This window comes from Pleuronectes platessa, chromosome 15 (assembly GCF_947347685.1).
Source record: "Pleuronectes platessa chromosome 15, fPlePla1.1, whole genome shotgun sequence".
In the NCBI taxonomy this organism is placed as follows: domain Eukaryota; kingdom Metazoa; phylum Chordata; class Actinopteri; order Pleuronectiformes; family Pleuronectidae; genus Pleuronectes; species Pleuronectes platessa.
Genome location: NC_070640.1, coordinates 16,001,529 through 16,073,617, shown reverse-complemented (window position 1 = coordinate 16,073,617; position 72,089 = coordinate 16,001,529). Strand labels below are relative to the sequence as shown.

At 41.6% G+C, this 72,089-nt stretch overlaps 2 protein-coding genes across 8 annotated transcripts; both read left to right on the top strand.

Annotated features, from left to right (window-relative positions):
• Positions 1-17,112: 17,112 nt before the first annotated feature.
• On the top strand, positions 17,113-22,092 carry LOC128457150 (T-box transcription factor TBX2b). The gene is made up of 7 exons (XM_053441704.1): positions 17,113-17,770; positions 18,261-18,528; positions 18,694-18,840; positions 19,100-19,176; positions 19,249-19,412; positions 19,662-20,203; positions 20,741-22,092. The coding sequence occupies exons 1-7, from the start codon at positions 17,442-17,444 to the stop codon at positions 21,131-21,133; spliced, it is 1,920 nt and encodes a 639-aa protein (XP_053297679.1). The 5' UTR covers positions 17,113-17,441; the 3' UTR covers positions 21,134-22,092.
• A 3,337-nt stretch (positions 22,093-25,429) lies between these two features.
• On the top strand, positions 25,430-60,042 carry acaca (acetyl-CoA carboxylase alpha). Of its 7 annotated transcripts, XM_053440933.1 has the most exons (54): positions 25,431-25,619; positions 27,012-27,276; positions 29,074-29,206; positions 29,597-29,735; positions 30,029-30,220; positions 30,321-30,419; positions 30,705-30,811; positions 30,916-31,026; positions 31,177-31,386; positions 31,485-31,655; positions 32,638-32,799; positions 33,017-33,180; positions 33,301-33,451; positions 33,682-33,785; positions 33,873-34,100; positions 34,196-34,346; positions 34,447-34,581; positions 35,631-35,777; positions 35,875-36,063; positions 37,306-37,406; positions 37,647-37,735; positions 38,291-38,415; positions 38,786-38,899; positions 39,475-39,588; positions 39,685-39,774; positions 39,893-40,011; positions 41,217-41,240; positions 41,658-41,807; positions 42,105-42,248; positions 42,345-42,447; positions 43,029-43,136; positions 43,236-43,292; positions 43,563-43,607; positions 44,741-44,782; positions 45,430-45,645; positions 46,082-46,237; positions 46,320-46,544; positions 47,219-47,374; positions 47,475-47,621; positions 48,104-48,373; positions 48,898-48,995; positions 49,190-49,310; positions 49,429-49,539; positions 51,809-51,952; positions 52,067-52,187; positions 53,052-53,148; positions 53,742-53,838; positions 53,924-54,059; positions 54,343-54,520; positions 54,606-54,718; positions 55,283-55,437; positions 56,059-56,229; positions 58,057-58,193; positions 58,308-60,042. In XM_053440933.1, the coding sequence occupies exons 2-54, from the start codon at positions 27,041-27,043 to the stop codon at positions 58,435-58,437; spliced, it is 7,233 nt and encodes a 2,410-aa protein (XP_053296908.1). In that variant the 5' UTR covers positions 25,431-25,619; positions 27,012-27,040; the 3' UTR covers positions 58,438-60,042. The 7 variants fall into 7 exon arrangements, 6 of the variants coding, with proteins under 6 accessions (XP_053296911.1, XP_053296912.1, XP_053296913.1 ...); XM_053440936.1 differs by lacking the exon at positions 41,658-41,807 and having other exon boundaries at positions 25,430-25,619; XR_008341877.1 differs by lacking the exons at positions 58,057-58,193; positions 58,308-60,042 and adding an exon at positions 55,532-55,675 and having other exon boundaries at positions 56,059-56,175.
• The last annotated feature ends 12,047 nt before the right edge of the window (positions 60,043-72,089 follow it).

The window sequence follows — 72,089 nt, the reverse complement described above, 5'->3', positions numbered from 1 at the left end:
GCAGTTCAGAGGAGTTTAAAAGTCTTATGGCCTGGGGGAAGAAACTGTCTCTGAGCCTGGTGGTGCGGGCCCGGATGCTGCGGTACCGTCGGCCAGACGGCAGCAGGCAAAAATGTATATGGCTGGGGTGAAAGGGGTCTTGAATAATCTGGCTGCTCTTCTTCCTGCACCGCACCAATCATGCTTGAGCAAGTTTTTGACTGAAATGCATCAGATATCTATGTTTAATTCCTCTGCATTCATAAGCAGATAGCTGTTATTAGAGATAGGACCAAAAGATTAAGAAACATTTGACTTGTGAGAGGAGCTAGTAGGACATGGTAGTGGTCTTGCTGTAGCTGCCAATGGGACTTGCAGACTTCCATGAAACACACTAATGATTTCACTGCTAATGAGAGTAACAGGATGTAAACAGAGGTTTACAGGAGCAGTCTGTTTGCTCAGATTCAGTCAAAGGCATCGAAAGTCATTGGATGACTATTCATCACTCAGCAGGACAATGATTTTAAACATACGGCAACTAGAGCTTTTCAGACTGAAGAGGGGGAATAATCTCAACTGGTCGAGTGAATCATCGGATCCTAAACTAAGCTGCATACAGACAAGAGATACAGCAAGGAAAGCCCATAACAGGAAAGAGTTGACGGTGGTTGGAATAAAGGACCTGGGGCCTCATTTATAACCGAAGTTTGCGCATATTTCAGGACCCATTTTGTGCGTAGGGCATTTCACGCAAACGTTGGGATCTACAGTATAAAAACGAACTTGACGGGAGAATGTCCGCAATTTCACACAAACTCAAACCCATGTGTACGAATATTTTAGAGACAGGAAGGTACGTGGCGATGCAGATGTGAGGAGATAAATTGAAGCCAGATTATTAATCCACTTCATCATTAAAATAAAAACCAGGGTGTTATTTGTGCTCGGGCAACGTAACTGTTCCATAAGAACCCTCAACCCTCAAAGAGTGGGTCTGATTTATTAAGGGATTATGGCCTCAGGTGGGTGTGGCTCGGTTTTATAAATCTGAATCTTTTTTTACGTAGGCCAATTTCGGCCTTTGTGCGCAAGTACACTTGTAATATGACTCCAACGCAATGTTTTGTGAATGAGGCCCCTGGCAGTAGAGCATCTTAATGCACTTTGCGCATTGGCTTCTTGCTTTTTTCTTTGGAGTTTAATTTAATCACTGACAAATTTTCGATATTGTGTGGACCCATGTGTAAGCCAATTTCTGATTATTTGAGATGAATCAGGATGAGGGGAGGGAAACAGAAAGAACAGCATGTTCAGATTTTAAATAGGGATCAGGTTCAGACAGTTACATTGTTTACAGTCTGCATTACATTGTAGAAATGTGGGGAAATTGTTTTATTCTCATTTTGATCTTAAATTGAGCTCAATTACCTTGTTAGGGAGAAAAGAACGAGACAAAGAAAGGATCTTATTTAGAAATTTCCTTTCCTCTGTGCGTTATTTTATTTCAAATTAAAGATGCTGAGGCGGCGCAGGGGTGTGGTGGTTTGCATTGTCAACTCACAGCAAGAAGGTGCAAGGCTGGCCGGGGCCTTTCTGTGTATAGTTTGCATGCAGTGTGAATGGTTATGGGTAGAACATGTGTTTATTAATATATATTAGAAACAAGACTACAGTAGGCGTTTAAAAATGTTCATCCCACAGATGCTTCCATACGAGGCATCGTGTGCTTTATAGATACGAGATCCAACATCCACAAACATGTACTCCTTCTTCTTCCAACCCTGCATGTTCCCCACAGAGATTGGCCCATGAATTTTCTATGATTAAATTAGACTGATGTTCATCCAGCACCTTTACACTCGTTGCTGCAGACAGTGGTGGTGTGAGAGTGTCACAGCCTTCGGAGACGTCCCCTGTCTCCTTCTGACAGTATCAGTAGTGTTTCAACAGCCTTTTAATGGCTTGCCCTCTGCCACTCTTGGGAGGCTCTTGAGTAAGTGCTATGAAGAGGGAGACTGCTCCACATGATGGGAGGTGACGTGCCCTCCTTTTCTCCCCGGCCCTGACTCAAATAAGCCAGACAAGATTGTGATCAAATACCATTCTCATCATAAAAATGTATATTTAATTTTTCCGCTGTAAAGCAAATTCCCAGACACACGACTCTCCTTTAATTATGATTTGAATGATTGTGCTGCTGTAATGAAACTCTTGGTGTCACCAATGTGGTTGATGTGCATCTCGTGGTGAATCAGAATGACTATGTTGATTAGCTGATGTTGACGATAGTCGATGAATAGACTTGTTGTCACACAATGGCTTCCCTTGGTGGGAGGTCATGAGGTCTAGCCCAACAGAGGGCTAGACCTCATGACCTCTGGTATATGTTGCTGGCCAGGATCACATGGACCGTTCCCATTTCCACGACATTGTATATCATTTCCTCAGACAAGAGTCACTCATTAAGATGGATGGCACCTTCTCTCCGTGTACAGAAACTTCGTCAGCCTTATGTTAAGTTTCATGATATCATCCATCTCCTTCTCTTTGTATAACGGCCAAATGAGGTAAACCAGTTTTTAAATAGGTTCGATTCTGACTTTTTGTTGAGTAAATAAACATGCTTAAAAGCAAAATGTCTGTCGCTGGCTGTGTGTGGGAGAGCCCCATGGCAAGGTCTACTGCCACAGACATATATACATATATAAATTTGTGTGTGTGTGTTTGTGCGTGTTGAGTCAGTACTAAAGTGCAAGGGTCAGTACACTATAAAACTTTGCTAAAATCCAGCCCTTGCCTGGGCCTGTGGTCTCATTCCTGCATTGTCGGCAGGACTTGTGATGGTAAAGGTGGGCATACGAGACAAGGACTTCTTCTTCATTTTTTTGGGGGTCTAAACAAAACACCGGTTTGCGTATCAAGTGACATCGGTGCTGCCTTGCTTGGGGTTCTTCCAACTGTCCCAACCTCATTTTTAGCATCGGCCCGCGAGCTCAACGAATTGAAGGACTTGTTCCAGTGGCTGCAGGCTGAACAGGAGCAGTCGCTGCAGGAGCGAGCAGCGGCCCTTTCATCTCAGTCGGAGTCAAACCCTGATAGCCCGGTTGTTTCTCAACATCCTTTTCACAATGATGAGGGAACGAATGTGTCCAACCTTTAGGGGAACGTCTGGGATCCCAAGGAAAGATTGGGTCACTGAGAACCAGGCAGCTGAGACCAATATCCAGCTTATTTTATATATGATCATTTGGAGGGGGAGGCAAAAGATGAGATTAGGCATTGGCCTCCAGCTGACAGGGAGGAACCCAATAATTCGAACTATTCTCCAAGATTTGTATGGTTGTTCTAAATCTTATGTATCGTTGTAGCAAAGTCGTTTTGCTCGGAAACAACGGGAAGGGGAATCACTTCAAGAGTTTTCGCATGATTTCTACTATCTTATGGAAAAAGGTTGAACATTGACTCAGCCATTAGTACTGTCCTCTATTTCTGTAAGCAACGCCGGATGCCAGGCCATGTAGAGAGACACAAACTCAATACTATGGCAAAAGGGTTGTTGCGCCTGTGGGGTTGTGTCACTGTGAGAAAAGGACTTCTGCACACAACGTACCAATGGCATCATGGTGGACAGTCTGGTGTTCCATAGAGCCTGAGGGAAGAAGTGTTCCAGCAGCTGCAGGCCCATCACGTCCATCAAGGTATAGAGCCAACCACCGAGTTGATTCAACAAAGATGCTATTGGCCAGGTATGGGAAAAATTATCAAAGACTGGTGCCAAACATCTAGGAGATGCAGTGTTGGTAAAATTCCTAGCCACAAGTTCAAGCTCCTATAGGCCAAATGCTGGTATCCAGTCCTAATGCATTTTTGGCCATATCTTCTCCACGTTGACTCAGGTTGTCCCTACCAGAGATCAGCAGGCCTCTACAGTAGCAGATGTGCTAACTAAGGAGTGGTTCTACATACTCAGGGTCCCAGCACTCGGACAAGGGTCGTAGTTTTGAGACACAAATGTGTGTGTTGTACGACATTAAGGTCTAGAACCATTTCTGGACCCCCGTAGTTTTCCAGATTGTGAAACCGCCCGAGCAAGGCGGTGTATGCCATTGCCCCACAACATAGGCTGACAGAGGTACATCATGTCCATCATTCCTTGCTCAAACCTGTATCTGTTCCTAGTGGTTTTCCTGTTACTGGTGGTTATCCTATTCCTGTAGCTAGGCATGATCCAGCTACGACAAGCCCTGACACAGAGTTGCGTGATCTGTGGGTGGAAGTAGATAATTCACCTAATGGTAGTATGTTCTCTCGCTGAAGTCTTACCCCTATTCTTTAATATACAATTTTAGAAGGCTGCTTTATTTCTGTTAAGGCAATCAACGTTTCCATCAAGGTTTCCATTATTTAAGGGTCCTGCACACGGTCCCTGTTCTATCTTAGCATGCTGCTTGGCTAATCCAGGGAGCATCCAAAGAACGGTACCATTCGTGCCAAGCATAACTGTATTCCCATTGTGCAATAAATGGGTAAATCAGGACAAAGTGTTCCTGAGAGAAACATAATTCTTGCTGTTTTGGTTTTGTACCCTCATGGTTGAATGCACTTATTGTAAGTTGCTTTGGATAAAAGCGTCAGCTAAATGATATGTTATGTGTTATGTAACAAACATTGGCATGTAAAGTGTATTCTAACTAACAAAATTTAAAAATATTCCGGTGCAACTCTGGTTTCAGATGGCTTACTCAAAGTCCGTAGGCTCTTTTAGCATACTCTACTTTCCAGGAATAAGTGAACAGTAAAGGTTATCTGCTGATCACTAAATCCAATCCCTAAATCCATTTAATTCTGAAACAGGAGACCATTTTCCATCCAGGCAGTTCCAAGGCCGGTTTCAGAGCCAGTGCCTGTTCTGGAACCAGTTCTGTGTTTCATTGGCCAAATGAGAAAATTTATCTGGTTCTTAGAAGGATGGCAGGCTGACGCAGCCCTGAACCAGCACTAGCACCAGTTCAGCACTAGCACTTAGTTAATTTAGATGGAAAGGGTATCAAAGCCCCTACCCAGGGGTTTAATTACATCTTGTAATGAGGCGCTTTTTGCTAAACAGTGTTTGTGTTTGTTTAAAATCAAACAGCCTTTTATTGACAGGGTAAAGACTAATAGCCAGTTCCTTTTCATTAATTAAGCTTTAAATTAACCTTTTGTCTCTTTGAACCATTCCATCCACCTCATTCAACCTTCTTTCTGACTGACTGACACGTACCTGACTGACATTGGCTAATGTCTGCTTTTAGGGAAACCCCTTCAAAGATTACATTGAAAAACCATGTCACAGGTCCAACTTTTACATGGTCTTACACCTAATTTATTTTCTTACAGTAACAAAATAAATGTGTTTGATTCATTTTTTTTAAATTATTTTTTATGAAAAAAATGCAAGAAGATATACAGTTTTGTGTTTAGCCCTCAAAAAAGTGATTTCTCTAGTGAATATTGGTTTTTAAATCAATAAAAGTACCAAAATGTACAACTGTACGTGTAGCATCTCTGTTTATGACTTCATATGTATGCCAAAACAATGTGTAAGAAATATGTCCAACAAATGCTGTGTTTGATATTTTTCTCCTTTAAAACTTCCACCGAAGAAAAAAGTCTTACACCAGTTTGGAGCTTGTTGTGTTGTACGGCTCCAGACGGATGCTACGAGAATGAGCGTGTGTTATTGAGTGCTGGAGATCCCCCAAGATTGTGTGTTCTCATTTTGGAGCTGGATTTAGAGGTTTGATGGGGTTAAGATTCTTAACTGTCTTTTAATCCTGTGGTTGTATCCTTGCAAAATCTATTTCACCTTACAGACACACACACAGACACAGGGCGTGGTCAAGGCAGATTTATGTGTCCCGTGTAAGGACGAATCAATTAATCTGCCAACGTCTGCGAGAAACACTTGTTCGCACAAATCTCACACGTTTTTATGATCTTTCTCAGACAATGCCCAGAATGATCCATTAAAGTTCTTTATATCTGGTATATTGGTATCCAGTAATTATTGAACAAATAATATGAAAGAATATTAAAAAAAACATGGTTTATAATAATTATAAAATAGATTTTATGGCGCTTTTAAAAACATCTTTAAAAATTGCTTACAGAGATAAAAACAGAAAATACACGGACAATTTTATTTGATCATGTTTAGCGATTTTTCGTGAGAGATGCACTTGTTCGAATTGTAATCTTAGTTACTATAGATGTTGTTTTCTTTTTGTTATTTTAGGACTATAAACTAGATTTAATTTCGGATTTTAATTTAGGTACAGGAAAAGTCAATAGGCTTTGTCCAGTTTTTGGGGGAACTGCATTAAAACGTGTGTTAAGCAAAGATTAAGGCATAGTTTGTAGGTGTCGTAGTTAATGGGATCAAGAAAAGACTTTAGTGATGCGCTGATTAGTTGCCCAGAGTTGACCTACTGAGCAGATTATGGTGTGTGAACCCAGTACACCTCACATTGTCATTGACGTTTTGTGAGCATTGGTTACCGTGGCCGAAAATTGTGTTTAATCCTCTGCTAATGTGTCCTACCGGGCCATGCTCTCTGCACCTGTCTGACCTCCCATAGCTTATAAAGCTCTTACTCTGATCAATGCTCTAAAGCCTGGATTATAATCAGAGGGTCATCATAGCGAACATTAGGTTAGAAGAACAATTTTGCCCGACACCCTTGTTGTGTGAAAGAGTATTTTAGTCATCTCAGTGCCCTGATTAAACAGTGTGCAGACCTTAATCTCATAAATCAGTGGCCGTGCATTTCCTGTGTCAAGTAGAGACAACAAGCTCCTTGAAATTTGGAACACTGTTGTGGTGCGGTGGCCGGCGACCTTTGACTGTAAAAATATCTCAAACAAACATGCTGGAAGAAAAGAGACATGCGAGTGGCGCTCAAATGCAAAGGCTCAGAATCATCTGAAGTCCAGGGCATCCAGGCAAGTCGTGTCTGTATGGGACCCTAAAAATAATGAATTTTCCATAACCCCAGTTGCGGCTCAGACGAAATACTGGCCTGGCATTGACTCTGAAACTATTGAAACATGTGGGTCACTTCCACAGCTGTTTCACTTGTTGTTCAAGACACTGAGCGGCAACTTCTGTCGCCCCTCAGGCGAAAAGAAGCTGAGGACAACAAGGAGGGGGGTCTCTAAGACCAGAGAAACAATGCAGTCATTTCAATCCCAAAAAATCAACACAGTGCCCTTGCATGTAAGGCTGGGTATAACAAATGCATCTTGGAAATGTACACACACACCAAAACACATAAATATACAAAAATCAACAAACAAGAAATATTACATGAAGATATATAAATATGAATAGCAGTTGAATAAACAAATTAGAATACAAGACAAAGAAACCGTAACATATAGTAGACTGACGTATCGGGCATAGACATTTCTAAGGGTTAGTAAGTGATTCATTTTAATGCTTATTATTCTGTTATTGATATATGCCCGACAAAATGTAGATCGTGAATGAGAACTGCTGGTGTTGTGTACAGTTGGTTGTGTTAGTGAGGCAGAAATACATTGTCTGTAGTTTATCTGTTAATGTGTTTATTGTGACGTCCAACTTTCGGGGACAGAAAGACACAATAAAGATAAATTGTGTATGGAATCAGCATTATTGACATGGTCAGTGTTAAGCTGGTTGGTTGTGGTGTGGATATGTGGTCACAGGGAGACAAAAAAAGGGGCTGACTAGTTTATTCAATACCAGGTTCAAATGAACCTTCTTCTTTTTACATGGCCATGGATCAGGTGGACTTAACCGACCATCAACCTTTTTAAAAAGTGTGGTTCAACTATCCTGCTCGGTCATATTGGGTCAGAGTGATATTTAAGAACTGCTGCAGCTGCATCAGATGTGCCATTTTCAGATCATGTTAGCTGCGGATTATCTGCAGTGGTGCCATGGTTTTTGCTGACAAGGTGATGTAAACATAAAAAAAATAAAATAACTTAAATATGAAGCTTTTATTTACATCATAGATAGCTAAATTAAATTTGCAGCACTTGGTGCTGAGGAAAAAAATTAATATACTCATAATTTGAAAATTTTAGCCAGATTCTTCACAGTAATAATGTAAGATGAAACATCTCTAAATAAGTGAGTGAAGATGAAATCATAATTATAAATCTGACAGGAAAGAGACATATGCTCATTTTATTTCAAGTCCTACAGCATAAAGAACCCATTGGATAATACTGAAGTGTCTGATCTTCCTTGTTGCTGCTGTTTGTCCTTTACGGTTTGTGTCACTGTTCCAAGTCTGGGTACGTGCACAAACACATAGGACAGAGTGTTGAAAAGAAACAGTTGACTCATCTCATTCCTGATTCCCTGCTGGCGATGGGGGCAGCTCTCATGTCCCTGAAATTGTATCAATAGCATGTGTTGTCTCTTCAGTTTGGATTAAGGTGTGGATGAAGGCAGGGGGGATGTGCTGGAAGCCTGGGAGCTCCTGTGTCACCACCAGAGCGTCTGCCGCTTTTGACGGCAACACATTCACGTACTCTACACAACACCGAGGATGCTTTCACAACACACACACACACACCCACACACACTCGGCTAACCTCAAAGACCACTAGGCAGCCTTTTTGCAGTGTAGCCCCAGATTTAGTGGCAGGGTGCAACTGAATGTGGACTGCAGTCTGGTGCCATCACACAAGCTCTTGGTACAGTGGTGGACTATACAAGATGACAGGGACAATGGATTGTTTATGTGGATGAAGTGATTCTATGATGTGCACAGAAAAACCATTAATATCGAACAGTGACTGAAATAACAGCCTTGAGACTTGTAATAATACAAATAAATGTGTGCTATTTGTGTGAAATATATGGTGGCCCCTAGGGTCAAATCACACAAAAGAGGGAAAAGCAAAAGAATTAAGAGAGCGCACCAAAAACGAACCAACACAATCTAAAATTTTGGATGGAAATCCAATGAATGAAGAAGAATTGAGACATATCTCAGTTGGTCAGGTATACAATTCGCTGGCTGGACAAAAATAATTTCTCATGGCTGACAAATTACTGTAAATTGTGTGAACCAAGAACCAACAAATAGTTGCAGGCTTTCATCAGCATGTGCGAAAATACTTGGTACTGCTGTTCTGCTGTTGTGCCAGCGTGTTTGGGAGATCCTCAATCGTGTTAAATAGTTATATATTTTGAGAATCTTTAGGTAATCCTGTTGGGGGTACAGAGTCATTGGAGGTCAATCTCCTGAGCACAAGTGTCACCTGAAACGTTGAGCAAAGTTAAGAAGGGTCAAAGTAGGACTCTGATTAGGTGACACGAATAATCTGATGCTGCGGTACCTGCAGTAGAGGTCTCGCTGGGAACATGTGTGGTCGAGTCCTCGTGGACAGAGGAAGATAAGGCATTGAAACAACAAATGAGGACGAATCCTAGGAATCTCTGAGGTCTTTTGAATTTATTGAGCTACTAGTTTAAAGTGTAAAATAATAAATCTGGATGAGGTCTTTTATTTAACATTTTGTCAGTAATCCCCAAATGTAATATATGTACATACAGTGAACTTCCATGTATGTGATATATTTATATATACACAATATGTATCGTCAACTCTGGTGTTTATATTGAAAAAAAGTTATTTGCACTTATATATTGCACTCACATGATTCTTGCTGTTCTAAGTTTGTACCCTCATGGTAGATTGCACTAACTGTAAGTCTCTTTGGATAAAAGAGTTATCTAAATGTTATGTAATGTAATGTAATGCTAACATACTCCACTTTGTGATATCTTTACAGCTCTGTATGGTCAAATGAAGGAAGGAAAGCCAATGGAGGCACATTGTCAATTTTCCAAACAACCTCAGCAATTATTCTGTTTTTTATTCAGCCAAACACTTAAAACACACATGCACAGGCACACACCAGTCAGTTTTTCCTTCTCGTTCCGATACTGATACCAAAGAGACACCATCACCTAAGCATCCTCAATGATGCCAAGAGCGTAACAGTCTTAACAGAGCGTGAGCCAGAAAGAGGTATCAGCAAATTAACCAGATCTGTTTTAATTGAAATTTAAGGAATTTCAGGTAAACGTTGACATCGGGATAGGGTGAAACCTTTGTTTTATGACTGTGGGTTGTAACTTAACGGTTGATTGTCTCGCGGTGGTTCACGGTTCCGAGAAGCTCTCAGATAGATAAGATAAGACGGACAGGAGGCAAGAGCGGGGGGGGGGGGGGGGGGGGGGGGGTTGTAGAAGAACTGGCTGTGGTCCAAAACATAAAGCAGAGAAGCCCCCTTCCGTGACATCCAATCCTCTAACTAGTTGAGTGCCATGACTCCAATGTCAAAGTCCAATGTCGATATTCAATCTACTGGGATTTAATCTCTTTGCCTGATTTGACTCCTTTAGTCGGATTAGTAGGTGATGGCTAAAAAATCTCCGTAGATTTATAATTGTTACAAGATTCTACATAGGAAATATTTATTGTAATACAAACACACAAACACACACACAGACACTTTTATATCATCCGAGCAAGTCATCACTGGTCTATCTTTAAATGGTCCAGAATGCTGCAGGAGTGATGCTGACCAGATCCGGCAAAATTCCTGACAATGCTTCCCAGTGCGTGTAGGATCCAGTTCTTCTGACGTAAAGAGCTCCAAATGGTCAGCCACCTCTGTACATCTCTGATCAGCTTCAACTGTAAATTAACAGCAGGGCACCTAGGTCTCTTGACACGGGCTTAAGGGGATTAAAACACTAAAGGTGAAGTGTTTGGCTTCCACACCGTGGAATGCCCTAAGCCTGCACATCTTGTCTCTGCTGACACATTTAAAAAGCAGCTGAAAACCTGTGCATTCAAAGTGACTTCAACTGGGTTTTCTCAAGTTTGTGTTCATGTTTTATTATTTGGTTCTTTTATTGCTCATTTATTTAAATTGTGGTACCCTTATAATCAGCAACTGTCCCAATAATCACATAATAATCATCACAATAAGCTTTTTTTGTATATAGCCCCTTTTGCTTTACAAGTTAAAAAAGAAACCTTGACAAAAAACAATAGCTGTTTGAAGATCACACAACACCACAGATACATAATTTAAATTAAAATGCTACAGATGAGAAAAGAGTAAAAAGTAGACCAAATAAAACATCATGAAATGAGAAAAATCCCAAAATCGATTTGGTTTGACTTCGTACATTATGTATTAATGCTGTTCATCAAATAATTACTATTGTAGTAAGGAATTTGACAATTTCTACATCATTGTTTTACAATACCAATAAAAACAATCCATTTCATGTATTTTCTTATCTGCAATCGAACTAATAGTTGATTTGAATTAAGAAAGGATTGAGAAAATCCTCGTGGATGTGATAGCACTAGAAGTCTTTTTTCTCAAAGCGCTACACGCGGCCATCAGTTACTGCTCAGACGGTCCGTCTATCTGAAAGCCTGTGAATTGAATTTGGAGCAAAACACTTCTTCCTGTAAATCCAATAAATCTAAACAAACAAATCCATATATGCGGTGCGACAGTGGCTTAACGGGCAGTCAACTCTATTAAGCAATTGACTCATTTCCAACATAAGAAGTCCGTCTGCCATGCCAATGAGTCAACGGTTTAACTGGTTTAGGAAGTAAAAATATTTCTTAATTCCATTAAGCTGAAAAAATATGATTTTTTTCATGAGCCATTGGACATTTTGAGGGCAATGCCACTTTGCACTGGGAGTTCGCGAGGCTTTAAAATGGTTAAAATTGACTGGCGTCTGTTACTGCGTGTCTATTAGGCCCTGATTTAATTTTATATTTATAGTCCCTGCAGCAAGAACAGTGACTTGGCCCCTCTCTTTGTAATTAGTTGTGTCTCTGCCTCTGTGTCATTAGATTAGGTTGGAATCCCAGACGCTCAGACCATGTACTTTAAACACCACCGCAAATTGGTTAATGCAACCCAAAATTCATTACTAGAGCATTAGTTTTATCTGGTAGACGAAGCGTCTCTCTCTCTCGTTCCCTCTCTCACACGGATCAGTGGACACAAACACACACACACACAGACAAACACACAAGACATTTACACTAAAGTCAAATGCTGTAAGAGTCATGTTGCTCTCTCCTTATTTGTGTCTGACACAACTTCAAGGGACAAAGATATATTTTATAAGAAAATGGCTTTACATCCTCAGCCACAGAAGTGTAAGTTTGCCTCTAAAATATTTGGGTGTGTGTGAAACCGGGCCTTATGAATCAGCTCGACTTGAAGGCAGAACACAGAGAGAGAGGCGGGCAAAGTTTTATGGGATTTATTGTAAAACTTGCAGAAAGTTTGTAGAGCCAATGCCTGAGGCAGGAATCCATTCCCGTCGCAAACAATAGCCAGATGTTGATGTTTTTGACCAATGGGAAGGGAGCTTTAAAGATGTCCATGAAGACATTTATCTCATGGTGATAAATCTGAGATGGACATTTAGGACAGGTACAGGGAAAGGAAATGCCCCTATCGTGTTACACTATGTCTGTCATGGACAAGTTCTGTTTTTACTCCTTATAGTTTATGTCCCCCTGTAAGTTAAAAAAACAGTTACGTTTAATTAACCATGCATTTGTCATGATGTCATTCTACGATAAATCTTCAGAGAGAAAGAGTTCCTCCGTCTTGCTTTTTATGTAAATAATACATAATTTGTACATAGCCTCGTTGTATACATGCTGGATGCATGAAAGTGCAATGTTTGGGAATAAAAAAATAGTAGAAAGGTTGAATGGAAATCGCAGAAGAAGCTTCAGGCTGAATTAAAGTGTCGACCTTCCCACGTGTCCACTCACATGTAGAATAATCTGTCACATGTATTATTGAAAAGGTTACAGTTTGATATGCCGGCAGGAAATGTATCCTCGTGAATTGAGTTCACCCTTTTTGTGTTGAATCCGCCCCTTTGTTTCCGAGCAAGGACAATCCCAGCATCTACATCTCACAGTCAAGATAAACAGATCCATATGTTGTGTCTATTAAATTACCAACAGGATGTCAGGGTTAAAAAACAGGATACCACAGAGCCAAGAGCACGCTTGAGGAGCCAGGTCCTAACAGACTAAATCCAGAGAATCGTCTTGCTGTCCTCTTCCTCCTTGTCATTGACAACCTTCAGATGTACTTCACTTGCTTGTCCTTTGCGTGACATGGCAGGAACCCTCAGTGGCCCAACATTCTTCTGCATTTGTCCCAGGTGTGACCTGAGAGGTGAAATTCATGCACCATCACTCACATTGATCGTCTCCTTCCTGTTCTGCATCTTCTCTTGTGCTGTCGGTAGGAGAGGGAAACAAATGGTGGAGTGCGTCACATTATATCTCATATTGTAGCGCTGATTGAGGAAAAGCAGACGCAGCCATCACTGTCACTCTCTTCTCTGACCCCGCAACTTAAAGAGCAGCCACATGGCAGCCTCATGCATGCAAAGAAAAGGAGGGAAAGAGAAATACACTGATGCTCGCCCTTGTTCTTCTCTCCATCATGCTGCTCTGTTCAGGCCCTATACGGCTCTGATTACAACTTATTACCCTTCACTATCTTGGGAAGCGTTCATCTTTATGTGAGAACTTAGATCACTTCCTGTCCTGAGGGTTCCAGATCACAAACCTTTCGGCTGTTTGTGCCTGTAAGGGAGAGCGGGGTAATGTGGGAAATTTTTTTCATTTGCTCCCCTCTAGGCGGGCTAAAATGATGTATCAGTAAAATGTACACATTTCCCATTAATTCAGGATGTTTTCTAGCAATGGAAATGATCAGAATGTCTTCAGGACAAAGGGCAGTGAAAATATGATTGTTTTTAAAAAAGTGGTCTTGTGTCCCACTTTACCCCAGATACGGGGTAAAGTGGTCCACTTACTTTTTCCACTTTAAAACTTCCATATCAACCCATAATGTAATAGTTAAAATCCCGACGGCTAGATTGACAACCACTAATATCGGACTAGTAACAGAATCATGGGGATTGGTCAATTAAGCACATTTATGATTATTATGATTCATGTGATCTCTTGCACACCCTAGCTTACCTGCACAGGGACAGGGAAAATGGTTATCTCTGCGTATTCAAATGCCAGTTCACGGCACTTAACTGGAGCAAGGCCATGGAACTGGTCAGCTAGTTGTTTCAAGTGTTTGGCAAGCTCCTCCTCCATCTCATCTGTGAATATTCTCTTTACCTCAGCTACTGCACCCCAGGCTACTGATTTTACTTCCACTTTCTCTTTTTTCTTTATGAATCTTTTGAGGGTTGTCTTATCAATATTTCTATCCCTTCCAGCTTTTCTAAAGGACTTCTTTCCTTGCATGACCTCAGCAGCTGCACTCTTCATCTCTGCGAGGGGTGTTTGGCCCCAGGTTGTCTTCCTGGTGTAGTTTCTTGGCAAGATGGCTTTTCTACAATGTTTATGACATTAAAAATAAAACATATATAATGTAATATAACACTAGAATATGTTGAAGACTAAACTTAACTTGTGCTTCATTGTTAAGTTTGTCCCACTTTACCCCACAGCCACCGTTTTAGAAAAAACAACATCTTTTAGCAATTCAGGCTAATCTTCAGCTAGCAACAATCACATGGTTTTATATGTTGGAAGTTCACCAACATGTATGATATAAGTTTTTCAACCTGAATCAATTTGTTTTGACAAAACAGTTGATTAAGTTTAAAGCAGGAAAATTTACTTTTACATGCAAAAAAAACATTTTTGTGAAAAAACATACTTTCCACAGCAACAGTACCAATATCTCCTTCATGGTAAGGGGGGAATGGGAGGGGCTTGAAAACATAATGGTCAAATGACCACAAATGTGTTCCGTTGCCTAGATACAGGAGGTGTCTCACATTACCCGATGTCCCAGATTACCCCGCTCTCCCCTAGTGCTTTATTTACACACTCATTTCTCATTTGGAAACGTTGCAGGTATATTACATCACCGTTTACATTACATTACAGTCCACACAAAGAAAATAAACGTTAATCTTAACAGTGCAAAGCTAAAGTAAAAAAAGATAATAAACATAGAATAATTTATAATTAGCTTAATAATGTAATATGGTTTATAATTCAGAATGCAAGAGTGCGAGTGGGTGGAGAGCTTCACTAAAGCAGGGACAGGGGAGCTAAGACTTTGCATTCAATGCATCTGTGATTCTCTGTTTCAGTTTCATGAACCAAAAAAAACACCCAGATGTTTATCTTCTATAGCTGTAAAGTCAGAGTTTAAATTAAACCCTAAACTCTTTTCTCAGTTATGAGATTTACAAAGTCACACATGTGGGCCTGTTGTTTTTTTTTCCTGTTTATTACTTATCCAATACTGATCATGAGGATTAACAGTTGAATTAAAGGAAAATAAATTTGTTTCGTAAATGTCACGTTTGGACATAGACATATCCCATCTTGTTTTAAAATAATAAAGAAAAAGGAAAGATACAAGAAAATTTAAATAGCAGGTTTTCTCATATTTTGCAGTTATTCCAAAACTCAATCCGGAAATTAAAAATGTGGAGGTTTTAAAAACACTTAAATAGACAAAATAAAAATAGATGTTTTTAAGTCAACTCTTATCACAAGGATTAAGAAAACAAAATGTTGTTGAATTGTTTGTAACATAATAATATTTTACTCTAATTAACAGTTAATTGAACATTTGAAAACCTTGCAAATTTCATCAACTGGATTTAATGAATAATCACATGGTCTTAAACAATAAAGGAGATTTTTTTTTTTTTATAATAATCTACTGCAAAAAAACTGGGGTTATTTGTCCATGACTATTCTCCATGTCTGCTGCTGCATCCTGTGCATTCTTGGTTGTGCACTGTTCATTATTGATAAAGTCTCTCTCTCCTGGTCCGCAGAGCCCACAGCACTGTGGCTCGTTGGCTGCACCGGGAGGAAAAGTGGAACAGGCAACATGAGGATTTGGAGAGTTGCTCAAATGCGAAGTGACAGGTTGGAGAGCCCTCTTGGCTCTTTGTAGGACGCCAGTAAGGAGGCGCCAAATCCGCCTCAATTATCCGCCTCAATTAAGGCGGAACGCCCCTGCGCTCTCACCTCATCGAACAGACGTATAGGCCTCAATGTATTGTTCATGTTTACTATACAGTTTAAAATGACGTTAGTTTATGTAAAAGGAAGTGGAATCAGATAATTTTTTAGGACAGGAAAATCGATTATCGTAAATTCAACAGTCCTGTAACATTTTGGTGAAATTAGGGGGTAAATTATGATCATATATAGGATTATCACGCTATAATAATGATGAGAATAATAATTTTAATGATCATAACAATAAGAATAATAGTAAAAATAATAATAATAACAGAAAATTGAAAATGTAATAAAAAGATGGGCTACAAAGATTAAATCTAGAATGTTGCCTGTTGAACACAAAACAAACGTGAATTTAATTATAATAATCAATACAGTGATGGATAATAATTCCTTGTATTGGAAGCCTATGCATTATATTCATAACGTTGTGGTACAGTGGCAATTAATATGTGTATTGTAAGCTATATAAAACGTTATAAATAAACGAAATTACTTCAGATATATTTGTTACGAGTCTAAAAGACAGCAGGGCTGGTGTTGGTGTCACCTTGGGCGTGGGTGCGTCAGGTGCGAGTGGCTGTGTGTGCCATCCTGGTATAATGTGGTCCTGCAGACTTGTGTTTTTGAGTATTTGGTTGGTGCGGGTCCGTCCGTGCAGAGTCTGTCTCCAAAACTTACAGATGCAGTCACTTAACCTTACAGATGTAGAAAAGACAATCAAGGTATAACTATAGATGTGGCCCCCGCCCATTAGAGTTCATGTTGTAGCCTGGAGACATACTGGGAGCTTCTCTAGGGTCAGAACGTCAACATGTTGACAAGTGTCGCAGGGTGGTCACCAGCTCACTCATTCATGCTGGGCTATTAGACTATTTGCGCGCCCTGTCCCCATCTAATCCTCAAATCCCTCTGTCGCCCTCTAGCCTGAGCGCGGCAAACCACGCCCAGCGCCTCTGCAATTGAAAAAGAGAGGAGAGAGCTGATGAGGGAGAACTTTGTTGCTTCAGTGCGTGTCCGTGCATGTGCCGGGATGGACCGAAGTGTGACAGAGTAGACCCCATCCCGTTTCCTCTCTCTGTGCGCCCTCCCTGCAGTTGGCACATGTTTCCAAAGTGCGCATCCCTCTCCTCGGTTGTACCATGATGTGGATTATTCTTGCTTTTGCTCCAGTTTCTCTCCTCTCATGACCTCTTTACCAAACCCAGAAACTCATAAAGCACTTTGGATATAGACGCGTGCTGAGACCTGACCATGCCCACCTGTCTGATCGGATGCCCCGATGAGAGATCCAGTTGACGACCAGCAGCTGCAATGGCGTACCATCCTTTCCCAGCTCGTCGACCCGGTGCCTTTCCCCTGTCAGCCTTCCTGACCGCCGCGCAGCCCCCCTCCTTCACCGCGCTGGCTTTCCCAGACGTTTCCTCTCTCACCGAGCCCGTCCCGGAGCAGGCTGCCTCTGAGGCGGGGCTGCGCGCGGCTCTGCGCCGCCAGCATCCGAGCCTCCACCCGCGGTCCACGACGAGCCTGCAGCCAGAGGCGGCGGCGCTGGATGATGACCCGAGCGTCACTCTGGATTCGAAGTGCTTATGGAATGAATTTCACGAAATGGGAACTGAGATGGTCATTACGAAGTCTGGAAGGTAGGCTCAGCAAACCCCTGTTCACTCATTCCAGAGAAAGCGCCACAAAGGGAACTTGAAGTTAGCTCATTTTATTTCTGCCTTCAAACGTGTCATCACCACTGGGGCTGCTCGATAAATGATAAACCAATAGTTATCCCAATATAGTTTTCATTTATAGCAATACAGCAAAGGTTTCATTATACTAATGCATATTTATTTAAAAGGGACAATTCACATGTAAATCATACCAATAACAAATAGACATTTCTATAAAAATACAGTGCATGTACATAAAATGTGCCTTGTAAAAAAATCTTCACAGGGGCAAAAAATTCCTAAAAATGTATAGAAATAGGAAAGTTATATTACAATGTTAAAATTGTCCTTTGATCCGGCCTCTTAAATCCTCAACTTTCTACAATAGGATTCGTGATAAATCCCAAATTACACAAAGTCAGAATAATATCCAACACAACCCGTCAGTTTCATGGTTGATTCTCTGCCACAGGAGGATGTTCCCGCCTTTCAAAGTGAGGGTGCAGGGGCTCGATGAAGCAGCCAAGTACATCCTGCTGATGGACCTCATCGCTGTCGACGACTGCCGCTATAAGTTCCACAACTCCCGCTGGACGGTGGCCGGGAAGGCCGACCCGGAGATGCCAAAGCGCATGTACATCCACCCGGACAGCCCGTCCAAAGGGGAGCAGTGGATGAGCAAGCCCGTCGCTTTCCATAAACTCAAACTCACCAATAATATTTCGGATAAGCACGGATTTGTAAGTTGCATGGCCTACTAATTGACATTTCAACTGTTGTGGCTTATGGGACTTTTATTGTAGTAGAACTCTCAATGTGGATCAGCTTGTTCCCTTATTTTTTCCAACATTATATCACGAACCTATAATTATTTAATCATGTGTCTCGTGTCTTTGTCTTTCCAGACAATTTTGAACTCGATGCATAAATACCAGCTCAGGTTTCACATCGTCAGGGCCAACGACATAATGAAGCTTCCCTACAGCACCTTCCGGACTTATGCATTCCCTGAGACAGAGTTCATCGCTGTCACTGCCTATCAGAATGAAAAGGTAAACCCCCGCCCTCCCCCATGTCCTCCCCACCATCATCTCTCCTCACCTGCCCTTTCACATGCACACCCGCACACAGTCAAAGCCGACCTGATCTATTATTGCACGCAGTTGGAACAAACCAGTCAAACGTCCTGTAGAACACATTGGGAAAATGGGCCTTCACTGGCTTCACATATGTGGATGCTAATGCATCACTCAATCTGTCAGCTTGTTTTTGCGATGACTAACTTTCAGCATCATCTATTTTCTCCATGAGATTACGCAGCTGAAAATCGACCATAACCCCTTTGCCAAAGGGTTCCGAGCCACTGGGAATGGGAAGCGAGAAAAGAGGTGATTGCTTTTTCACCACAAAGCACACACGGCACCAAGAGGTCATATTTAAAATAGATGTGTGCTCCGCAGGAATAATCAGCTGAGCGTGTCCTTGCTGCACGAGAGCCGAAGCAAAGTGGACCGGGACAGTGCGGAGTCCGAGGACTCGTGTGAGCCGCCCTGTACCAGTGACCCCTTCTATTCCCCTCTGGAGCTGGTGAGCAGCCCCCTGATGTCCACCCCAACCTGCTTTGGTGGGTGAACCTACAGTATTTAATGCCATTATTAAGCCTGAATAACAGCATGTCTGTGATCCCAAATGATATGATATATTTGAAATGACACAGTCATATTATGCTTCACAAACAACTGACATGGCTCTTGCGTCCTTCACCTTTGTAACAACTGTGACCCAATGTTATACGAACTTGAGCAGGACATTGCTGCTTTTTAATTGAGAATATATATACATATTTAAAACGAAGCATGTTATTTCCCTGCAGACGAGAACAACACTGGAGGTGATTCAGATATTGAGCTCCAGCAAGAGGACACAGCAGAAGCCAGCTGCTACCGGGATGAGCGCACTCCTACTCTGAGTCGGAGAGGCGAGGAGCTACTGCGGAACAGGTCAGCTCTCAGCAAGGGTAACGGCAATCAGGACGCAACAAAAGAAAGAGCAGCGTTTACAACCTCAGATGAGATGTACTGCGTGGAGATGGACTCTTCAAAAAAGCACCTGAGTGATTCCGAAGACGGGGTCGTGCCTGTGAGTCCGTCATCCTCTCTCAGCGACGGTCACCTTCAGGCTTTAGATTTTGCGGGTGCACACGGCCAACAGTTTCTAAAGCTTGGGGCACCCTTGCTGTTTCATCCGGGACAGTTGTCAGGGAAACCGGAGAGTTTCCCCACTGCGGGTGTGGGACATCTATTTTCCTCTTTGTCTGGACTAAATGAACTAGACAACGGAGGCCTGCCTCCTCAGAGCATCACCTCTCCATCTCCCTTCATGTACCACCTGTCACAGCACATGCTGGCATCTCAGGTACGATTCTGCACTCTAACAATTCACATAGAGAAATAGACACCGTACGTTTTTATGAAAAGCACTTTCTCCTCTTACATTGTACTGAACGGCAGAAACCATGTCGTCATCAACCAGGATAATTTTCAGATCTTTTAATTTTTATTCAGACTTTTGAGTTAAAATATTTTTTAGAGAGAATATTGGAATCAGAAAAGATTTCTGGAATCGGACAAATTGTCAACTGGAATAACCTCACAAAAAACTTGGAAAATAACATTCAAAAGTATTTGCTCTCATTCAGTAGAGAAATAAATGATCCAAGAGTTGTTGAAGAAGTTGCTTTGACCAAAATATAATGAGCAAAGCCGCGAGTGCCTATAGCGTGGACGTGCAACGGCTGTATCTTTTACTACAGGTACTTTGTACCTACTGTAGGTACTACTACTGTAACTAATTTAGTTTGGGCAGAAAGGCTCACGTAGGGAGATCAGCTTGATTCCTGGTTTGTTGTTGCGTTGCAAGTCACCAAAGGTCTAATTTTATTCTTCCATCCAGGGACTCTCACTCTCACCGTTTGGAGGATTGCTGTCGTACCCGTACCACTACATGGCAGCCCCGGCAGGGATCAACCCGGCTCTGCCCACTTCTACCCGAAACCACTGTTACCGCAGCTCCCGGTCGCCTTGGTTGCGTTTCAGCCCCTATCACATCCCGACCTCTGCCACTTCAAGCCAAAGCCTGTTTACAGACAGATCATCTGGGGGCTCGAACTCATTATCGGAGCTGTCCAAGTCAAACAGCAGACAGTCAGGTCAACTGGGCAACAATCACAGCCAAAAACCCACGGCTAAGCAGAGGACTCCTGCACATATAACCAATGTTAAGGGTTCAGTGGATGAACGGCAAAACGTATATAATCTGGTTATTGATAAACCACATACTCCTTAAAAAAGTATTTTATCACTTGTTTTTCATTTGACACGTGATGGACTAAAATAAAGACGTCACTGACAAAAACACAGAGAATAGTTTATGAAGTTGCACATAATAATGACCTGTATGTGTGGCCGCTTTATAACATCTGATTATATAATAGACAAAACTTACTTGAGGTTCAGTGAAAGCTACAATGAAAACCACGATTTTGACCTTGTTAACACATCCACATGTTTTTTTTTGTATAGAATATATATCACATTTTATGAGCAAATTGAGCATTCAACACCATACCTGAGTATTTCATGCGTATTCTTGATGTTCGGAGTCGGTTTCCAGTTTTAACCTGTACAATATACATGAATTACTCCTATAGCTGTAGCAATCAAGTCGCGTACAGTAGGGGAATGACTGAAGGGTGAATAGAGACAGAGATGGGTCAGTTTTCATGATAATACACATGTGAAAGAGAGGTCAAAGCTTTCCCTTGCTTTTGAACAATGCTTATTTTTAATTTAGATGTCACTTGCTCAAGTAAATATCAGACACAGCCCCGCCCCTCTGCCAGATAACCCCATTGCTGGAAATTCCGCCCCTGCACACACCTGTTCCCATCCACCTAGCCACCTATGACCTCTGTATACAGACTGCATCTCCGTGTTTCCACTCACCAGTTGTCCGATTGTCTTCGTGCTCATTGCCAAGCTCCCAAGTCTTCCTGCTTCTGACTGTTTGCCGCCCTCTTGGCACTGTTGCCTGCTTTGTATGCCTTATTTGAACAGTAAAGACTTTGTCTGCCATCATTGACTCTGTTGTGCTTTAGAGTCTTGAGTTTATGGAGTCACGTGATAAATTGAATACACCTAGATATATCACTTATGGGAAGTTAAATAATCTGTTAAAAAATGAAAGATGCATATCGGAAATAATTTGGGCAACCCAAACTATAAAAGGAACAATAATGTGCTTTAGGGAATTATTCAAATTGTTTTCTTCCATACGGTTTTCCGATTCTGTTTGGAACATGGCTGATCCAAGCCTTTTGAGACCGAGCACTAACAGAAAAAGGTCTTCAATAAAGGTCATCTTGCAGGGCGTCTGACAAGTTATCTGGCTAAAGCGTGTGAGTGTCACAATTTTAGAAGACATTCTTCACATGTAATGCCATTGTCTTCACACACATACGTTTCTAGTGTTTTTGAAGTTAAACTGCGGGTGTCTGTTGTCAGAAATTTGGCTCCCAAAACACTTTTGATTGGTTCTCCACACAAGCGAACTCAACCCACATTGCATTGTCATGGATGCAACTGAAAAGAGAAGTATGTGCACTGTACAAGTGGACTGTGTTCAAAACTGTTCTGAGACTCCAGATTGTAATCACCTGCTATAAGAGACTGGAGCAAAATAAAGGTAAATCTTTAATGACACTGAACACAGAAATAAAACTGTTACTTATCAACGGTTGCTCCTAAATGTTTTATTTAAGAGACAATTTAAATCTATATATTATGTCCTTTATTTTTACTATATTTATTTTGCTTTCAGACATGCAGTGATTTGCCCCTCTGAACACATTAGTGACTCCTAGCATAATTTCTTCTGTCTTCTTCTCCTCCTTCATCGTTTCTCTTCACAGGCACTTGCAGTCAAATGTAAAGAAAAGACAAATATGAAGCTAATGATCATTGTTCTGATGTAATCATTTTGATACTATAATACAACAGTAATTAAAGAATCCTGTAACTATATTCAGAGAGACACACACACAGGTATGATGGACTATAATATTTACTGAATGCTATGATATGGTTTATCTAATTTACATTTCTTACACTTTTTAAATGCCTTACAATATATACAGTATGTATACGAGAGAGAGAGTTGGGACTGGGATGGGGATGAAGGATCGGCATGGGGAAGGGATGAGTGGAGAGTGGGAGAGGTAAGAAGCATGCAAATGTGCGTAAGACATTGAGACAGTGTTTAGCTGATTTGAGTTTATTAACCCATTAAACAAGTAACCTTAGCCATCATCACAACAATTGGTTTCCAGTTTTTCGTCAGATTGAAGTCCACTCCGAAAGATGAGCAGTTTCTATTACCCCGGGTCATCCATCTAGTGATTGTAACTCCATTTATCCATTTGTTACAAAATAGTCCCAACAAATCTTTGTATCATTTGTAAACAAGCGAACAACTTACAATTTACATCGTTACACAAAAGATACTGTTAAATCATCAAGGTTTTCAAAACAGATGGTTACCTAATGTCGTGATTTTTACGTTTATCATCGGCAAACAGTTCAAATAAATATAAAAACTAACTGATGACAAGGTTATTTATTCATTTATTGACTTTTGCAACCAAGGTTTTAACCAACTTAATAGTGAATGAACTACGCATCCCATAAACCTTTGCAAATGATCTCTTTCCACTGTTTATAAGCTCACAGGCCAAGTGAATAAAAAATGAAAGATGATGTCAGATGAAGTACCTTCAAAGGTTAATTATTCAACGGGGCACAGCACCACTGATGGTAAAACACCATGTCAGGGCTTGAATACCACTTAATTAATAATGTGAAGTTATGTAGCTCATATGGGATGATGTCCAGTGTGTAAGGAGAGTTCACAGGTTGTTAGCACAAACAATATTCATGTGAAATATTTAAATACTCTCATGTGATCACTGCTAAGACACACAAAGGAGAAAAGTGCCTGGAAGTTAAATATATATGTTTCACTTGTATAAGTAAATAATGCAATATCAACCCATAGAAAAAATTAAATAATCAGTTCTGGGGGGAAAAGTAAATTAACTTAATCTGCCATTCTCCAATTGCATTCAGAGATGTCAACTAGAGGCCACTGAGGCCATCTAGTGGATCAGAAATACAACTACGCTGCCTTTTTTTGCAGGGCTCACTCAATGTTTCAAAGTTGTATTGTGTAAATCGAGGATCAGGTTTCAGCACTGACTCTGACAACCATAATATCCAGACGTCTCAGAAAAAGATTTAACTTTCTGAGAAATACAAATCACAACTTTCCAACTTTTACAGCTGCAGGTTTTCTCTGTTTCTACATGGTTATCTACATTTTTGGTAATTTGAGAGAGACGCCCCTGCAGGCGATGCTGCACAAAATCATGGTTCTTCGTCTCTTTAGTTATGTATCTACATGACCTTTACCTCAGCCTCAACCAGCAGGATTACATCTGCTGCTTTGAACTTTTGGGGCAATGTTTGGTTTACCCAAACCTGTGAAATAGTTGAGAAATAAAAACATACAGATCGAAACTTTCTATTTGTATGAACTTTTATTTTTGCAATAGATGGCACTTTTCAAGTCTTACGTCAACAAGTGCTGATCACCCTTCCCTGTTTCTCTTTTTGACGAACCCATTGGATGTATTGGACAAACTGAGCGCGGCCCCCCTGCTGTTTGATTCTTGTCATGACCACACTATATGTATATACGGTTCAGTAAATCTCAGTGCGGTCGAATAGTTTATACATCGTGTGAGCAAATACGAGAGTTCAAAACTGCAAACAGTACTCCGTGAAAACACACCCATGACAACCCGAATCAAACCCGCCCACAGATATTCTAGGAATCTCATTGGCTCTCTCGAAGGAAACCATCCTAGATCTATGATAAACTAGATCGAGAGAAAGAGATGCTGCCACGGAAGCGTCAAAATCTTCTCGCAGGGTCTTCTCTGCCGTTAAAATTGCGATAAACTGTGTGGCCCACTTTAGAGGTAGAGCTAGACAAATAATAATAACCATAAAACTGTAAAATAATTATAATTTAAACTAACCACAGATATTTGACCATCTGCATAAAATTTGAGTAATTTGATAAAATCTGTAATTTTATTAAAATATGACAAAGTTATGCACAATTGTTTAAAGTGTGATCTTTTTTATTGTTTACTTGACAGGAAACTGGTAGAATATAAGGCAACCAGAGTTAGCTAGCAGCTCGTTTGCATTTACTACCAGGCAAAACAGCATGATAATAATAATAACAATAATAATGCAGAAAAATAATGATTTAATTTAAAAATAATAATAACAGCAACGATATAAAGGATATACAGTACAAAGCGGCCATCAATGTGAACTTTACATTACAAAAGGCACAATACATACATGATTTGTATACATTACATAAAAGTCCAATACATTTTATTATAATATCATATGATATAATATAATATAATATAATATAGACTGGTGGTGTGCAGTCTCTTCTAGCGGCTGTGGTTCTTTAGCGGAAGCCGGGGGTCAGAGTTCATTGTCCATGAGTAACCCGCCGCAGCGTCACATCACCCCACTCTCTGCTGTTAGCGTCTGATGGAGCTGTGACCTCATCGTGATGTGACTTGTCTCCTCCTCGTCCCTGGGATCGGAGATGTCTGACGGACCCAGATAATTCTTCAGACCCCTTGGACTCCACTGTGTCAGGATTACGTGTCGGTTGATCTCCACCGGTGAGTTGCTCGTCCCGGCTCGTGCCACCTGTGTGTTTGCGGTTCTGTGGCGTGCGGGGGGATGTGGATCGCGCTGCCAGGCACAGTACACACCGGCACCGGCAGCGGTGCTGTCCGGCAGCGGGACTCTACTAGCGCCGGTACCATGGCTTCATAATTGTATTAGTAACTGGCCGGAAAGCTAGCTAACACCTGCGTTATTAGCCTCTGCGCCTCGGCTAAGCTAGCCCGGATTTGACAGGTAGCGTCAGCTCGCTGTACCTGTCGCTCTACTGTACATTCCTCCGGGTCCGTCGGTGATAGAATGCGGTTGACGACTGAAGTGGGTGACTGTTAAATATCTCCACTAGCTTGTGATGTTGCCGTGGCTCGTGTTCGCCGTGGCCGCGGTGCTCGGCTGGTTTTTCTGGTCCCGCAAGCGGCTGCCTACAGGTAAGGTGTGCCTTCACTGGGACTGACAGGTGGGAGGCTGCGGCTCGCTGGTATTTAACCATGCGTGGGACATCCCGTGTTATTCAACGGGGAACCTGGAGAGGTCCAACCCGAGAGCAGGTGATGTTCTTGTTTCCTCTGTAACATGCGCACCGTGCTCGATTCCTGCAGCTCGCAGTGTGTCTCTGTGCTTTCAGGTTCCACTCACTTCCACTCTAACTGTCGGGTTTTGTAAACACGTTTTATTGACAGATGTCAGTGCTTGTTTTTAATACAAATATTTGCGTTTTCAATCTCAAATTGGTTTTGCTGCGTCAGGGGTTGTACGCATTTTAGAGCAATATAACCAGCATCACAACCAGATGACAAAGTTTCAGTCTTCTGCAATTCTGATAAATATACTTGTTATAGATCTAATTTACAGAAAAACCTTCATCTTCTTCTGATGCATTAGAATAAGAAGACCCACACACACGCATCTGTACTCGATACATGTTTGGCTTTGGTCTTAGATATGTTTTTTATTCAACAAAGTTTAGTAATTTCTTACACATTTGTTGACTATTTGCACAGCTCCCCCCCCCCCCCCTTTTTTTTTTACTTATTTAACCTCTGTAATTTAAAAACGGATATTCTTGCCTTGTACGTCTGTTTAAGAAACCTGATGTTCAAATTTCCTTCAGGATCAAAAGTGTCTTTCTGTCTAAAACATGTTTGGGTATCTTCAATATCAAGGACTCTGCACACAATGTACTGATGCCCCCAGTGCGGGTGCAAGTGTTGCAACGTCAGTGGCATTGTCAAGACACCTGAGTTTATGAACCCACTTTTGCAATATGGCAAACATCATCACATGCCAGCCCAGAGGGAGTCGCGCGTGTCACACTTTGCCTCACTGCTCGAACTCTGAATCTCCATTATAACCCCCCCCCGCCCCCTCGCTGCTCTTGTTCTTGTCAGTGATTGCAGCCTGTTCCTGTCGCCCTGCCATGGCACAGCAGAACAGTGCTGCCAAGAAGAACCCGGCTGTAGCGGCGCTGCACTCACACTTCATCGTGGGGTCGGTGTCGGAGGAGAACTCGGAGGACGAGGTCCAAGGGAAGCTGGACATGCAGCCGGAGGAGAAGGAGTCGCGCTCGGCGTCGCCGTCGCCGTCCAGCGGGAGCTCGGACAGCACTTGCGATATGGGCTTCGACCACATTGATGGCCCCATTAACAATCTGAGGTGAGAATCCACGCCTGGTCAGTCTGCAGCACCTCTGGTCTCTGTGTTTATTTTTCCACACACTACTGCCAAAAACAGTTCTACTGAATACTGTATCATGTTAAGGAAGCTGCTCAAACATCTCATTAATTTGGGAAATATCACAGGTACTTCACGGTTTTCATTTTTCATTAGTCTCTGTTGCAATTCAATTATGTTTGAATTATTAAAAAAATGTAGTCATTATTAAACCGTTTTACATAATTATTGATTACTTTTGCATGTCATGAAGACATAACCTTTGGCAGCCCATGATTACTTTATTCGTATTCTATGATTATCAAGTATGGACATTTTCAAATACTATCTTGTTAGACCTGGAGTAAATCTGGATTTCTGTGCTCCTCCTTCACTGGGTTCCTCTTTTTTATACTGCATGTGTGAAAAGTGTGGTTTCACCAGCAGCACACTGCTAAAGGGCTTCTCTGTGCCATGAATCTGTGAGGTCAGCCTGCAGTCCAGGCAGAAGTTTAAGGGAAAGTTGGAAAGTCTTCACACAGAAAAATTCTTAGTCGAAAGGAGCTATTCAGCACGGACAGAGCTGTGGTCTTTACTCCTTCGTCCAGCCCCCAGGTCTTTCACTGGTTCTGGGACCTCTCCTTTAACTATAAAGTAACTTTTTTCTCAAAAGCATTACACAATATTTGTCTCTCAATGTTTGAGGTTAAGATAAAGCCATGTTGATGTAGGGAAAACGTAAAAAAAACTGTCTTTTTACATTGTAGTGTTAATTATATTATGCAACAAGTAATGTGCACAGTTGTGTTTTTGCCCATTACCTCACTTTATGTGATTTTCTGAAAAGCGAAATTTTGATGGCATTTTCTTAGCACTATATAAACATCTGAATCTCCTATAGAGTCCAGACAGTTTCTATGTCCAGTCTGGTTTTGAGTGGTAAGTTTTACATGGACAGAGAGGATGAGAGCAAAGGAGGGGGTTTCAACACAAAGATATTTGGATTGCAGACTTAAAACGTGAAATACTGGGAGGGAAGTGCTCCCACCCCCCATCATCTCCTCAGGCATAGGCCAGAACAAACTGTCTACACTTCCACAGCTGGATTGAAATCGGAGCCCATTCACTAGAAGCTCATTTGTCTCATGCCGGTAACCCCGAACAGTGATGCAATAATGCAGAATCAGGCCATAGAATCCAGCCAGCCAAACGAGCCCAGGCGCTGCCACACCCTCCAGTCAAAAGTCATAGTCCTCCCCCTGTGTTACCCACTCCCCCATGGGTCTCTCTGGGGTGGAGCTTGATTTAAAGAGTTGTTGGAAGCACATGCTCCAGGCTGAAAGCATGTTTGAAGAGTTGTGCACAGATTTTCTTTCAGTTGTTCTTTTAGGAGCACGATGACAAACTGTTTTATCTTGAAATAAATCACACTTTTGTTGGTTTAACACTTAATCATTCCTTCATAATTTATTTTCAGGCTTTTTTTCTATTGCTGCTGTAATCGCCAATGAGCGATGAAGTTCAAGATAAGAGACAGTAGTCAAATCTTCTGCTCTTAAAACCAGTTTATAGTCTGAAATCATTATGACTTGATATCCGTGTCTTGTTATCTATGGGTTGTAAAATGCATAATAACAAAGCTGCTGCTCAAATACTCGAAACGGGTTCCTTGTTGTGAAAAATATTTTTCACTGTTAAAAAGTACACGTTATTTACTTGTCATTAGCATAGTTGCCTCCATCCTGTTCATTCTAAACCTGGAGGTGTTATTAAGTCTTTCTTCTGTATTTAAATACACAGACCAAGCATGTCAGGGCTGCACCTTGTCAAACAAGGCAGAGATCGCCGGCGTATTGATCTGCAGAGGGACTTCACCGTGGCTTCCCCCGCTGAATTTGTCACCCGATTCGGTGGCAACAAGGTCATCGAGAAGGTAATGATATGTACATACCAGTCTGGAAGACGTGCCAAAAGTGCTAAGCCAGTTGTGCCACATTCAAGATGACGAGGAGTCAAAAACAAAACCCATGAAATGTTGCGACTTTTACACTGTACAATCATTATATATAGACACAGTGGTATCTCGCAGTTGCCTTGATCACCTAAAAGCAAAATTCCTACTAATTTACTAGTCCGGACTCATTGTGCTGAAAATCATTTTAAATGTACCCTCAGCTTTTTCTGCCACCACATTCAAAAGACACGGTGGCTTAATTTTCATAAAATGACAAGAAGCATTTCTATGAACGTTTAAGGCTCTATAACTTTTATGCTGTGACACAATTAGACTGATTGATGGAGTATTTTGATTTCCCTTCTCTAGGTGCTTATCGCCAACAATGGTATCGCAGCAGTCAAATGCATGCGCTCCATCCGCCGCTGGGCCTACGAGATGTTTCGTAATGAGAGGGCGATCCGCTTTGTTGTCATGGTGACCCCAGAGGACCTGAAGGCCAATGCAGGTGAGCTTTAACAGGATTTTATTCATTGCTAAAACATCTGAGTAGGCGTTACAGCTGTGGTACCAGAATCAGCCGAGGTCTCAGGTCTCAACTCATAGGCAGTACATCCCAGCACTTCTGAGAAATACAGGTTCTCTATATCAATCATCTCTTTTCATTAACGCCCCTTCATTAGGAATCGGTTTATACTTCAAGAATTGTGTAAACTACCTGGCAGGAAACTGGTTGTTCTAATGAACATTTATTTTAAAGTCTTTTTATAAATTCGTTTTTTGTGTTTCTGTCTTCCACAGAGTACATCAAAATGGCAGATCATTACGTACCGGTGCCCGGAGGGACTAACAACAACAACTACGCCAATGTGGAGCTCATTCTGGACATTGCAAAACGCATACCGGTACAGGCTGTGTGGGCTGGTTGGGGTCATGCATCAGAGAACCCCAAACTCCCAGAGCTGCTGCATAAGAATGGCATCGCTTTCATGGGTTAGAGCATATTCCTACTTCTTTTTTTTATGACTCCTAAGCTTTGTCATTTTATTTAATTAAAAGCTTTATTTGGATTAATCTTTGGCTCCTTCCTCAGGTCCCCCAAGTCAGGCTATGTGGGCTTTAGGAGACAAGATTGCCTCCTCTATCGTCGCTCAGACGGCTGGCATTCCAACCCTGCCCTGGAGCGGAACAGGTAGGTCAAAGAGTGTTTTTTAAAAAAAAGTCTTCTAATGACACTATTTATTATATGATTGGATGAAGAAAAAAGGTTTTTATATTGTTCTAAAAAAATATATGCTTCATGCATTCCTCAAGACCCCAAATATGTATAGTAGGTGCACAGTTTTAGCAATTATTTTAACTGTGTGGTGTTTCAAGTGAGATGAAGAGCTTATAAAAGATAGTTACTAACATCGGACAATGTCATGGAAATGTAAGAACGTGTATGCTGATTGTGTTCCCTCTTTGTTATTCTTAGGCCTGACAGTGGAATGGACAGAGTCGGACCAAAAGAAGAAGACGATCAACGTTCCTCACGACGTGTATGAGCTTGGCTGCATCGAGGATGTAGAGGATGGCCTGATAGTAAGTCACCTAACTGACGTTTATTATACCAAACCAATGTAGCAAGTGCTTTATTGTACAGTACAGTCCGGCATGTATGTTGAACATTTTTTTTTAATTGCCAGGCTGCTGAGAAGGTCGGCTACCCTCTGATGATTAAGGCCTCAGAAGGCGGGGGAGGAAAAGGAATCCGTAAAGTCAATAGTGCTGATGATTTCTCGAACCTCTTCAGACAGGTAAGTGAAAACCAGCATTTGATTCAAGACATCATGCAAGACTTGACACATTGTATAGGCTGGGATTCGGGGGGGGAAGTAAGAAGATTTTGTATGGATACCTTTTGCATTTCTTAACATCATGGATTCACTGTTTCTTTGGGTGTCCAGGTCCAGGCAGAAGTCCCAGGCTCACCCATATTTGTCATGCAGCTAGCCAGGCATGCCCGCCACTTGGAGGTCCAGATCTTGGCTGATCAGTATGGCAACGCCATTTCACTGTTTGGTAGAGACTGTTCTGTGCAGCGAAGACACCAGAAAATCATAGAGGAAGCTCCTGCTACCATCGCCCCTGCTGATGTGTTTGAGGATATGGAAAATGTATAAATCCTTTAACATAATAAATGTATGCTAATGATAGAGCTCTAACACCAACAAATTTCAAATTTGATATGAAATGACCTGTCCTCTCCCCTCAGTGTGCTGTGAAGCTGGCTAAGATGGTGGGTTACGTCAGTGCCGGTACTGTTGAGTACCTCTACAGCCAGGATGGCAGCTTCTACTTCCTGGAGCTCAACCCTCGTCTGCAGGTGGAACACCCCTGTACTGAGATGGTGGCTGATGTTAACTTGCCTTCCGCTCAACTGCAGGTCAGTCTCAAGCCAATTTCAGACAAGAACTGCATGACATGAACATTGACATTCGGCAGAGTTTGCCTTTCACATATGAAGAAAGCATTAGGAGAGTCTCCAGGTCAGATGCGTTCACATTAACAGGAAAATAGGGGCGAAGGGTGGTGCTTGGCTAGAGCATGCAGGAGGCAGGAAGTAATGTATGAATTATGTCGTGGAAATAATGTGTTCTTTCTAACAGCACAATTCAAAAAGCTCTCAAACTCTATTGTCCTTCCAAATTGACATACTTAAGTCCATCTTCCACATATATGGCATCTCTTTTTCATGTATTATTCCAGTTTTGCACCTGTCGTGTGATGGAAACCTCATCAATGTAGCTGAAGCTGGGAATTCTACGAGGGAGCTTGCAGGAGAATTTCGGGAAAAACCTACTGACATTTGCCCTCTCACATACAGCCCCTCTGGGAAATTTCAGGAAAAGGTCCAGACTAGTGGGTTACGCTACACATCGTGCTTTTGAGTCTGTGGCAGACAGGGTTAGCATGCTTCACCGCCCTCACTGCTCTGCACTAGACTGGTCCCATGTCGCCAGGCAACCGACTGCAAAGGAGAGAGGCAACGTGCTGAACTTGTGCAGTGGGATCCAGTAGTTGTAGCCGCAGTGTGTCATGTGGCCTGGTCTGCAGTGTTTAGGATTGTGTGTAAATAGGTCAGTGGCAGAGAGGCTGAAGGGCAGTGCTGCTGAGAATGCAGTGTAGTCAAGCTGATTGGATGTTACAGTGGGAGTGTCACCCACTCACACACTGCTGTCTTTTAACAGGAAACAATGGGACTTGTTCTGTCTGCAAGATGTTTCTTATCAGTTGTCTAGAAAACATAAAAACATGCTGACAACAATTTGATAAGCATGCCAGACAGAATCACTGTTAGTTCAGGGCCTGTGAGTGTGTGCTCTGTATGAGTTTAAACTTGTTTTGATCCCACCTTTTCCTGTCAGATTGCCATGGGTATTCCTCTTCACCGGATCAAAGACATCAGGATGCTTTATGGGGTCCAGCCCTGGGGAGACAGTCTCATTGACTTCGAGGGTCTATCCAATGCCCCCTCCCCACGGGGCCATGTCATTGCAGCACGTATCACTAGTGAAAACCCTGACGAGGTATGAATATAATACGTGTAGCTAAACACCATGGTTTCTTCTGGTGATTTCCCTTTCCTTTTTATTTTGTCACTTTTACACTTAATAGTTCTGTTTTACCCATTATGAAAGTCCATTGTTATTACATCAGAATGCTACTCTTGTCTAAATATCAAGTTAGCTATTTTTGGTTTAGTTTATGAAGAAGATGAAGTGTGGTGTCCGTGTCTGATCGCAGGGTTTCAAGCCGAGCTCCGGAACGGTGCAAGAGCTAAATTTCCGCAGCAATAAGAACGTGTGGGGCTACTTCAGTGTCGCGGCCGCCGGGGGTCTGCACGAGTTTGCCGACTCCCAGTTTGGACACTGCTTCTCCTGGGGGGAGAATCGTGAAGAAGCCATCTCGTGAGTACACGTGTCTCAGAGAGCCAGCCATTTATTTATAATGGGATTCTTTTTCTTTGCAATTTTCAGTAGATGTTTTTATATTTTGTCTAATTTTGTTATATCTTAATTATTTTCAAGCAATATGGTGGTGGCTCTGAAAGAGTTGTCCATCAGAGGCGACTTCAGGACCACAGTGGAATACCTCATTAAGCTTCTGGAGACAGAAAGCTTCCAGCACAACACCATTGACACTGGCTGGCTGGATAGGCTCATCTCAGAGAAGATGCAGGTATGATGATATGTTCCAGCTGTGGCCACTGGATGTGAGAAAACTATAAAAACAAAAGCTCATGTTTGAAACACTGTTCCATATTATTATGTCAGTGCTGACACTACATTAAAGTGCAGGGATAATTTCTAAGACCTTGTTTATTATCCTTCTGTGACCATGACATTGTAATTTAAGATTAAATGTTTAATATTTTCCTGGCCGAGAAGTAAAGTGAAAGTTTTGTGCAGGCGGAGCGCCCTGATACCATGCTGGGAATCGTGAGTGGAGCTCTTCATGTGGCAGATGTAAATCTGAGGAACAGTGTGTCCAATTTCCTGCATTCTCTAGAAAGGTAATGCCATGGCATCAGTGTGGAGCAGAGTGTGGAGCAGAAATTTGAGTTGTTTGAACATAAAATATGTGACACTACTCTGATCAGGGGCCAGGTGCTGCCAGCACACACACTACTCAATACTGTGGATGTGGAGCTGATATATGAAGGCCTGAAGTATGTCCTGACAGTGACACGCCAGTCTCCCAACTCCTACGTGGTCATCATGAACTGCACCTCAGCTGAGGTGGACGTCCATCGGCTCAGCGATGGCGGTCTTTTGCTGTCGTATGATGGCAGCAGCTACACTACCTACATGAAGGAGGAGGTTGACAGGTAAGACAAAGAAAATTGTCACAATTACTTTTCTATTACTAATTAAGAGTAGAATGACACATTAATTATTGGCAAAATCCTTTTTTTCTTGGTAGGTATCGCATCACAATTGGGAATAAGACTTGCGTTTTTGAAAAGGAGAACGATCCTTCGCTGCTGCGTTCTCCATCAGCAGGAAAAATCATTCAGTACACAGTTGAGGACGGCGGACACGTCTTCTCTGGCCAGTGCTATGCTGAGATAGAGGTACAGGACAGCATGTTCCCACTCATGTGTCTGTTGACCAGTAGAAATGGATGGTTTAATAGATGGCTTAGATGTAAACGCTGATGCTTTTAAATTCCAGGTGATGAAGATGGTGATGACCCTCACAGCTGCAGAGTCTGGGTGTATCCACTACGTGAAGAGAGGCGGATCAGCACTGGAGCCCGGCTGTGTCATTGCCAAGCTGCAGCTGGATGACCCGAGCAGAGTGCAACAGGTACTTAACGTAGTACAACAACTGGGATTCTCCATAAACCAGCTGCCAAGTCAACCGTGTTGTGCATTATGTCTTGTTTAGTTCAGAAGTACAGTTTCCACTTCAAGTTATGACACTGTGTAGCTTTCTGATCTCTCTGAAAAGTAAAAACTCTGTCTAAATGACAGAGGTTTGCATTTTCATTCTAAAGAACTGCACTTCTCTAACTCTATGAGCCTTGAATTTTTGTTATTTGGGTGAGCATTTTTGTTTATGACTTAATGAAGTCAAAACATCAACGAGGCAGAAACTAGAGGCGGCCAAGAAAGACGAGGGCTCTGTAACCTGAAGGGAAATGCAGACTTAACAGTGTAAAAGGAGCTGACTTCTGGATTGTTTGCACTATTGATGAGGTACCTGCCGTTTGAGGAATACGGTGTAAACAAATGTATTTGTACTTCTTGTAGGGCAGGTTTTCCAATGTTTTAAAAATCCTTAACTAGAATCTAAGGCCTCGAATTCTTTAATATATTCAAATCTTTTATATTCATGTAAACATTTAGGTAGGTGTTAATTATCTTAAAGTCCATTTAATGATACTTCCATTGGACTTTCAAAGTATTATGACTGAAATCAAGACCAACATGGACCTGATAACTTAGTTTACAAACACCCTGTTTGGGATTTATCTAAGTACACTCGGCTTGGCCCTGGGAAAGACTATGGATAACTCCTGCTGAGGGTTATTCTCTACAAGGCTTCGTAAACTTATCTTCAGTTATGGGGGAGTGTAGATAACTATTGGACTCAGATATTCCTTCATATCTGTTGAACTTGACATAGGTCTAAAATTGTTAATGTTCTTAAAAAAGACTTGAAACCTGCAAAAAACCATGTAGAGCTTACAAATCACATCTTATCTAATTTTCAGTTTAATATCATTAAGAGGTGATAGCTTTTCTCTTTAACAGTATGTTCACCACCAATACTATACCATTCAACTTGCATTGCCTGTATGTGTAACAGTTTTGCAAAGTACTGTATACATTTGTGTTGTATTTGTCTTGCAGGCAGAGCTGCACACAGGGGCCCTGCCTGCTATCCAGGCAGTAGCTCTGAGAGGGGAGAAGCTGCACAGAGTCTTCCACAACACACTTGATCACCTTATCCACATCATGAATGGCTACTGTCTTCCTGAGCCTTTCTTCAGCATTAAGGTGATAATTCATACACACCCGAGAACACACTAGCATCAAGACTCGCAACTTCAAGCCGATTCCTAAATATACTATGTACCTCCTGTGTCTTTCCTAGTTGAAAGAATGGGTGGAAAGGCTGATGAAAACCATGCGTGATCCCTCTCTGCCGCTGCTGGAGCTTCAAGACATCATGACCAGTGTGTCAGGTCGCATCCCGCCTGCTGTGGAGAAGGCCATCAAGAAGGAGATGGCTCAGTATGCCAGCAACATCACCTCTGTGCTCTGCCAGTTCCCCAGCCAGCAGGTGACGCATAACGCATGCACACACCATTCTAACATACTCTACCGTTCTAAAGTTTGGGGTCACTTAGAATTTTCCTTGTTTTTCAAAGAAAAACACTGTTTTGTTTCAATGAAAATAACATTAAATTAATGAGAGAAGCTATAAAACTGGCCTTCCTTTGAGCTAGTTGAGTATCTGGAGCATCACATTTGTGCATTCGATTATACTCTCAAAATGGCCAGAAAATTCGAACTTTCATGTGAAACTCGCCAGTCTATACTTGTTCTTAGAAATGAAGGCTATTCAATGCGAGAAATTGAGAAGAAACTGAACATTTTCTACATCGGTGTGTACTACTCCCTTCAGAGAACAGCACAAACGGGCTCTAACCAGAGTAGAAAGAGAAGTGGGAGGCCCCGGTGCACAACTCAGCAAGACGACAAGTATATTAGAGTCTCTAGTTTGAGAAATTGACACCTCACAGGTCCTCAACTGGCAGCTTCTTTAAATGATACCCGCAAAACGCCAGTGTCAACGTCTACAGTGAAGAGGCGACTCCGGGATGCTGGCCTTCTAGGCAGAGTGGCAAGGATTAAGCCATATCTGAGACTGGCCAATAAAAATAAAAGATTGATATGGTCAAGGAACACAGAAATAGACAGAGGAAGATTGGAAAAAAGTGTTATGGACAGACGAATCAAAGTTTGAGGTGTTTGGATCACACAGAAGAACATTTGTGAGACGCAGAACAGGTGAAAAGATGCTGGAAGAGTGCCTGACGCCATCTGTCAAGCATGGTGGAGGTAATGTGATGGTCTGTGGCTGCTTTGGTGCTGGTAAAGTGGGAGGTTTGTACAAGGTAAAAGGGATTTTAAATAAGGAAGTCTATCACTCCATTTTGCAACGCCATGCCATAACCTGTGGACAGCGCTTGATTGGAGCCAATTTCCTCCTACAACAGGACAATTGTAGGAGCGCAGATTCTTGTGCAAACAATAGATTTCAAAATATAAATCGTATTAAAAGGGTAAGAAGGATTTAAGTGCTTTCTCTGTCAGTCCCACTCGCTCACACTCATTCAGAGAAAGTGTTTATTATTTATTCAATTTAAATAGATATGTCTTTCCTTTGAATACACTGGATTTGATTCGCTATAGATTTTTTAAATTCTGATAGATATATATGCATATTTTATGAATTTCATATTCCTGCCTGCTGTTGTAGGGATAAAATGCTTATTTGGTTTATCTCCTTTGTTTCCAGATTGCAAACATCCTAGACAGCCACGCTGCTACTCTTAACAAGAAGTCGGAGAGAGAGGTTTTCTTCATGAACACTCAAAGCATTGTTCAGCTGGTACAGAAGTGAGTATTGTAGTCAGTACGTCAAAGTGATGAAAGGTTTCACACATTGATCATTGTAATCTGATGACCCTCAGTAACACTATAACACTGAGATGTACTGCATTTTTTTGTATTATGTTTTGTTTGTTTTCGTAGTCATTGTATCTCCTGATTGGTGGATCTATGTTTTTTCCACATGCCTACTGAGGTCCATGGTGCATTTTTCTTTGTTTGACTGGTTTTATTTTCTCTCTCCAACAGGTATCGCAGTGGTATCAGAGGACACATGAAGGCGGTGGTGATGGACCTGCTCAGACAATACCTGAAAGTAGAGATCCAGTTTCAGAATGGTAAGGAACAGGAGCCACCCACTGACTGTATTGGTTTCAAGGTTTCATATTTGGGACATGTTTGAACATGCAGGGGTAACAGGGTTTAATTTGTTGTGCAACACAAATTCATCAGAAGAAATGCATTAACTTGTTCTCTCCTTTTGGTGGCGCTCTTTCACAATAAACTCCTTCCGCATCTTCAGTTCAGTTCAATTCAATTCAATGCCTTTATTGACATTGCACAGTGTACAATTAAATTAAGTGTCCCAGTGGTACAGAAAGTTTCATACAGACAAGTAGATACAATAAAGACAAACAATTAATAGAATGAAACATAGAGAACATGTGTTTAGTTTTGTTGCACATTGTAACAGCCCACATGAAAGTATTGCACATTGAGGATATTGTTTCACTTGGTAAAGTTTTCCAATGGCGCTTGGATAAAATCTTTAAGTCATTAAGAGTCTGGAAGGATCTGTAGCATTTTTCAGAGGGTAGCAATCTGTGACTCTGCACTACAACTATCCAGTATTAACTAAAGCTCTTGCGTGTTGTTTATTTGCTTGTTTACAGGACACTATGACAAATGTGTGTTTGCTCTGCGTGAGGAAAACAAAGGCGACATGGCCAATGTACTTAACTACATCTTCTCCCATGCCCAAGTCACCAAGAAGAACCTGCTGGTTACAATGCTGATTGTGAGTGACAGTGAAGGTTTTTTAACTTAATACTTTCCTTCTATAACTTTTATAATTTCGATGATGGTCAGGTAGATTAACCATGCTGATATATATATATGTTTGCATATGTTTAAGCATATGCATTAGCAACAATGTTATAGACTTATAGTACACCTGTTATGATGCAATTCCATTAATTGCCGGTCAAGAAAGCAAGTAATTGATGAAAGCAATTTCTGAAAAACAATCATGTAAACTGTTAAACTGTCCTTATAGGAAACGGTGATGATATGAATTTGATATTAATGTGTAGATGTTCCTTCTTATTCTTCTTTTTTTTAAGTAGATTGTTTGGAATATAAAACTAGTTATATTCTCCTATGTGCAGGACCAGCTGTGTGGCCGTGATCCCACACTGACAGATGAACTGATGGCCATCTTGACCGAACTCACCCAGCTCAGCAAGACAACCAATGCCAAGGTGGCGCTTCGTGCTCGGCAGGTCAGATGGTTGATCAATTTATTTAAACAAAAAAGGCTCAGTCCTCAACATTCAGAAACAACTAAAAAGTACAATGCATATATTTTAGTTTTATCCAGATGAAACTGCAATTTTCTTTTCTTTAACAGCAATTAGTAGCATACAGCTGTTAAAACATATTAGTTGTGAATCCTTTAATAAATGTACTTGGTATCGGCCGACATGCCAAGTCCAGGTATTGGTATTGGAGTCCAGTGTAAGGGAAATATGGAAATATCACTTCTATAAATATAAGAACTAAGAGCCTCTGCTGAATGTAAACTGAACATGTTATATCTACTTTCAACAAGGGAAGTTTTTCTGCACGTCATAGTGAGAATTTCACCACTAGATGTCACTGTTTACTCCCCTATGGCAGTTATTTGTTAGGAAAAAACTAAACGAGGTATTCGAAGATCTTTGGACATTAAACTTTTTAAAGGTGGAGCTGAAACTATACAGAATGAGACTCAAAAGTGATGAATATAATAATGACATGTGTAACATAAGTTTGTATACCTAATGTGGAAGGTTATCTTCACCTTCCCCCTCTGCAGGTACTAATAGCCTCCCACCTTCCCTCTTATGAGCTCCGACACAACCAGGTGGAGTCCATCTTCCTCTCTGCTATTGATATGTACGGACACCAATTCTGCATCGAGAACCTGCAGGTTGGTAATAAGGGACTCAACGAGCAGTTGTGGCTTGATTTCATGTTTTGATAATAGACAGTGTTGAAGATACCTCTACATCAATTTTGTCTCTAGAAACTGATCCTCTCAGAGACATCCATCTTTGATGTTCTACCCAACTTCTTCTACCACAGTAATCAGGTGGTGAGGATGGCTGCCCTGGAGGTGAGACCCATGAGGATTTCACTCTACAAATCAATTAGCTTTTATGTAATTTAAAGAAATAATCACTTAGCAAATAGCTAACTAATATTTTCTGTGGTTTCCTCTCTGATAACTTCAGGTTTACGTGCGCAGAGCGTACATCGCCTACGAGCTCAATAGCGTCCAGCATCGACAGTTGAGGGACAACACATGTATCGTAGAGTTCCAGTTCATGCTGCCTACATCGCATCCTAACAGGTATTTCAATCACAAAATGCCTGCAAAGCTCATGTGCTGTGTCTCACCTCTCCTGCCCTGCTCCCCAAATGGCACTTTGGACAGGGATATATAAATATAGAATTTGGCAGCACAGTGATTTGTTTTTTTAATTAACTGAGTATATACTTGCAGCCATCCTCTGTTGTCATCATCCTGCTCACAGAAAGACACAACAAACTATACTACATTAACTTTCACCCTGTCCTGCTCTCTGATTGGCTGGAGTACTCGCCTACAGTGGTCAGATAAGAGTTTGCGGGGAGCCTCTCTCATCGTGTCTTTGAAGAGTTCACCATGACTGCTAACAGGGCACCGATCAGGGGCTTTTTGTCGGCAACTGTGCTTAGATGATTGTTTGTATCACTCCAACACCTATAAATAATTCAGTCCACATTCTTGATGTCCTCCATGGTGCCAAGCTTCCTCTGCCCCCTCTCCCAGCTCTGTCATTGTTCATCGTTGTTCTCCATTAGATGCTCCTCATGTGCAAAAGAAGGTATTTTTGCTAGACTGAAAGTGCGAGTGACATGAGCAACAAAGCTCCCAGCATCAAGAATCTCATGTCAGTTGCGCTTCCTTTGTAAGTCCTGGAAAAAAATTGTATACCCTCTCATTAAACTTGGGAATCGGAGAGAAACCAAAGACAAACTGTTGTACATGCTTAGCATGTTGCACTCACATCCTGCGTCCCACCAGTGTGATTGTGTCCATCTTTGTGTGAGTGTTTGTTTGTTTATGTTTATGTGCACTGTGTAGCTTTTCAGTGCTTGCATTTTTTTTTTTTTCGTTGCTTTGTGGAGTTTGTGACAGATGTCATTTGGATGCCATCACACGCTCATTTTATAGCATGCTTGTGATTTAATGAATCTTAATTAACCTTCACAATGAGAATGATCCTCTGACTGTCTTTGTTCCGAGTGAATCTCAGAACAAGGAAGCTTTAACATCTGATGATGCATGTTGTAAAGTGAGCAGTCAGTGTGTGTTTTTTTCCAACCATTAATTTCATCCATGTAGGTACTAATGTAGGTACTGATGTAGGTACTGATGACTGCAACACACACACACACACACACACACACACACACACACACACACACACACACACACACACACACATTGGCTGTCTCCCTCCCCTGATGCCTGCCACTAACCACTTAGTAATCAATGTTGTTTAATTGCAGAGGGAACATCCCCACTCTAAACAGGTATTGTAAACATTCTTTCTATTGCATTGACTACTAGTGAATTTAGATTAGCTAGGTGCATGGTCAAAGAAAAAATTATGACATAGAGAATGATTCATCTGGTAATTAAGTCAACAACCTGTTACGTTACGTAACGATGTTATGGTGCTTTAAATTTTTCCTCAAATCAAGCTGAATATAGCAACTGGGCTTTAGCCTTGCTCAATTTCTCTTACTGACAACAGCTTCTCATTTGGCATTCAACCTCTGTGTCAAACATTTGTCTGTTTGTCTTTGTGAAAATGTGTCACATTCCTAATTATTTTTGTGTGGATGTGTGCTTCAGTATTGTAAAGAAATGGAAAAACTTATATAACTAAATATGTGTTTTACAACAGTGCAAATTTCCTTAACTGAAACCTGTAACTGTCCTGGCAGGAAATTTTCTGCTCCAATCCTGGACATTGTAAAAGCCATGGAAACTAGATTAGAGGAAACTAAACCCCAGGACCTTAAAGCACAGGATAGTAAATCTAAGGATGATGATGCTGAGGGGACAAATACCTCAGAATCGGAACCTGTGGAAAGGTTTGACACACAAAACCTCTTTTTTTTTTTTAGTACTTTCAGTGGGTATACCTTCAGGGAAGGCCTCCTCCAATCAAAAGTACTAACACCCAACAAAGTGAAATGGGTGAATCTTTCAAAAGGGACTTCCTGGTGGATCTATGTTTCCTTGTTTCTGTGAAAGGAATATTTTCTTTGGTTTAATTTGACTAACCTGTGGTCTATCTTAAACAATCCGGTGGCCGGGGATCATCTTTACAAAGCAAGTCCAGTGCTTTGTCAGATTTCCTTAATAACTGCTCTCTGTCGACACCCTAGGATGTCATTCTCATCCAACCTGAACCACTACGGAATGGTGCATTTAGCCAGCGTGAGTGATGTTCTGCTGGACAACTCCTTTACACCACCTTGTCAGCGCATGGGAGCCATGGTCGCTTTCCGCTCCTTCCAGGAGTTCACCAGGTCAGTCCTTGTGTAAAACTTAAGTACATTTTGTTCATGGGTGAAGATGACATTATGTGTTATTAATGGCATGTGTGATTTCCCTCCTTTTTATAGGAACATAGCAGACGTGCTTAGCTGCTTCTCTGACTCTCCTCCCTCAAGTCCAACTTTCCCGGAGGGAGGTAATCCTGTCCTGTATGGCGAAGAGGAAATCAAGGTGATGAGAACAGACTTATGATAGGCCCTGCTCATACCTGGCATTAAAATTAGCTTTTGGAGAAGCTCCAAGTACAGGTGTGAAAATGCATGCAGATGGGTTAAGGACTCCTTGATGTCTGATCGACCAGATGTTCAAAGGGTGTCTCTGCAACTTGTAGCTACTTTCTTTAGCAATATACATATACAAATTTGCCTGGGGCCGCATTGAAGGGCCGCCTACTCAACCTACGTCCTCCATTACAGGAAGCATTTACTCATACGCATTTTTTAAATGGCAGAAGGTGGCTTGTCCCAACATTTTTAGATTTTCCGAAAATCCCATAAAGATACTGTGCATTTCAGGCAATTCAGAAAAAAATGTATTCCTTATTTTGGTGTATAGACCAGAGAAGTGAGATATGATCACAAGTTGTTGCTCGTGACAATTTCTAATGCCAGGAATGAACTGAAGTACATGGAGCTGTCCACTTGTGATCAGATCACCCAAGACGCATGTAAGCCAGTTGTGAACAGGACCGTATAACTGGCCTGATGATCGTGCATCTTTTAGAATGAAATATCTTTTGCTTTTTCACCCAGAATATCCAGGATGAACCAATCCATATCCTGAATGTGGCGATAAAGACAGACAGTGACATAGATGATGATGGCCTGGCAGCCGTCTTCCGGGACTTCACTCACTCAAAGGTTGGGAGCTGTCTACAGCATTGCAGTTTTTCTTTAGATTTCGGTTGAGAGATTTAAATGTTTTGAGATGTTTACGAAAGGTCTTATTATGAATTTCAGAAATCCCTGCTGGTTGAACATGGCATCAGACGGCTGACTTTCCTTGTTGCTCAGAAGGTGAGTGTCATAGTTAATGTTTAGCAAATCAACTACCCGTCTTCACCATGCATGTCACCTATTCAGTATTTATGAATAGCATGTATCAAAAACGATACAATCGAACTGTCCGGCATCTTTCTTTTTGCAATTACTAATACTTAGAAGAATACTGTGGGATGACATAACTGTTGTAATTGTTATGATTTGCATTTGAAATTTGGCTTATTTTCCTGTTTGTCTTTGTATCTCTTCCTGCATGCCTTGCTTTTGCTGCATTTATGATGACAGGATTTCAGGAAGCAAGTCAACTGTGAGGTGGACCAAAGGTTTCATGTAAGTAGAGGCTGAAAAATAAGATAAGGACGGACAGCCAATTATCGATGCATTTACTCTTGTAAAAAAACTGTTCTGGCACTACCAAGGAAAAGCCCTGTCAATATACAGCCCAAGCTTTAGCTTGTTTTATCTATTGTGCCAACATAGATAAAGATAGTAACCTAACCCATCATTGTCCAGAATCAATACTTTTAGATCGACGGGTCATTAAAGCCAGAGAAACACACACTCATGTTTAGAATAGAGAGACGTGAAGGAATCGAACCTCCAATCTTGGCAGTTTTATGTTTGTACTCTGTTGATTGTGAAAACGATAATGACGGGTATTGAGTACAAGAACAGAGTCTGGGAAATGCTCCGTTCTTTCGTCTCCGCTTTCATTTAGACAAAAGGCTTTGATTTTTTTCTTGGATGGTACCACATCAATGATAAGAGCAAATCATGCTAACTGGTGTCAACGTCATTATGTGGCCCTTGTTACATGAAGGCTTTTTTTTGTAGTATGCGCCATTCTGTATCTTCGCCCCAAATTTGTTCCCCCCTCAGTTCACTACATAGTGAATTTGATGTGTAATCAGTGTCAAATCACTGCTGCAGAGGCCTTCAGTGTGTGCACTGTAGCTGTGCTCTCGTTATCATGTAGCCCGCGAGGTGACGAGAGCATCTCCAATCGGTCGGGCATTGTTTCGGCAAGTGTGACACTTCATCTGATAACGTCAAACAGGGCTGCCGGGCATTATTCAGAGGATCAAATGTCTTTGAAAAGAAGGAAATGTTTTATTCATTAGCATAGTGAGTGGTGCTGTATATGTGTAGCCTATCACCATTATTATGTGAGCGTGCTGTCCGAGTGAATACGCAGTGATTCCAGTAGTAACAGGAGAGGAGGGTCCGCTGCATGTAGAACAAGCTTTTGACCATCACTGCTTAATACTCCACACTTAATCGTGTTCTAATTCAAGCAGAGCTCAGAACAGCTTAATTTCACTCGCTGTGATTAGGTTCAACATTGATGCATGCTCTAACTGATTTGGTATTCTTAAAAATTAACTGCCGTATTTACAACCATGGTTTTTTGTTAAAGACATATTTTATGTTTTTTATTCTTGTTATTTATATCTTCCACACAGAGAGAATTCCCCAAATTCTTCACATTCCGTGCCAGAGACAAGGTGAGTGTCCACATTTCACCAGCTTTGTGTCAAATTGTCCCTTTCACTCAAGACTTTCTGAATGTTGGAATGACCACTTTCTGTTAAAAGGATGAGGGAACAAACCTTTATGTTCATACATCAAATTACTAGGATTCTTTCATCAAACAACAGATGAATCAAATTCCTTTTGCTGGGAAACTGTTCAAAACCATTTGTGGTCATTAGACAACAACTTTTCACCCCCTTGGCGATTCTGAATTTCACTCTATCACAATCAGCATTACCCCTCCGTTACCCCCCGATAGTTTCACTTCAGCAATACCACCAAAACTCATTAAAGTAATGAACCTTTTTAACTATTTCTTCCATTTAAGAGAAATTACGCCCATTAGCAGCTTTCTGAGAACGAGATTGCCCGTGATTTCATTTACTTAATACAGTGTGTGGCTCACAGGCATCTCTCTCTACTCTTATATCAACCGAGTGCTCCTGAAATTGCCAATTTGAACTACTTTACTGCATTACCGTGTTAATGGAAAAGAGGATGGCAGAGAAGCTCAACTTTAAAGGGGAAAAAAACAAGAATCTTCAGGAAACAAGCTCGATTAACATACTTGAGTGTTGTATTGCAGTTTGTGATCATGTCCTTTTTTTTCTCCTGATAGTTTGCAGAGGACAGGATCTATCGTCATTTGGAGCCTGCACTAGCATTCCAGTTGGAGCTCAACCGCATGCGCAATTTTGCCTTGACTGCCATCCCGTGTGCCAACCACAAGATGCACCTGTACCTGGGTGCAGCCCGAGTGGAGGCGGGCACAGAGGTTACGGACTACCGTTTCTTTGTCCGAGCCATTATCCGCCACTCTGATCTGGTTACAAAGGTAAGAATACAAAAGGGCATTATATTCTTTATTCCATATTTGCACATAGACCCAGCAGTCCCCTAAAATTATAACAAGCCTCATAACTAAAGTAACTTTACATGCCTTTTATTTAATTCCACTAGTTCCAGATATCTATATGTATCCGTTCAAAGTTGTGCGCATTCATTGATACAAAGGCTCTAAATATGTCTGAATTTTTCATCAATATTCACACATAATTCACTGAGATATCAACAAATGTGTAGAAAAATGCTATTTTAAAGAAAGTGATAAAAATAATCCTGCATCTGCCCCCTGATCCACATTAATTTCAAATCGGTTCTTCTCACCCATACCACATCTTTCTGGCAAGTCTCATAGTAATCCTTCCTGCAGTTTTTGCATTATCCTGATCGAAGGTAATTATACCTACCCATTTTTGTTCCATCACTAGGAGGCCTCGTTTGAGTATCTCCACAATGAGGCAGAGCGTCTGCTGCTGGAAGCCATGGATGAGCTGGAGGTGGCGTTCAACAACACAACAGTGCGAACTGACTGTAATCATATCTTCCTCAACTTTGTCCCCACAGTCATCATGGACCCATCCAAGGTTTGTGGGGGGGAAAAACATCCACATACACTCTCATACATCTCTCAGTTGTATTGATCTAAAGCTCTTCTGCAATCTACAGATTGAAGAGTCTGTCCGCTCCATGGTCATGCGTTACGGCAGTCGCCTGTGGAAGCTGCGTGTCCTGCAGGCCGAGCTGAAAATTAACATCCGCCTAACACCGACAGGAAAGCAAATCCCCATCCGCCTCTTTCTCACCAACGAATCGGGCTACTACCTGGACATCAGCCTTTACAAGGAGGTCACTGATTCCCGAACGGGACAGGTGGGGCCCAAGGACCGACAGGTGGGGCACTCATACATCTTCCATCTCATCTGAATATTGTCCAGTCAAAGGCAAAGGGGCTTCAGCTTCATCCTGGAAACCTTAAATCACAGAATTCAGTTTGCCTAAATCCCTTTTTTAAATAAAAGATTGAGAGTTCGTAATTTAGAATATAGTCGACCATAAATGTTCTGGCTTTAAAAGGCATTGATGTGAAGTAGAAATCCAGTGTGGTGCCTTTCCCTTCGCCTAGTGGACAATAAGTTTAGTAAAAGTTGCATCCCTCCCATCCATCCATCCATCCAAAGTGAATGTTAAATCTACACAGAACATGCATAAGAATGGGGGTGAAACCATTCAGACCATTGGTACTCATTTCATGTATTCTTTTTTTGGTTGAGTGGTTCCTTTATTAGTTCCATTAAAGTGAATGTTAAGAGCAGGGTGTCAGATTTGCTGAGATATGATTTGAGGAAGAACTATTTGATTTGAACCAGTTCCTGTGAACATTCTTCTTCACCAGTTGTGCTTCTTTGAATGTGTGTAAGGCTTTGGGTTGGTTTAGGGTCATAGTCATCATCATCATCATCATCATCATCATCATCATCATGAGGCACAAAATCAGGATTGTCTTTACCTTACGCCCAAGGTGGTTAAAAATGTCAGAATATCTGTAAAGTTTCTTCTCTGTTCAGATCATGTTCCAAGCCTATGGAGACAAGCAGGGTCCACTGCACGGCATGCTCATCAACACACCCTACGTCACCAAGGACCTGCTGCAGTCCAAGCGCTTCCAAGCACAATCTCTGGGCACAACCTACGTCTACGACTTCCCAGAAATGTTCAGACAGGTACAGTTCAAAGAGAAACTTGCTTCTTGACCATCATACAAAGATTTTGCTAATGAATAAAAAAATCATTTCATTTGGACTATTTCATTTCTTTCTCCAGGCTCTGAAAAAGCTGTGGCATTCAAGTGCGGCCTTTGCCTACTTACCCAAGTGCCCTCTTCCCTCTGAGCTGCTCACCTTCACTGAGCTGGTTCTAGACGCCCAAGGTCAAATGGTGCAGATGAACCGACTGCCAGGAGGCAACGAGGTCTGGATTTTTTATTTGACACATGAATACAGATATAAAAAAAAAATACATATTACACATGTACTTTGACATGACCTTTTTCTTTAGTTCTCCACCTCCCCTTTCAAAATGTGTAATTTCCTTTTTACTCCCTAGGTGTCTCTGTTTCTTTGACTGTGTGCTTGAGTTTCTTTAGTGTCTTGTTGAATGGATTAACTTAATGCATCAATTACTGAGAGACAATATTTATGTCTTGTGATTTTTTTTTTTTAAGCCAAATGATAAAATACTGTAGTCTCAGTCATAGAGTGTAGCATGTGGAACTTCTCACACTGGCTCTTATTCTCAGCTACAACTCTTTAGTAAACACGTTAATCCTCATATTCATAAACAACACCAATGTATTTACTGTGAATTTTTGATACAGTAGATATATATATATATATATATATATATTTACGAATATTTAGTAATTATTTTGGGCCTCTGCTCTGTCTATCTAGATTGGTATGGTGGCTTGGCGGATGACCCTGCGAACTCCAGAGTATCCAGCGGGACGTGAGATCATCGTTATTAGCAATGACATCACACACAAGATCGGCTCATTCGGGCCCCAGGAGGACATTCTGTTCCTGCGAGCCTCCGAAATGGCCAGAGAGAGCGGAATCCCTCGAATCTACATCGCGGCCAACAGCGGCGCCCGCATCGGGCTGGCAGAGGAAATAAGACACATGTTCCATGTGGCGTGGCAAGATCCAGCAGACCCGTATAAGGTCAGCCATCTTCGTCTCAATCACAGAACACTGCAGTTGAAGGCTTCTCTAGAATATTTCAAAATGTCAAAGCATTTTAGACCTCTGCTTGTATTTATGCATGATATTCTTTTTTTGTTTTGTTTTTTATATTAATATTACATATATTTTTTTATATTCCCTCTGTAAATCTTGTTAGCGGGTACAATTTTGATTTTAGGATGACACTTTTCGTCATTTCGGTTTTTTTGCGCAATGACATTAAGGTTCTTGTATCTCAAATGTCCTTAAAACTTATCGACAAATTAATACTTTTACTTTTTTGAATGTCTAACTTCATACATCCACCTGGTTGCTCTTTTGTGCATTTTTTAATTGTTTGTGTCTTTTTTTCTGTATGCATCTTTTACCTTTCCCTCTTTTTCCGCTCTTATTTTTCCTTTTCTGTCCCTTTTTCCTTTCTTTTCTTCCTTATAAGACTTATTGTTTTCTGCCCCTGTATCTTTGTCTTTCATAATAAGCAGGCATTCTTTTTTCCCCTGCAGGGTTTCAAGTATCTCTACCTCACACCTCAGGATTACAAGAAGGTCTCAGCCCTGAACTCTGTGCACTGTGAACATGTGGAGGATGAGGGAGAATCCAGGTAGGTCATAATAATAACATATGAAAACTTTGTACGTGAGGAAATTAATCTTCCAGCTGCTGTAATATCAGTCAAGTGAGCGTGACTTCCCAGATTTAAGTCCATGAGAATGTGATAGAGGTAACTGCAGGCGGAAAGCTGGTGGAAGGTCACGTCTGGCTCAGAGTGATTGCAGCTCAAGTGTTGTCCAACAGGTACAAGATCACTGACATCATTGGAAAGGATGAAGGACTGGGTGTGGAGAACCTGAGAGGGTCTGGGATGATAGCTGGAGAATCCTCTTTGGCTTATGATGAGATCATTACCATGAACCTGGTAAGACTGAAGTGGACTCAGTTGTGTACAGAAAACACACGCACACATGAAGTCTCCTCGTTATCCCTGATCCCTGTTTCCATGAGATGACTTGGAGACATATATTATCGTCCTATAGGTCACATGTCGAGCCATTGGAATTGGGGCCTATCTGGTCAGGCTTGGACAGCGAACCATCCAAGTGGACAACTCTCATATTATTCTTACTGGAGCCGGAGCTCTCAACAAGGTAAAATCATCCACAAAGATTTTCTAATATAAATGTATTTTTCGGTTCAATACAAAGAGTGTTATAAGGTTGAATACACAATCCTCTAGTTTGCCTGCACAGTTTCCTATAACACTGAAAGAGCACCAGATAAATTGTTTCTGAATTTGCACAGTTGATGCATCTGCATTTTAATGAGGAATTTACTATACATTTCATATTCATCAGCTAGCTTTTACATTTTTCAGCTGATATGAGACGAAGGGATAATATATCTGGAAAAGAGCTCTTTGGTTGGTCATAATTATCAGTTTTTTTACAATCAAAAACAGGGTAGAATTAACTGTGTTTTCATAAATTAATTTTATATTAAAGAAATAAATAAAACTGGAAATGGTGCTATGTTTTTGTAGCTTTTTCCAACTCTGCGACCAGGCCTCCTCCTGCCTTGCTCTGCAAGTTCTCGTTCCCGATCCCAGTGACAGGCCCGCCTGCCACTCATATAGTGAAATAATTGAAAGCGAACCATGAAGTTGTATTTGCATAGAAATAGAGTGACATGCCAGAGGCTACAATGCAGGACACCCATATCATTTGTTTTTAATCAAAATGAAGTTTTGCTGAGGCAAATTGTTTTCTGAATGCAGCTGATTTGTGTGTGCGTGCGTGCGTGCGTGTGTGTGTTTGTGTGTGTGTCTTTACGCTTCACTCCCTGCTTTCATCTTGCTTTTTCGTTCTCTGTCCTTGTCAGTGCATTAGGATGACTCCATTTTAAATTAGATAACGGGTTGCAACATGACAAATCATGTAAATGGCCCAATAATGGCATATCTATTTGCTGGTATAGCAATTGTTTTTATAGGGCACCCACTGTGGAGCTGTATTTGTGCATTAGACTCGTAGTCATGATTACTGAAAAGTGTCTACATTGTGTAGGCAATGCATTGCAGTACAGTGCATCATGTGTTTGTTTTAAAATGGTACAGATCTCACAAGCGACAAAGGCAAGAAGGGTCGTTTTTCCTGCTCATGTGGTTTCTTGGCTATTAACTGAAACTTAATGGAGAGCAAGAGGCTGCAACCGTGAGATCATCATTTCATTATCAGCTGAAAAGCTCACATATTTTCATGGGGACTGGATAGTAACTACTAGCGTAAATACCCCAGTGAGCTGTTACATCCAGTTGGCCTCTGCTTTCCTCCCAGTCGTCTCCCTCCGTCCCTCCTCCTATATCCCATCCTCTCCTCCCTGCTGTAGAATCTTAATGAAGCCGGCGACGGCCAGAGGCGCCGGGGTTTTGTGTATGTCAAGGTGATTGCAATGTTTCTCAGGCCCGCAGGCTTTACTGACAGCTTTAGGAGAGCGCCCTAGATTTGTAGCCAGATACATAACCATTAACGGTAATAAAGAAAGTAAATGATGGCTGAAAAGGTGAGAGTCGAGGGTAGGGTTTGAGCTTTTCCCTGATTTTTATGGAAGCAAGTCAGGACTGTGCCACCTGTTCTAAGCGGCTTATGAAAATAGGCCGGGCAGAGAAAGATTTTTATAGCTTTGGGTTGGCACCGCTCTGCACCTTCTCTAGGCTCAGCTGTGAGGGAGAGTTTTCTGACAGCTGATCACCTGCATTGACAATGGAGTGGGGCCATGCCTTGTAATTCAGGGCCCCAGCTGTTCCGTGACATGTCTGCGACTGTGCGCGAGCTCGTTGATCAGCAGCTCCCCAAATGAGAAACTTAGTGACGACTCCTCCTGTTGTCTGCCAAGGCTGCGCAACACATTCGGTAGATTGACTGATGGTGCCATCTGAGACAAGAGAGAGGAAGCTTTAAATGGCCAAATCTTTACATAATTTAACTGGGCAGAAAACCGCTGCTCCAGATTTCCACGCCAGTTCCAAGAGCAACACTGCAATTGTTTACTCCTGTATGTCACTAAGTGGATAGTTAACATGAAAGCCTTGTTTTTCACCATGGTTTATGCCTTGATCATTTTGTTGTCCAATGTAAAATCCACACCTATTCCGCAGCTGTGGGATAGCCTGGGTTTTCCACTAACCAAAGGGTTGATGGTTCGATCGCCGGTGTCCTTAGGCAAGACACTGAACTCTAAATTGCCCCCAGACAGCTGTGCCGGGTGTGTGAGTGATGTGTGATAGAGAAAGTGCTGCACATAGATTCATTGTCTGAAGGTTGAATGGCAAAACTGTACTGTAAAGTGCTGTGAGTGGTCATCGAGACTAGAAAAGCGCAACATTAAAACAGATCAATTACCTTCTTCTTCTTCCTCCAGGTGCTGGGCAGAGAAGTGTACACGTCGAACAACCAGCTCGGCGGAATTCAGATCATGCACAACAATGGTGTGACCCACTCTACGGTTTGTGATGACTTTGAAGGAGTCTTCAATATTCTGGAATGGCTCACCTACATGCCCAAGGTAATTTTTAGCAGTTGTTTTGAATAAGATGCTGACTCCTCAATTCATACGAGTCTCACAATGTGTAGGGTTACCCGTTTTTTGCAGAACTTAAAATTACAAATCTTTCTTCAGTGTTCATCCAGTCCAGTGCCCATCCTCAGTGCCAAGGATCCCATAGATCGGCCAATAGAGTTTGTTCCCACCAAAACTCCGTATGACCCTCGCTGGATGTTGGCAGGACGTCCCAGCCAGAGTAAGTGGTCTTATCTGTTCATCAGTCACTGAAGTCTTTTTTTCTGTGTTCATATTAATATAAATAGAATCTCTTTGCACTTAAGATTCTTGGGTGAAAATATACAACATTTGAAAGCACATATTCCCTAACATTTTACACATAATTAAATAAGATCTGTTTATAAAACATGCAAACCGTACTGTACTCAAAAAGCTGAATTATAAATGAAATAGACTCATATAGTATTTTGGATGTAACTATGACAATGTTTCATACATTGTAATTTACTCTACAATAAAGGTTTGTCATCAGTTGTCCTGATTTTTTGGTGTGCAATTTAAGATAAATACAAAAATTTACCATTTCATCAAATTTCAGGATTAACTTTTGAAATAGTTTGTAACTAGAGTGAAGCAGTTGATAAACTAATAGAGAAACAGTGAAGCCAATCATTATGCTGCTGAAGGTAGAACCGAAATGGATGCAGTGTGTTTTACACTGCAGGTCAGGACTGGGCAGGTTCCAGTGTAATTACAGCTAACGACAGGAAAGAGACCGGTAGACCGTGTGGGAGGCCAGTCGACGTCTCCTGTAGTGATGAGTGGCGAGGTTTAATTGAATGGTAACCTCCCAGGCTGGGCATGTTTCTGAGGGTGTACAGGCAGTAAAAGAGCTGAGCAAGCTTCTTTATACAGTCATCCATCATGGTAGCTGCCAAGATTACAGATTCGGAAATACACAGCCGCCGACTGCATGAGGAATAGAAACAGGGATTTTTTTTTAAGTAGGGAAAGTGATAACATCTTTTGAAGGTTGATTCATTCCAAATGGCAGTAACTAACTTGACTTTCTTCCCTGTTTCATTCAACTCTCTGTGTAAAGCTCCAAAGGGTTCGTGGCAGAGTGGCTTCTTTGACAATGGCTCCTTCATGGAGATTATGCAGCCGTGGGCTCAGAGTGTTGTGGTCGGCAGAGCCAGGTAAAAAAACTCTAAACGAGGATTACATCTCTTTACCATAGATAACTAGAACGACACTATAGAGTGCATACCTCTGCTAATAACCCCCTAATGAAACTCCATTAAATCTGCTAGATCCAGTAATTGTTTGGACCTGCACCAAATTGAACAAACTAATATATTTAAGCTTACTAAATACAAAATCCATCCACTTTATCCTGGAAAGTCAATGAAAAAGTTAAATAAATCACACATTGCAATGATGACTAAAGTGATAAATAATTTGCCCCTTTTTCCTATTCTGTGAAAAAAAATTTTGTTTTTTTTTCTCTTGGCCCGTCCATTTCTCTACGTCCCATCCTTCTACCAACTTTTGTGGAAATCTGATATATGCAAAGACAAACTAGAATGGCTAGAGTATAATAATTTCTTGGTAAAACAGGGAAATTATTGAAAAACACATTATTTCGCAATGTAATAGAAAATGGAAAATAATTCCTGGATCAACCAAGATGACAAGGTTACCTTCTTGGCAGAGGTAGTTCTCCTGCCATTTAAAAAAATGTAGTGAAGGTACTTTATAGACGTTAGTTCTGAAAGTCCTCTCTCCTCAGACTGGGTGGGATACCCACCGGAGTGGTTGCTGTGGAAACCAGGTCAGTGGAGCTGTCGATCCCAGCTGATCCAGCCAATCTGGACTCAGATGCGAAGGTGAGGGCTCCCTCGATACATACACTCAAGACTGAACCGGTACCCGAGGGTTGATAATGATGATGTTTCTGACTTGTGTATTCAGATCATCCAACAAGCAGGACAGGTGTGGTTCCCAGATTCTGCTTTCAAAACTGCTCAGGCCATTAAGGACCTGAACCGGGAAGGCCTACCTCTCATGGTGTTTGCCAACTGGAGGGGCTTTTCTGGAGGAATGAAAGGTACCTCCCCTTCCTTAATAATGAGTAGTTCTTGGGTTTGTCTCTTTGCTTGGGGCGGTGTGGCCAAGGGTGTAGAGCGGGCGTTCTCCAACATGAAGGTTGCCGGTTCAAACCCCACTCTTACCCATCTGCATGCCTAAGTGTCATTGGCAAGATACTGAACCCCTAAGTGGCCCCTCATAAATGTTGAGTGTACTAAAAATGTAAGTCGCTTTGGACAAAAGCATCAGCTAAATGACATGTAATGTAATGCTGTGTCTCATTAGAAAATGTTCCTCCTTAGATATGTACGACCAGGTGTTGAAGTTCGGTGCCTACATTGTGGACGGGCTGAGGGAATACAGGCAGCCGGTACTGGTTTATATTCCACCGCAGGCTGAGCTGAGGGGAGGCTCCTGGGTGGTGATAGATCCCACCATCAACCCCCGTCACATGGAGATGTACGCCGACAAGGACAGCCGGTGAGTTGGATGAAAAGAAGGTACGAATAAGAAACATCTTTATCACAGCACCTATGGCTCAATGAAATCCTTCTTCATGGTTCAGCGGTGGAGTGTTGGAGCCTGAAGGAACAGTGGAGATCAAGTTCAGGAGGAAGGACTTGGTAAAGACCATGAGAAGAGTCGATCCGGTCTACTTGAGTTTGGCAGAACGACTGGGTGAGTCCTGTTGAGATCTAACTAAAAAGGTCTTCTTTGACCCCCCTCACTCGGCCATGTTCTCAGTTGTAGTCCCTCTCGCTGCCATTCTGTTTTGGAAGGAACCATATATCAGGTGGGAGCATGTGTGCTTTCACTCGTGTCCTTTATTTGCTGTTGATTGTATCATCTTCGATGCAGTTCCCCCGGGAGATGTGTCAATCACTGCTCACTCGGATCAATCACCGGCCCTCCTGTCACTCCTGAGCAGGCTATTGATTTCACTGGAGGGGCGCGCAGAGGAACTTTGGTCCAATGCTGCGTTGTGTGTGTGGGGGGGGGCTTGATGCTTTGGGCAAACTGTTGGAATGAAGATGGGGGAGTTTGAGAGCTTACAGATAGAAATTGACACAAATCAGTCCTCAGTGACAGCAACCAGGGGTTTTCTGTTAGCAGGAGTTAATTCACAGCTGCGTGTAGAAACTGGTCAAGCCGAGGACGCGATGTTCCACAAGGTTCCTCGTGTACATAGTCAGGCAAATGTTTGAATTTGATGATTTAAATCGTGGATTTATTTTGAAACAGGAACCCCAGAGCTGAGCCCCCCTGATCGTAAAGAGCTGGAGAGCCAGCTGAAGGAGCGGGAAGAGTTCCTGCTGCCCATCTACCACCAGGTGGCTGTGCAGTTTGCAGACCTCCATGACACCCCAGGTCGCATGCAAGAGAAAGGCGTCATCACGGTGAGAGCTCCTTTTTTTTTTTTTTTTTTAAATGCTATCTTTAGTGCATGTATTTCTCCAGTATAAATGTGCTGTATGTGTATAAACGGAAAAGCCCACAGGGGAAGTATCAGTCTAGCTGCTGCCGCACCTGCCCAGTGAATAATGTTTGGTCTCCCCGAGCTGCTGAGACTCGTCCTCATAATTATCTTCTGATGACCCTGGTCCATCACCTTAGCAACCGCAGAGCAGCCCCCAGGCAGGTCCCAGCTCATTCTGTGCCTTCCCAGTCCCATCCTTCACATACAAACACACACGTACACACACACACACACGTACACACACACACACACACACACACACACACACACACACACACACACACACACTCTCGCTTTGCTCACATGACCAGAAGGGTGTTTCACGGATGGATGCCAGTCAGGGAGATCTCTTTTTTTAATGTGGACTCTCTAAAGACTCAATAACTGAACTGATCTGTATGTTCACCTTCATTTTATCAGCAGAGACATATGTGTTCAAAATAATGAAGTATTCATTCGTATACAGACATCGAATAATGTTTAAAACGTGGGTGATTGTTGCTCTCAATAACATGAACCGCTCTTCTTCTGCACTTCTCAGGATATCCTGGAGTGGCAAACGTCCCGTCAGTTCTTCTACTGGCGTCTGCGGCGTCTGCTGCTAGAGGACACGGTGAAGAGGAAGATCCAGGCCGCCAACAGCGAGCTGACAGACGGCCAGATCCAGGCCATGCTGCGCCGCTGGTTTGTGGAGGCCGAGGGGGCCGTCAAGGTAAAACCCCCGACACACCATCATGCTTGCTCTACAGACTCTTGAGTGGAAGCTGTAGAAAACCATAATTAATATCTCATTGAATTGGAAGCTTATGATTTTGACATTAACCTGTAATTTTGTGTAGTCACTGTATGATTCAAGGTTATTTAATTGATTCATCTTTTCTCAAATTTACTCATCCATTATGTGTATAAAAACTTTAATGGCACTCATTAGAATGCATACCTTTGCCAAGTCCCAACTGTTCCCTTGTTAAAACCACATTTGAATTTACTAGATCCAGGTTTTATTTGGATCTGCATCTCATTTCACACACACTGATAAATCGGTTCCCTAAATACATCTGTTTTACCCAAAAAATTTAAAATATAAATCAAGATCCATGAATTATTCTCTGAGAAACCAACGGAAATGGTGAAAACGCCAAATCTAACGATGTTAAAGAAAGTGGAAATTAAAAATATTCCCAGATCCACCCCTTCATTTAGATCCGCACAAAAATTCATTGGGTTCTTTCTTCACCCTTTCCACATCATGCCACGAAACTCACGGTAATCCCTCTAACAGTTTTTATATAATCTTTTTTACAGACAAACAGACAGGGGTGAAAACATCACCTCCTTGAATTTGAAGCTCTACCTCTTAGAGGAGCTTTGTTAAACTCAACGACAAACAGAAGTCAGTTATTTCAATTTAGTTTCAGCTAGCACAGTTCAAAAATTCCAATTCAAATCAACCTAAAATTACACCAAACTTCTAACATTATAAAAAACAGAGACTGAATGACAAGAAAGCCCACTGTTGGTTGTGTATTAAACCTTTTTTATCAGGTTTCTTCACTGCCACAGTTTTTTTTTAGACTTCATACAGTGTATCTGCTCGTATCCAAAGTCATCATTATATCAAGTCTTTTCTAATGAGCAACTGTGACGCGAAGTGCGTTTTCTCTTAGTCTCGGGTTAAACGGCTCATTCCTCACTCAAATCTGAGGCTTGTTTTCAGGAATGTTTGTAGCTTCATTCAAGTAAACACCTTGTTTGCCCGGAGGAATAATTACAGAGGTGTTTTTATTTATTTTTATCCCTGAACTCCGATCAGTTTTCCCACAAGGTGTGCCAGTTAAAATAAAAAGTAGTCATCATTCCTTTTAAATGATTGTCGTTAATGAAAGTAAACATCCCTCAGAGATCCATAAATACTGCGGTTCCCTCTGGCCCAGTCTCGGGCTCAGAGAACGAGCCGTGGGGGGGAGGGGGGCGACACGAGCCGGCCCCGGCCTCGGAGATCTCCTAAGACGTGGCCTTCTTGTTAGCTGATATAATATCCCCAATCAGGAGTGGCTGTCTTAAGCCACAATTAATCACAGCCCTGGCACGTGCAGATAGGAGAGCAACACACTGTTTCTTAATTAAAAGCAAACAGATTAAAAATGATTAATAACGGCATTAGATGTTCTCGTGGACCTCAAGCAGGACTGCTCATAAAAAAGGCAAGAGCCCATTAAACCCCTCCACCCCCAAATCTTTGCTAAGCCCTCCAGCCTGGCTTTGTTTGGAATCAGAGATGCCGGCTCTCATGAATGCAAATTTTTTACCGTCAGGTCCAGTCAACAAAACATCAGGGTCCCCATCTATTTGTGCCTTTCCAGCTCTTTTGTTGTTGTTATTTATTCATTGATTCGTAATATGTTTGTCTTCCTATACTGTTCGTACTGTATTTATGTAGGTTTCTAATTTTGTGACATTCAAAGCATAGAAAATGTTTGATTTCTCTGCTTTATTGATTCATCTTCCCTCCTTTGATATTTCTCCCTGCATTGTTTAGGCCTATCTGTGGGATGACAACGAAGAGGTGGTGGGATGGCTGGAGAGGCATTTGGCCGAAGAGGAGGGGGCCAGGTCTGTCATCGACGAGAACATCAAGTACATCCGCCGCGATCACATCCTCAAACAGATTCGCAGGTGAGGATTCTTATCAACCTGGTTATGAGTTTCACCGCGCAACTGGTTTGCACCCTTCTTCACACGTGCGAGACATCGCAGGATTTTAAGGTTGTTTCTCCTCTTTGCTTTCAGCCTTGTTCAAGCCAACCCAGAGGTCGCCATGGATTCCATCGTGCACATGACCCAGCACATCTCCCCCACGCAGAGAGCAGAGGTGGTGCGGATCCTGTCCACCATGGAGACGTCATCTCCCTCCTCCTAGTCGAGAGCCTGGCCTCTCCTCCGTTCTCTCGCCTGTCTGATTCACGGCTCGGGGCCACGACCATGGCCAAGCAGAAAAAAAAAGAAAAGAGCCTGGCTCGGCCGCTGCTGCTCCTGACTGAGGCCTGCACTCAACCCTGTGGCTGGAGGAGCTGACGGGATGGCCTTCGCTGCTGCCAGGTCACTAATGAAGCGTTGGAGATTGTTCTCACTAAACAAAAGATGACTGACATCATCGGTTAAATTTTTTTAGATTGTCTTGCGCGTATGGTGGTGTTTAGATGAATCCATGTATTTTATATTTTAAGTGCAATTAAAAGTGAGTTAAAAAAAAATATCTAGAGACTAATATAACACGAGTTTACAAAGTCGGCTCTAATGGATGTCTATGCTTCCATGATAATCAGTGGCCTCCCTCCTTTTGAACAGGAGCGAGCACAACAATATATAGAGAACGTTGTCATATTATAAACGCATCTTGGTTTGTGACATATGCTTGTTAAGATTCGCAAGTGTTTTGATGACCAGCTCAACAATGACAACACATTACCCAGGGGGCATTGGCAGGGAGAGAAAAAAGGGGGTTTTAAACTCCACCGTAGGGAGCACTTAGTTAATGAACAAAGACAGGGAACACTGCAGCAGATTTGGACAGGAGAGCACCGCAGGGAGCAGGGGCAGGGTCCCTTTTCAGTCCCTGACTGTTTCACAGTTACCCCGCAGTGAGCGACGGGCCGCTCGCCTCGCAACAAAACACACAGCTGTCCCTTCTGTTCTCCCTCACACAGTACACACATGCTGCTGTACGTGCACTTTACTGAGGACTGTTCCCTTACACTGAAAGCCAGAAATAAACTTCTAGCGTAGACTACGGGTGCACACACGCACACGCACACACACACACACACACATGCATACATGACAATTGATGCAAAATGTGATACACTGAGTGGCATATAGTTTAAATGGGATTGGTTTATGGTACTACACAGTGTGGATAATAGCATGCTTGTTTTAATCTTTTTCACCTTTTAGGTTATTTCTTTTTTCTGCAACTTATTTTGTCATTCCTAATACCGATCACTTTTTCGGTTTCGACTAAAACCTTTTTTGAATAAGCGGACCTCAACTGTAAGTCTGAAATGTTGTCTAATTTTACTATAATCCACAATAACTCTTCTATTTAATGTTTGTACCTTTTGTTTATATGACATATTTTCTTAATATCTTTTTCTTTTGGAAAACAAAACTTGAATCTCATATTCTCAACTTGAGCTGGAAGACGGGTCTAAATCGTGGAAAGTGAATAATAAGTGTTTTCTCTTTTTTTCTTTTATTTCTTCTTTAACAATAGAGTATACTTAACAAGCAGAATGATACCGTCATGTTGAATTCAATCCACTGTGTCAGATGTTATGATGAGAGAAAGCGATGTTGGCAATGTGAAATGCTTCATGGTCGATGCTGTCCCTCTAATGTGCCTCTATGTTGACATATAATCCAGTTGCTTTATAAGTAACTGGCTGTTTGTATACAAGAATGGAGAAGAATTTACAGTGACAAGCTCTATATGTGTCTAAAACTTTAATAAAGCTTATCCAACTTAGTCTGAATTGTATTTGTTTCGAAACTTGTAACTTAGAAATTCATTTTTTTTATTCCCTGAAAAAATAACAAACTTAATCGGATTTAACAAAATTCTAGTTTCCAAGAATATGCAGTAATTTAATTTGTCATTTATTTTGTTCATGTATTGATGATCCTCAGGACTGATAATCACGTCACTGGGAAACCTCATTAATTTAAGCAGTCGGAGCAAAGTCTATTACTCTGGGGAGACGTTTCCTGATTACTCCAAAACGATAGACTTCCGATTTCCTCAATCCTCAGACGATTAAAGTGCCGTTTTCTCTCCTGGCTTTTAAACTTCAACCGTCTTAAGGAGGATGAAGAGGATCAAACAAATATTGAGGGATCTATCTCATCCTTTTTTATTTTTTTATTTTGTCTCGTTCATTCATATCATCCCCTCGGCTCTGTCAACTCTATTACCGCCCTACCAACAAATATGTAAGACAAATTGAGTTGCAAGCACCCAATACCCACCACAATTATACGAGGCCCAATAAGAAAATGAGTCATTTGGTGGTATAATTGGAAATGTGCCTTGCTTGGTCTCTGCGGTCTCCCAGAGGCTTTTGCTCATTTCTGGTGGCATGCTAGGCCGGCTAATTCTTTTAATCAGTGGCGAACTGCAGAAGTCAGGTCGGTTGTCAACCACTGAAGTGGAGAGGGAGGTTTGGTTTAGTGGAACTTGATGGAGGCACGTTGGTGTGGGTCAGGAAAGAACCCTTTGCATTGTATTGCAGGTCTGGATGGAGGTGATGGATCCAGGAAAATTGATGGATAGCGTGTTTTTCCGGCACATTTAGGAAACTTATAATTGAGTATGAGTAATTTGGTTCAGCTGGAGTTCCCTTGAAATATTAACATTGGATGACACTGTAAGATGCAGTACTTCCCTTTCCTTAACAAGTCAATAATAGAAAAGCCATGAGCAGATTGTGAAAAGTGACATTGAGATATAATGTTCAATGATCAACTGTCAAAGTAGTTCAGGGAAGGTTACATGTAGTGAACATTTAATTCATTCATTGGTTTTATTTTGGACGTTTGAGTTGAAAGATGAAGTAATATTTAGAATTACCACAGTGAGGTTGTATGCCTCCACCACCCAGTGCAGTTTCAGTCTCCAGACTCACGAGGTCTGTGTGACCTTTGACCACTGAAATCCAATCAGTTAATTCTTGACTCCGAGTGGATATTTGTACCAAATATTTTAAGAAAAAACCCCAAGGTCCATTTGAAATATAGCATTCTAAAGGATGGGATGGATGGACATGTGGAGAGATTGGACGTACAGAGGTACGAACAACCCGAAAACAGAATTCCTCTGGCTACCTGCATGGAGACATAAAAACCGAAAGATGCTCGATATATCAGTAATGGATTGCTGTACTGTCTACACACACAGATATGTATATTCCTTTTTAGTTTCTGACCTTTGAGACTCCTTCAAAGTGGGTGACCACTGCCTGCAGGTGATGGTGGCAGCCCTAGTGGAGGTGTGCAAGAAACTTCTTCCTGTCCTTTCTCCAGCTTACGATGTGCATTTACAAAAAAATATATATATATTTTTGGCTTTAATCAAGCTGATGCTGCGTATATATATATTTTTATGGACATACTACTGCCAAATCCCAGTGATGGCCGGCCTCAGTCAGAACTGAAAGAAAAAGGACAACATCGGTTCTGTGATGAGATTGAAATAGAGGCATTAAGATGGCGCGGGAGGTGGGGGGGGGGAAGACTCAATCATGCATCCGGAGGAGGCCGTAATTCCACATTCATGCATCTCGGTGACTTGACAGCACTTGAGAGACAATGCCCGTGACCCAGTTGCAGGATTCCAATTAGCGGGCTGTGTGCAACAGTTGAGATGAAAAGCGAACAGGGTCTTTACAGAGCCCCAGGGCTGTCTGATTACTGCCTGAAAACAAGAGTCTTTTGGCCGTGACAAAGAGCGGAGCGGCACAGAGGGAGTGCCAGGCCCCAGCTGTCCTCCTCCTCCTCCTCCTCCTCTTCTCCAGGCTGAAGATTCTGAAGAGCTCATCTCTTCCCCGCTCCGTCTGCCTTCCCTCTTCACGTTTCAGCCGTATTGTAAATTGTGTCTGGCTGCGCAGTCGCAGTCAGACACTTTTCAAACAGTGTCATTATTAGTTCTGAAAATGTTGGTGGGCTGTGGTGCCCTGTCTGTGAAGGATACCGATCACCTCTGGGTCATGAACCTGCGTCTCCTGTATTAACTCAAGACAATTTCATTACACCACTTTCTGGCCTGAGAGCTGCCTCCAAAAGATTTTCAATCCACAGAAAACCGATCTATGATTTAGAAAAAGTACTATTCATTTCCATACTTAGATTATCAGCCTATTAACAGCTGTTTCAATGTCTGATTTTGTAAAAAATATCCTTGTGATCCAGTTAACATTTTAATAGTTATCATTATGATGTAAATTAAATGTTAGTAGTCTTCTACTATTAAATGGGAGCAATATATTAAAGTTGCACATTAGTTTGCATAGTGTAAAGTATATTCTTAAATATATCAGGTAAACTTAAGTGGTTTTTCCATAGGTTGTAAAGTGAAGTGCTACTTTGATACTAAATTGTAATATACATTGTTTTGGTCTATATTAACTCTACAACAGTTGGTCAGTGCCACAGAATGATGAATCTGATTTAGATATCCAAAGTATCCAATAACAGCTGATTTAGGATCAGGCAGATTGCACTTTTATGTTCTTTGATCTAATTCTAAGGTGTCTCCTTGTTTCTCCTACATATCGGTGCCACGTTTGCTTCGTGTAAGAAGGCAGATAACATTGATGGAGTTCCATGTTATCGATTCTTTGATTTTCAATACCTTTGTAGGAGTTGCAGGAGTGAGTCATACAAATAAAACATATAGAAATGTGTAAGATATAAAAAAAGATAAAATGCAGTCATGATATGACCTTAGATTTTGTAAAATACTTTAGTTTACAGCACTTGTTGTGTAATAAGAACGTTTTCAATCTGGATTTAATAGCTGCAATGGGGTATTCCTAAAACCATCAGGCAGTTGGTTCCAGTAACAAATAAAGGCTTAATTTCCTTGTTTAGATGGTTATAAAAGCTGTTTAAACATTTCATTTAAAGCCCAGAGCTATTTCTGCCACAGAGTTTATCTTAGATTCCATCGGGTCCCAGACTAGGTGGATTTAAGCTGAATTAAAACACTGCATTCATACCATTGGCTTTGTTTGCATATAGTTTTATGGTGGCAATTCTTTAAAGTGAGATTTCCCTATGCAGGTCAGGCTTTCATGATTTATAATGCTCGATAGCCCTAAATTATCAAGCTCAAACCCAACTTCTGAAAGGCAATTTCCATCAATAGATCAAAAGAATGAAAGTAAATGATGTATTGTATCTTCAATCCAAGGAGGCCTTCCCTGCAGAGTTATAGCCAGGCAGTGAATCTCTCCAGGGGCACGGAGGAGGCCTGTCAGCCGGCCGCACGAGAGGCTCCCTCTCCGATCTGCATCTTGAACGTGCCACAGGAGGGTCAGAGATTACAGCATCCCATCATCATCGCCACATAACGCGTTCTCGATTGGTAAACACAGGCTGAGGGCTAACTGAGCATGAGATGGAAGCGAGTAAGGCTGATTCACAAGCACAAGGAGCGTCTGCTGCCAGAAGACGAGGGAAGCACCAGAGGTTACGAGCTCCTCGCCTACAAAATATTTGAATCACGACTTCAGGAAACACGGTGTGCAAGTCGACGCATCTTCAAGTATAAATCAAGATCATGCCGAAGCCTCAGTGCACAATCGCTATTTGTCCCTGATGCCGCTGCTGCTCATGCACTTGACTCTAAATTCGTCTCAGACAGTAGAAACGTAGCTTAGCCAGAATGCAAAGCTCCTTGTAATCATGAGCATTGCAGAGCAGGTGAATCTGCTCCACGTACCAAGCAGCCTTTCCTCACATTCCCTCCCCCCCCCCCCTTGGTCCGACATTAACATTCATGGAGCCACTGGAGTGTGGCGAGCCACGTACGTGGAGCCCGCCGCCGCCAAGACGCGAGGAACGAGAGGGTAGAGAGAGGGAGGACGGAGGAATGGGAGGGGTGGGGCCTATGGTGGTGAAGGTTGCTCATTGTTGGGATTGTGGGGAAAGGTCAGCAACCAAAGGTGTCACATGCACGAGTCATACATCACAATTATTACTGTAGGTCATTGACTGGTATGGAAATTATGAGAGGAGGTCCATAAGTAAAGCTGGAAGAGGGGATGAGGATGAGCCGGCAGGAAGCTGCTGTATCTCTTCAGATTTCAGATTCACATGCTTTATAAATAACATGAAAGGTATGGATCCTAATGATATAATAGATGTTATATTATATCAGTAGTTAAATGTTTCTTGTCCGCCCAAGTTGCACATTTTGTTTCCTGTTGTTCTACTGTCTTGTAGAGTTTAAATCAATTGCACCTAGTGGTCCCGCCTATTTTGCTATTTATGGTAGTCTGTTGTTAATTGTATGTCTATTTGTGTAAATACACTGAGCGCAACTAAACCGGAGTCAAATTCCTAGTATGCGTACTCATACATGGCAAATAAAACTGATTCTAATTGTATTGTGATGATGACGGCTCGAAGGATGGAAAGGTGAATCTGTTGATCCACCTCTTTGGTCCAGACTGAAATATGTGCCAGCAACTATTGAAATTGATTTCCATGATAATACGTGCCTACATTCATGCTCCCCAGAAGAGGAATCCTATTTATTTTGAAACTTTTACTTTTGTGTCTCCCCTGCTTTGCTTCCTGTCTGTGTCTCTGTCTGTTGATTACTCATCACGCCTTTATTAGTTTCACCAGCAGTGTGTTGTTAACTTGGGTATAAAGGCCATGTCCCCACGACTGCAGACATTTTGAATGAAGGGATATTCGTGTACGTGTGGACAGGGCTCATTTTCTCTGTCAGTTAATCAGCGTTCTTGCATTTTCCTGTTCTTTTCTTCATATTGATGCTGTTGAAGTTATTTTCCAGCTCGCTTTTTCCCTTTATGTTTTGGACGCTGCTTCTCAGACCCCTGAGCGGTTCTTCATACCTTTAATTCCTATTAACGACTGTTGGATCCATCCCCGTCCTGTCATCTGCATTCGAGTCTTGTCTGGTCTGGGATGCTACAGATCCCTTGATTTTTCATTTAGTGAAAGATTGAGATTTCTTTTGTTTTAAACCATCTCAAAAACATTGGATGAGTGTAATTGTGAAACTTGAGAGACGATCATGGTCTCCAGCAAATGAAAGCCACACAGCTTTGCTCCCCACACCTTCTATCTTTCACAATTAGGGTCTAATGACCAAATGCCTGCAAAATCTTTTACAGTCCTGCCTGAGCTCCATTTGGTGCTAATCAGCAAATGACTGCTCACTACAATGCTGAATTAATATAAGCATGCCTTCTAAATATTAAACTTTATAAACAGATTCTGTATGCGATGCAGTGTCTGTAGGCGAAAACAGGATTTCCAGACTGACCAGTTCGTTCCAGTTTCCTTTTTCTAGTTTGACAGAAATGCATCTACTATCAGATTTTTAATTCATCTGCATTCATGTTCAGATAGCTCTTAATAGAGACTACAGCCAAAATGTAATCCGCACCTTAAACACCTTCAAAAAGTCACTGTTTGTGTTGCGGGAACTGTTCGTCTCATATTAAACTAGTCTTACTGTAAACACTGTGTACGGTCAGCCGAAGATGTTTTGGCCTGGGTATAAACCTGAGGACTAGAAGACACAAAGTTAAACTTGATATTAATGTCATATGTGGGACTCCTTTTGAATCATGTGTCTTCCTGTGTGGTCAGCGCCTCCTCTTTTGAGAATAAGGGTGTCGCACTCTGCAGCTAGTTGAGCTATATTCATAATTTTCTATATTGCAACCCATTCTGTGTCAAATTATAAAATGCATGCATATCAAGTGAGTGGTGGGCATAATGATTGATTGATTGGTAGCTGCGCTGAAGAGCCTGCAGTCTGCTGCGTATTCCTGCGCCACATTCTAATTCTCGGTTGTAGTTTGCACTGAGTTGCTGACCAAAAGATTTGAGCTGAATGCAAACATCAGACCAGCAGAGGCCCGTTTTCCGAGGTGCGCCACATTAAAATTCATGCATTACATTGCATAGCAGTGGAGCGTTTAAAGCCAGGTCCCTGTGGAACTGTTGGTTTACTGCTTCTCATGGGGCCTGTGGAATGGCTGGATCTGTGACCAGCAGTGTCCTCTGGCTCTGAAGGACGAAGGCAACCAACCGGGGAAATCACTGCGCTCCACAACAAGGCATCGTGGCATCGAACAGCATTAGTGTCTAACATTTAAGACGGAAAATTTAGTTGCAGGAAGCATCTACCTTCTGTGTGTCATGTGTTTTAGTATCACACTGGCTAGAGGTAGAACCCAAAGGCAGAGGCTGGAGCTGGCTCAAGAAACACCCTTTACTGCAGGATGTTCGGTGCACAGGTATAAAGTCGGCCGAAAAAATAAGAAATACTCATGTAACACATGTAGGGTTAAGACTGATTAATGCTGGCACGCTGTACACAAAGTTACAAGATGAACTGGCTAAATAATGAGAGAAACACTGACACTAATACAAGAAGGGAGACAATGAGGGCGCAGGAAACGCAAGAGGATCAGAAGTAAGACACTAATCTCGGGGATGTGACAACTATAATGATCACATATGATGTGATTTGAGGGAATTCAATGTGGAAAATGTTTAGGATTATTAGAAGACACATCCGTCATCCAGAATGAGGCTTGGCTGAGTAGCTGGAGCCTGAAAGAAAAATCTAAATTAGGTAGTCACTCAAATCTGTACAAATGTATTCAGTCAGAGATCAACAATTTATATTTGGGACAAATCACTTCCTGACAATACATCAGAGTGCTTTACATGGCAAACAGAAATAGACCCGAAAACCAACATGCACAGTGGCAGATATATGTCTTTTCTCTATTGGGGGCCATAGAGAGCAAAACCACACATCATTGGATATATTTTCAAAATCGTTCCTCGTTCATGCAGATTGAGTACCTATAAAAAAAGTTCAGAAAATAAATATTCTCTACAAATTTTGGTATTGTCAGGATTGATAGTCAAGACCACCGACAGTACAGGGGGACCTCGGGGGCCGATCAGATATCAGCTGGGGCCGGTGCCCCCTGCTCCACCCCTTGATCCACCCCTGAACATGCAAAACACACCTTTTTGGTTCTGACATCTCATCAATGGTAAGGCTTCATCTACACCACTACATGTCAGTCTTAAAAATGCATTCCGACTGCTATGTTTACACCTGCCATCCAAGCTAATCCCACAATTACGAGGGCCTAAGATGGATAAGTCTTGGAAATGCTGTTGGCCCCGTTTAACCTTGAAATCTCCAGGTAGTGCATAGTAGTATGGATATGTGACATTTGATAACGATGTTGTAGTCATCTGCATTCGCTTCCTGATTGCTTCTTACTGTTACACCTCTACCGTTAGCGGTGGAAGCAAAACCTTGCTAATATGTAGTGTCGCGATGAGATTTTTGTCCAAGAAAAGAAATCCCTGCTCTTCCTTTCACCTTTATTGTTTCTCATTTGTAGTCATTTCTGTGACTAAACAGACCACTGCAGAGTGACTTAACAGACGCTTCCTGTTTACACGGGCTGGAATGGTCACATGATACATGTTTTCAGGAGTGATTTGACATGAATTGGGGATTATTACTGACGCGGACCTACAACCCTCATGTGCACAGACATAATTTTAGTGTTAAAACCAAAACGTATTAGCTTGGATGTTTTAATGTCCTCTGTGGACTGTAACTGTCCGACATGTCCATATTATCAAAACAACAAGTGTTGCCGAGGTACAGTACGTGCAGATACTAAATAACACAAAATAGGTTAGTATGATCATTATATACTCGACGTGCACATCTTCTCCATGAGGGAGTGACTTGTCAATATCTATAACAAGCTGAAATCTTCTGTGCACTTGGCCTTTTACAGAAGAAGCAGTGCAGGAGAAGAGAGGAGGTGGGGAACTCGTATGATTCCGTCCTCTTCAACTTTAATCAAAAGTACACTGACATGCCGCAGCCCCCTCCTCCTCCTCTTTCATAATAATGGGCCGCTAAAAATTCAGGAGGCAGGCTCCACATCAATCACTCGCCAGATTTGAGTCCAATGCAATAAATATGTAAATGAGGAGAAACCAATGTCTCGTGGCTTTGAGATCAGCGCGAGGGGAGAGAGAGAGAAAAAAAGCGAGGCGGAGGGGGGGGGGGGGGGGGGGTGTTGTATTAATTGCCCATGGCCAGAGGAATCCTATTACTGTGGGCATTGATTATAAAATTGTATGTGTGAATGATTTTCATGCAAAAAGTGGACTATAGCGAGCCTCCAGCGAAAAAGTGAAGAAAGAGGGGAAATTAGCGAATTGGGCCAGACTGTGCACGAGGACAAAAAGGAGACGGCAGCCGCCAAATGTCCAAACGCCAAATCTCAGTCCAAACTAGATCTAGATTATTAGGTGAAGCATTGGATGAGGAGTTAAAGAGAATTTCCATCTCTAACAAAAAGATGTATTATTATAAAATGTTGTCCAGTAAAAATACAAATATGTATTCAGTGTGTGTGTGTGTGTGTGTGTGTGTGTGTGTGTGTGTGTGTGAGTTGGTGTGTGTGTGTTAAACATGAACATACATAAAACAGGCTAAAAATGTGCATTCCCTGAACACAAGTCACCAAAAGGCATAATGCTCGGTAAAGATTTATACTATCAACATTTTACTTTTGGAAGCAGTTCAATACATTTTGTGGTGAATGTGATGCAAATCGCCTCTGAAGACAAATACCATTTATTGCAGGTGGTTTATCTAACAGTTGCCATGATCGCTAGCAGGTATAGATTCAAATTGATTAGCCGTGGCCTCCTGTTTGACTTGCAGATCTCTCTCTTAATCAAGGCGTTTTGTTCAGATAAACAAGGATTAAGCTGCTTAACAGAGAAGAGAACATTCAAGAATGACGCTTCAGAGGCTTTAATTCACCGAATTGGACAAGGTTTAAAACAATGAATACATGTTTGTATTTCTAGACATATTCCTTATTGAAGCTGCACTTTTAATTCTGCTTCTCTCAACATTATTTAGATTCACAAAGTCTATGTTGTGTGTAACATATTTAATAACCACTGTAATATTCCCATGACAATGAGTTTAAGGTCTTAGTAGCAGATAAAGGGAAAATAGTGTATGTATTTTTATGACTTTAACATTTTTAATTGATGGGAATAGGAGCGGCTCAAAAATGCTAAACGTGCTTTTCTTGCACACTTACAAGGTGAAGCTCCAGCCTGCCCCAGTGAGGACAATGAGAGGGTTGTTGATGAGCTCAGGGTCCCAGAGAAGATGCTTCATGTGCAGCTGAACAAGGCTCAAGACGCAGCCTGAGAGTCATTAACACACCTCAGTGGTTAATGGGTTTTTAAAGAGACCAAAAAAAAAAAACTGAATGGGGAAATTACTGTCAGAAATTAAGGTATTATACAGTTCTGATGACTGAGTTAAAGAAATTGTTATATATCAAAGACTGTGTCATTTCCTTTATGGTTACTCGAGATGCTTGTTTTGCATTCAAGTTTAGACTTTTTTTTTGTAAGCTGGTATTCGAGCCAATAATGGATATTCAGTCACCTGTGTTGTTTTCTTCCTGATACCAGGTCATCTTTTACATTTGTAAACAATTAAAATGTCTGGTTTCAAAGTATATGATTCATTTGACATCTTTCTGACCATAGTTACTTTATTTTCTACAAGTATTTTACCATGTGTGTTTCTCGTTTGTCCCTGTACAGGTGAATGGGTGAACGAAATAGCACGGATGGATTTTTACTAAACTTGAGCTGATTGATCGAGGTTAAAAAAATGCGCTCAGAAAAATCACATTTCAGAGATATTGCTGCAAATAGGAGCGACAATCTTGAGCTTCTACTAAACAGAAAAAATAATTTCCTATCATGTGATTTCATGAAGAAAACAAAAAAGACACCAGGCATTATAAATGCATCGCATGTACAGACATGGTCTAAAGCTTGTATAGGTTGAAAATACAGTTAAATGTATGATCTCATAAATAGGAATGACGTAACTAGGAAGTCATAAAACTGTCATATGGTGAAGTTATGAAGAAGCTTTTGCAACCAATAAGATCAGAGATATGATCCACAGCTTTTTACGGGTTTAACTAATAATTTGCGATCATTTTGTTCAAATAATGGTATCTATAGAGGAGGCTTGACTACAAAGTAAACGTTAACATGCAAGCAGGGCACATTGGTTTGGTCCAAAATAGCCTCTGAAAAGCCCAAAACCAAGAATAAATCAACTATCTAATATTAACCTCAGTTCCTGTATACTAGATGTCTCCATTTTATCTAAACTAATTCAAAACACATCACTGAGGTACATTGTTGCACTGAGTCACGTCTTCCTTGATTACCATCAACATGCTTTATTTTACGCTCTCCCACCTACGCTGTCCCTCTGCCATAAATACTCATTAACACACCAAATGTAAATAGTGCCCAACAATTAGAATATTATACTTCACTTTGAATGTTTGCTTTAAAATACAATGTTCAGCTGCTTTATGGACAGAGGGTGTTTAAAATGAAACTACTTGCTGTTGGGCCTGTTTTTTCTTATGTTGTCTTTTAAATAGAGAATTATTCGGCTTAAACCTTTTTTAATTCACTTCCGTTGTGTGTTTGGCGTTCAACAAGGGCAAGTACAAGTATCTTGTTTATTCAGCCAGAATAGTTCCGCGAGCTTTTCCGACTTCCTCACCACCATTTCACCATATTTGTATTTTTTAGACTCTAAAATTCCACCAGAAACATAAATGATGAGTTACTAACACACCCATGTTTGCCTCCCTTTCTCTCCTGCCCCTCCCCCCCCCCAAAACCGCTCCACTGGTGCGCTCCGTCACTGCACGACAGCTCGATATTCGATGTTGGTCCCGTCCTCCTTCATGCTCCTCACCTCTCCCTGACTCTAAAATATTCACTCTGTCACCACCCATCTCTCCTCTGCTAACAGAGAGGTCTCGACCCATGACTCGAGTGGTATTTTCAGACCAGCTTTAGTATTTCCAGATCCACACGTACCTGCAGGGCTGCTTTCTAATTTATCTGGAAAATACCCAGAAAAATGTACAAGATGAAGCCCCTTTGTATAAGCATGCACCCACAAAACCACACAGCATGTTTTGTGCATTGAATGTCTCATGTAGATCAGCCAGCACTGTCACTAACATCACAGGGAGAAGCTGCAGGTGTGTTGAGGCAGCAGCAGAAAGAAAACCTAAAAACCTCTGCAGTGAACACATATTCTTTTTTCAAGATGTTCAACTGTCTGTACCAACAGGAACGACTTAGGGTTGCAGCATATAGCTCTGACTTTGTCACTTGTGATGCACTTTATACGGCCAGAGGAGCCTTGAATGTAAAGTCTGAGAGTTATAGTGTTTTCTGGATTTATCAAGAAAGAACTGCCTGTCACTGTTTCCTGGAGACCAGTGTAATGTCTGTATCACTCTTTTGAGCCTAAACCAAAGATGACACTAAAGCTCGAACCTCACAACCGAAATACAACCAGCGTTTGCTCTTTAGTTCATTAAAACATCTAAATGATCAGTTCATAAGCAAAGGAGCTGATCATGAAGTCCTCTTGATTAAGTAAAGTTTGTGTGTGTGTGTCCCTCAGTGTAAAAAACACTGTTCTTAGGACATTTGGGTTGTCCCCCAGAGCTGTTTAGGGTTAACATGAAGGGTTTTTTAAGATTCAGCTTAGAATTAGGTTAACGTTAGGTTAAGATTTGGTTTGTGTGTGTTTGTGACACTTTGGGCGTGTTGTTAAAAAATGATGCTGATCCTTTTTTGTTTGGGGGGAAAAAACACTTAAGCCTCTAATAACTT

Excerpts from the sequence above, each read along its gene's own strand:
- LOC128457150 (XM_053441704.1), top strand. The coding sequence starts at position 17,442 with ATGGCGTACCATCCTTTCCCAGCTCGTCGACCCGGTGCCTTTCCCCTG. Across the intron at positions 17,771-18,260 it reads GTCATTACGAAGTCTGGAAG|GAGGATGTTCCCGCCTTTCA; the intron begins GTAGGCTCAGCA and ends TCTCTGCCACAG. Across the intron at positions 20,204-20,740 it reads AGCACATGCTGGCATCTCAG|GGACTCTCACTCTCACCGTT; the intron begins GTACGATTCTGC and ends TCTTCCATCCAG.
- acaca (XM_053440933.1), top strand. The coding sequence starts at position 27,041 with ATGGCACAGCAGAACAGTGCTGCCAAGAAGAACCCGGCTGTAGCGGCG. Across the intron at positions 38,416-38,785 it reads TGCTGGTTACAATGCTGATT|GACCAGCTGTGTGGCCGTGA; the intron begins GTGAGTGACAGT and ends TCCTATGTGCAG. Across the intron at positions 39,775-39,892 it reads TGAGGATGGCTGCCCTGGAG|GTTTACGTGCGCAGAGCGTA; the intron begins GTGAGACCCATG and ends TGATAACTTCAG.